Source organism: Arachis hypogaea, chromosome 13 (genome assembly GCF_003086295.3).
Source record: "Arachis hypogaea cultivar Tifrunner chromosome 13, arahy.Tifrunner.gnm2.J5K5, whole genome shotgun sequence".
Taxonomy (NCBI): Eukaryota; Viridiplantae; Streptophyta; class Magnoliopsida; order Fabales; family Fabaceae; genus Arachis; species Arachis hypogaea.
In genome coordinates, this window is record NC_092048.1 from 126,931,032 (window position 1) to 127,001,409 (window position 70,378).

At 35.2% G+C, this 70,378-nt stretch overlaps 8 protein-coding genes, 2 long non-coding RNA genes, 1 other non-coding gene and 1 pseudogene across 21 annotated transcripts in view; 6 read left to right on the forward strand and 6 right to left on the reverse strand.

Moving 5' to 3' along the window:
• LOC112733261 (protein ACTIVITY OF BC1 COMPLEX KINASE 8, chloroplastic) overlaps positions 1-559 on the forward strand; it is a 7,514-nt gene extending 6,955 nt beyond the window's left edge. The window contains exon 21 of the mRNA XM_025782157.3: positions 42-559. The gene's annotated coding sequence lies outside the window, so the exon portion shown is untranslated. The remainder of the gene's footprint in view (positions 1-41) is intronic.
• Positions 560-7,938: 7,379 nt separating this feature from the next.
• Positions 7,939-9,915, forward strand: LOC112733262 (pentatricopeptide repeat-containing protein At4g19191, mitochondrial). The gene has a single exon (XM_029291704.2). The coding sequence runs from the start codon at positions 7,939-7,941 to the stop codon at positions 9,913-9,915; it is 1,977 nt and encodes a 658-aa protein (XP_029147537.2).
• Positions 9,916-10,782: 867 nt separating this feature from the next.
• On the reverse strand, positions 10,783-12,916 carry LOC140178000 (cytochrome P450 71AU50-like). The gene is made up of 2 exons (XM_072212460.1): positions 11,947-12,916; positions 10,783-11,539 (listed from the first exon to the last, which is right to left on the reverse strand). The coding sequence occupies exons 1-2, from the start codon at positions 12,811-12,813 to the stop codon at positions 10,916-10,918; spliced, it is 1,491 nt and encodes a 496-aa protein (XP_072068561.1). The 5' UTR covers positions 12,814-12,916; the 3' UTR covers positions 10,783-10,915.
• A 1,922-nt stretch (positions 12,917-14,838) lies between these two features.
• LOC112733269 (uncharacterized) lies at positions 14,839-15,190 on the forward strand. The gene is made up of 2 exons (XR_003168203.3): positions 14,839-14,900; positions 15,025-15,190. It is a non-coding gene; the product is annotated as an uncharacterized lncRNA (long non-coding RNA).
• Positions 15,051-17,652, reverse strand: LOC112733265 (cytochrome P450 71AU50). Its single transcript, XM_025782162.3, has 2 exons — positions 15,837-17,652; positions 15,051-15,720 (listed from the first exon to the last, which is right to left on the reverse strand). Exons 1-2 carry the CDS (start codon positions 16,701-16,703, stop codon positions 15,097-15,099), a joined length of 1,491 nt encoding a protein of 496 aa, XP_025637947.1. The 5' UTR covers positions 16,704-17,652; the 3' UTR covers positions 15,051-15,096.
• Positions 17,653-18,006: 354 nt separating this feature from the next.
• LOC112733263 (cytochrome P450 71AU50-like) lies at positions 18,007-20,023 on the reverse strand. The gene is made up of 2 exons (XM_025782160.3): positions 19,075-20,023; positions 18,007-18,849 (listed from the first exon to the last, which is right to left on the reverse strand). Exons 1-2 carry the CDS (start codon positions 19,942-19,944, stop codon positions 18,226-18,228), a joined length of 1,494 nt encoding a protein of 497 aa, XP_025637945.1. The 5' UTR covers positions 19,945-20,023; the 3' UTR covers positions 18,007-18,225.
• A 693-nt stretch (positions 20,024-20,716) lies between these two features.
• Positions 20,717-22,616, forward strand: LOC112733267 (pentatricopeptide repeat-containing protein At4g39620, chloroplastic). Its single transcript, XM_025782165.3, has 2 exons — positions 20,717-21,240; positions 21,351-22,616. The coding sequence occupies exons 1-2, from the start codon at positions 20,947-20,949 to the stop codon at positions 22,467-22,469; spliced, it is 1,413 nt and encodes a 470-aa protein (XP_025637950.1). The 5' UTR covers positions 20,717-20,946; the 3' UTR covers positions 22,470-22,616.
• A 96-nt stretch (positions 22,617-22,712) lies between these two features.
• Positions 22,713-22,785, reverse strand: TRNAA-AGC (transfer RNA alanine (anticodon AGC)). The gene has a single exon. It is a non-coding gene; the product is annotated as a tRNA-Ala (tRNA).
• Positions 22,786-26,107: 3,322 nt separating this feature from the next.
• LOC112733266 (alanine--glyoxylate aminotransferase 2 homolog 1, mitochondrial) lies at positions 26,108-29,723 on the forward strand. 2 transcript variants are annotated; one of them, XM_072212461.1, is made up of 10 exons: positions 26,108-26,239; positions 26,404-26,854; positions 26,977-27,207; positions 27,289-27,459; positions 27,962-28,105; positions 28,206-28,385; positions 28,593-28,818; positions 29,004-29,117; positions 29,218-29,304; positions 29,409-29,723. In XM_072212461.1, exons 2-10 carry the CDS (start codon positions 26,615-26,617, stop codon positions 29,450-29,452), a joined length of 1,437 nt encoding a protein of 478 aa, XP_072068562.1. In that variant the 5' UTR covers positions 26,108-26,239; positions 26,404-26,614; the 3' UTR covers positions 29,453-29,723. The 2 variants fall into 2 exon arrangements, with proteins under 2 accessions (XP_072068562.1, XP_025637948.1); XM_025782163.3 differs by lacking the exon at positions 26,108-26,239 and having other exon boundaries at positions 26,308-26,854.
• Positions 29,724-29,953: 230 nt separating this feature from the next.
• LOC112733268 (transcription factor TGA1) lies at positions 29,954-34,941 on the reverse strand. 10 transcript variants are annotated; one of them, XM_072212467.1, is made up of 9 exons: positions 34,653-34,941; positions 33,082-33,311; positions 32,908-32,982; positions 32,249-32,308; positions 32,078-32,155; positions 31,882-31,948; positions 31,351-31,622; positions 30,987-31,214; positions 29,954-30,648 (listed from the first exon to the last, which is right to left on the reverse strand). In XM_072212467.1, exons 2-9 carry the CDS (start codon positions 33,238-33,240, stop codon positions 30,499-30,501), a joined length of 1,089 nt encoding a protein of 362 aa, XP_072068568.1. In that variant the 5' UTR covers positions 33,241-33,311; positions 34,653-34,941; the 3' UTR covers positions 29,954-30,498. The 10 variants fall into 10 exon arrangements, with proteins under 10 accessions (XP_072068568.1, XP_072068564.1, XP_025637954.1 ...); XM_072212463.1 differs by having other exon boundaries at positions 29,954-30,666; XM_025782169.3 differs by having other exon boundaries at positions 29,954-30,666; positions 34,006-34,822.
• Positions 30,602-31,301, forward strand: LOC140178001 (uncharacterized). The gene is made up of 2 exons (XR_011869948.1): positions 30,602-30,723; positions 30,873-31,301. It is a non-coding gene; the product is annotated as an uncharacterized lncRNA (long non-coding RNA).
• Positions 34,942-69,406: 34,465 nt separating the features above from the next.
• The window catches only part of LOC112735382 (tubulin-folding cofactor C-like), a 4,242-nt pseudogene continuing 3,270 nt past the window's right edge, over positions 69,407-70,378 (reverse strand).

Sequence of the window (70,378 nt, forward strand, 5' to 3'; positions counted from 1 at the left end):
ATACCTGGTAGTACACATATTAACAACGACACCGCATGCAGGTAACATTATTCACATTTTACTCCTAAAACCCACAACCGGGGCTTAGTAGTTGGGAATTAGAGCATTAAATGGATGGATTAGGAGGTCCGAGCAATAACCAACATCTTCAAACAATTATGCTGGACGCTTCTTCTGTCAATTGATTACTTCGCTCGAAGGATTGGGACTCTTTTTAGCTAATCGGCTAGCCACATTTTTGTCATTAATATGACACTCCCACTTCCATTGATATTACACTCCCACTTCCATCCCCTTCAATAATGTATTCTCAATGACAGTGTGTCACTGAGGTTCTTTCATATATATATTCGTACAGTAAAATTTATAGATATTAGTGTAGGCCTTCTTATTGTAAATTTGTAATAACCATAATGTATGATGCACACGATGCAGCGTGCAGCCTCCAACAGAGTTTGACTGTGAGTACTGAGAAGCTTTTCTTGTAACACTGAGTACATAAATTTTGTTTAACAAAGATACAAAAGTAAGTACATGTGATCCATATATTTAGGTTTCAGTTGCCGATTCAAATAGTTTATTCAATCCGAGTGATTGGTAGAGTTTATCATCAAGAAGTCAGCATCGTGTATCAAAATATTTCTTAGATTTTACACGATGGGCTTGTTTTCTCGTCTGAAAATTGCTTTCTTGTCTAGTTTTTACGATTCCAAACCAACACAAAGTGGACCGTACTGAATCCACACATAGTATCAAGAAAAGAGTGAATTAGTAAACGTGGACGAGAAAGAATTTAGGGTGAACAAAAATGATTTGTAAATATTAAAATAAGAGAAATGTTAAGAGGTTTATTAAAATTTATTATTTTTTATTATTAATTAGTAATTAATATTTAAAAATATGGATTAAAATATGTGGTTGGATTATTAAACTAAAAAAATTAGAATGACTAAAAATAATGATAAAAAATAATAAATTTTAATAGTTTTTTAGTATTTCTACTAGAATACTATATTAAGTGTATATTAAAATTAACTATTAATATTAGTTATTAGAATAGAATACATATTAAAATATAAAATATATATTAAAATATGGTGATTGATTTTTATGACTAATTTTAATATATATATAATATTTTCAATATTATTAAAATACATCTCAAAATTTATTTTTGATAGATAAAAATATACACTAAAAATTTGTGAATATTAAATCTTTATGACCATCATGATATTTTTGTCTATTAAAAATAATTTTTGAAATAAGTTTGATATTGTACTTAAATTTAAAAGGATTGGTTTTGTTTCCTTAGAATAAATAAAAAGAAATTTAAACATTAATATAGAAGTCGTTAAAGTTGAAAATTAATTTAACAAACACATACTTTGTTAGCAAGAACCAACATGTTTAAGCCAACGAATTATAACCCAAATGACATAATCTCTTTATACTCACTTAAAAGTTGGAATTCGAATGTCACTCCTAATTTAAAAAAAAAAATCTAAAATAATTTTTAAAAAGTACAACGTCAAAATTGACTAAAACAGAATGAGTTAATAGTCAATTTCGTCTCCGAAAGTGTCCTCGATCTCCATTTTCGTCCTTGAAAGTCAAAATTAATCAAAAACGTCCTCGAAAGATACATGTGTTGATCACGTTCGTCCTTCCGTCTTCTTGGTTGATGAGATGGCAAACGGCCGCTTACGTGGCCCGTTAACTACCAAGGTGGCAGTGAAGCAAGACGACGTCGTTTTGGTTGAGTGAGCCAGTATCGTTGAAACGTCGCCGTTTTGTCTTCTGAAGAGGGATTCAAACGTTGCGATGTCTTACCCCTGTCTCATATCAACCATCGCTCTGTCTTTCGCTCCAAAACGTGTCGTCTCCCACAAGGTATGCCCTAATCGTTTGACCGAAGCTCTGCACCACCCCGACAGGATCGTTAGTGCTGCTAGACGATTACAGTGGAAAGGTTTTGGTCGTTGAATGCAGAGTTGATGTTATACTGGAGTAGCATTGCTAGTAAAAGAAGGCATTGAGACGTTGAGAGGTAAGGATTGAACTCATAATATGATTTCTGACTTATTCTGTAATGTGGTGTATTGTTACTGTGGTGGTGTTAATGTTCGTCTGATTTAGGGTTTGGGGTGACGAAGGGTGTATTAGTGTTGTTTTAGCATTTTCGTGTATGAGATTGTGTTACTTTATATGGCTCTGTGACAGTAGTCAGTGATGTTTGAATTTAGTGATGGTTCTGTTGCATGTTTTTTTTCGGGTTAAAGGTTGATTGGTACCAACTGGGTGTACTAGGTGGTGATTGATACAGAGTAGTTGTTGCTGGTCATGTTTGTTTATGATGTTTTCGTGTTTGTCATTGTAGATGGAGGGTCCTCCCATGACGTTTGTTTTTCACCATGGTGGGTTGTTTAGGACGGGTGAAGATGGAGACATGGTTTATGAACATGATAATACAGAGGTATTGATGGGTGTTGAGGGAGACACACTTGATGTATTTTTTGTAAGGGGTTACTATAAGGAGTTGGGATACATTAAGGCTGGCAATTGTTGGTGGAAAGTTCTTGGAGTTCCGATTGCATCTGGGTTGAAGAAGTTGGTGACATATGCTGACTTGATTGCAATGTGCAAGGATTGTAGAAGGAACCAACATTTGATCAACCTATACTTTGAGGACTACATCTCACAGCCCTGTGTAGTGGACAACATAGGGGAAGGTGTAGCTCTTCTGGAAGCAGGAAGTAGTAAGAAGAAGAAGTTCAATTCCCAGGCCAAGATGCACCACTCCCAACCTGTGAAGACTCCCACAGTGAAGGATCCTCAGCCCAAGAAACCAACCTCTGAGCCCACTAAGGCAGCCTCACAGCCCAGTAAGCCCAAAGCTCAGCCCAGTAAGCCCAATTCTCAGCCCACGAAGCCAGCCTCACAGCCTGGTAAGCCCAATAAGCCTTATTCTCAGCCCACTAAACCAACACATCAGGCCTCAAAGACCACCTCTCAGCCCATATAGACTCCCTTGCAGTCAACAAAACTCCACCCTCAACAAACCAAAACCAACAATCAGGGGAAGACAGCCCCACATCATTCCAAAACATCCTCTCAAGCAGCCAAGAACCCAGAAAGTAATAACAAGAAAGGAAATACCAGTGCATGCAGAGTAACAAGATCCGGAAGAACTGTAAGAGAAGGTCCCATCCAGGATGAAGATTCTGACTCTCATGACTCGTATGAGAGTATTGAAGATGAGTTGTACAAGCCTCCGAAAGTTTTAAGAGACAATTTATACAGCAGTGATAGTGATAATGACAGTGGAAAAGGTTCACAAAGAAAGCTGAAGCGAAGGAGAAGCATAGGCCTCTTAAGTCTAGACTTGCGGATAAAGAAATTGACACTGATGACTCAAGTTATGAGGGTTTTGAAGATGAAGAAAGCTCTGATCTGGTAAGCTCTGAATCTGGATTGCTACTGTTTTAATATTTTATTTGGCCAAATTTTAATGTCTTCCATGTTATGATTTGGTAGATGCAGACGAAGATGATGATGATCTTGGAAGTTTCTCAGATCCTGACTCATGGCATTCAGAGGATTCTAGCAAGGAGTTAGACTCTAATGAGGAGACACCTACTGTTTATCCCGAATATAATAAAAAAAACCAAATTTGAAAACCTGAAGTTTGAGGTTAGTATGACATTCAAATCAAAAGCTGAATTTATACAAGCCACTAGGGATTATACTATCCAGTGGGACAGAAATATATTATTTACCAAGAATGATAGAGTTATGGTTAGAGCTGTTTGTAAGTCAGACGATTGTCCATGGGTGGTTTATTGTGCTTGTAACAGTAAAGACTTGTCTTGGCAAATTAAAATGCTAGTTGATAATCACACCTGCCCTAGAAAGAGGAAAAACAGGGCTGCAACCCAAACCTGGACACTTAGCAAGCTAGTACCCAAGCTTAGAAAGCACCCAACTATGAAGCATCGAGAGGTGTATGATTGGTTTGTCCGAAAGTGTAATGTGTACCTCAATAGCACATGCATCACCAGGGCACTAAAAGCTGCTAGGAAAATTGTAGATGGTGATGACATAGCCCATTATGGCTTGGTGTGGGATTATGCAAACGAGTTACTTACTAGCAATCCAGGATCCAGAGTGCAAGTTGGTGTGATCCCTATGCATGAGAGTCCTCCACTATTTGATAGGTTCTATGTGTGTCTTGATGCTTGCAAGCGAGGGTTTAAGGCGGGTTGTAGACCTCTAATTGGACTAGATGGAGCATTTCTGAAGACACTACACGGAGGACAAATTCTTACTGCTTGCGGACAAGATGCTAACAATCACATCTTTGTGATTGCCTATGCAATTGTCAGTGTGGAAAACAAGGATAATTGGCAATGGTTTCTTGAACTGCTTCACAGTGATCTAGGTGACTACAGAGAGCACAAATGGTGCTTCATCTCAGATATGCAGAAGGTAATGAATTCTGTAAGGACTAATTTGATTTACTAAATATTCTTTGAAGGACTAGTTTGATTTAATGATTTCTATGTTGAGGACTGAAATGATTTAATATCTTTTCGTGTTTGGTCTTTTAGTGCAGGATTTAATCCCTGCTGTTCAGGAAGTTTTTCCAAGAGTTCACCACCGCTTCTGCGTGTGGCATTTGTGGCGCAATTTCTCGAAACAGTGGGGTAGTTGTGAAACCTTGTGTGGGAATGTGCAAGGTCAAGGACAACAGCTGAATTTGATAGAAACATGAAGAGAGTTAAGTTGATCAACGAGAAAGCTTGGCAGTATCTTGATAAATGGCCAAAAGAGGCATAGACGAAGGCGCATTTCAGTGAGGTTCCGAAAGTGGATAACATATGCAACAATGTCTGTGAGTCATTCAATGCAAAGATCAAACACAAAAGAAGTAAGCCTATCCTGACCCTGGCTGAGGAAGTTAGGAGAATCATCATGAAGAGTATGGTTGATAACAAAAAGAAGTTGCAGAACTACCAAGGAATTCTCTCTCCTGTTTCAGCAAAGTAGGTTGGAAGCTATGACAATGTTGTCCCGCCATTGGGCTCCTCAGTGGTCTGGTGATGAAAAAGAGGAGTTGTACGAAGTGCATGGCTGGCCGACCAATATGGTGGTTGACCTGGGCAAGCACACATGCACCTGTAGGTTTTGGCAACTTACAGGTAACAACTTTCTTCTCTTACTTAATTAACAATGTCTTCATTCATGATAGTATGTTTAATGTATCAATTTGTTTGGCTTGAAAGGAATGTCGTGTATGCATGCAATATCGGCAATACAAGATAAGAATGACAAGAGACCTGAAGAATATGGCCATGAGTGGTTAAAGATGGAAACGTATAAGCGTACTTACTGTTTTAATGTCAATCCGGTTAAGGGGCAGGATCTATGGAAAAAAACGCCACATCCAGCACCAGTCCCACCCCCAGTGAAGCCTAAACCTGGGAGGCCAACAAAGAAGCGAAGAAGGGACAAAGAAGAACAACCGAGTGGGTCAAAGACAACAATGAAAAGAAAATACAACCCAATCCGATGCATGTACTGTGATGAGGTTGGACACAACAAAAGAGGGTGCGCAAAGAAAAAGGCTGTGGATGCTGAGGAACATGCCAAGCAGATGCAGCTACAATTGGCAGTTGTTATCCCTGCTCCAGAAGGTGCTGAACCTGAAGTAAATGCTGCCCCTACTGATACTGATATTGGTATAGAAGTTGAGGCACCTATGCCTTCACTTCCATCACCCACTCAGGCTGACTCAGAGAGTGACAGTAGTGAATCGGAATGTATCCCACCAACCCAAGAGCCCCTACAGGTAGTATCATCACTCCTAACTCCTAAAAAAATTTGAATGTAGCCTAATCATGTAACAAACTCATTTGGTACTGGATCATACAGGATCAATTGATAGGTAGGCCACCTAAGTTGCAAGTGATCAAAAGAAAAGCAAGGTTAACATCCTCCCCTAAGCATATTGCAACTGGATCTGTGGCTGTTTCTGCTAAGACCATTAAGGGGACAAGTTCTGGAACTGTTAAGCGGTTGGAAAAATTCATGACCTTTGTGCCTACTCCAGGCTTCAAGGCTCCAAGGAAGACTGATGACAAAGTTTGATTTGTTAGGAATGTGTAGTTGTTGACTCATTTTGTGTATGACACAACATTCTGTTTGTAACTTTTGTGTGTCGTAATTTAGTCTATGGACAATGTATTTGTCAGTTAAGAACCTTATGACTTTGTTCTGCTATTTCTCTATTAAGACAATGTGACAATTAGCCGTCAATGACAAGTTACTATTAAGATTACTTACTATCTTCATTTTGTTTATGCCTCAACATAATTCATGCAAACACAGAATTAATTGCCAAATTTTATAAAATTATCCACATTTGACAGGGAATTGCTTCCAACTTCAAATAACTACTCCCATTCAAATCAACAACTTCAATACATCATTACATGTTCATAGAGGATAACTGGGTTCATTTAGAAGTACATAAGAAACAACAAAGTATCACAACTACTACAAACAGTAAAATCATTAGCAGTTTCAAAGCTCTAACTTCAGCTTCTAAAGTGCCCAACTTCCATGCCACCTTCACCCTCCATTCATCATACTCACCTTCAACCTCCATATCAGCTCCTGCATCTTTCTTTGTACCACACACATCCACTGCTTCAAATTCATCATCATCAACCCACTTAAAATAATTGCAGTGACTGCCCTTCTGCAATTTCAGATGGGAGTAAACAAAAAAATCAGAGAACACCCAACAACATATAACAACATGAAAAAGCTTTAACTTCCTTTACCATCACTCATCCGGTACCTTGGACATGCATGGAACAATCTATTCGGATTCTCCGCTGTCCCAGATTTCTTAATCACAGTCTTTAGAGCACAGAAACATGATCCATCATGAGCATTCACCCTCCTCATTCGCTTCGAAACACTGGATCCATGACTGTCGTGCGATGCATGTGACAAACCGCCACCACAACCACCATATCCTCTCTCCATCCACGCAGCCAGCTAGGGATTATGCCTCCTACTTACCTCTACAGCCACCGAAAGTGATCACCTCAATGTATTTATCGTTCGAATTGGAATTAGGATTTATAAACTCGAAGGACTAATTTGATGTCTTAAACAAAACTTATCTTGTCAGCAACAACATGCAACAGCCTGGCATTAGCCAACTTGACAGTTAACGGGCCACGTAAGCGGCCGTTTGCCATCTCATCAGCCGAGAAGACGGAAGAATGAACGTGATCAACACAAGTATTTTTCGAGGACTTTTTGATTAATTTTGACTTTCGAGAACAAAAATGGAGATCGAAGACACTTTCGGCCTTCGAAATCGAAATTGACTATTAACTCAAAACAGAGCATCAACACTCGTTCAAATTTGAGAAATTCCCAAATCCTGACTAAGGCCACGGGTTAAACCGTTAAACAACAACAAAATTAATATGCCACAAAATGGCACTTTGCAGTTTGCAGGTGTCAGTATCAGTCAATGGAGGGAAGGGCATGTTTCGCTTGCACCTGTTGAGCCCATCCTCCAACCACAGCAACGACCTCCGACTAAAGTTGCCGGGAAGAACCATCCGCCGGCCAGCTCCTCACTCTCATCCCATGGCCGAGCTGATAAATTCGACCCATTCTTCTGTTTGTGATTTCCATGAGGTAAAATTTCGTACTTTTTTTTGCATTGTTTTATTAAATTTCTTCTGCCTTGTTTGCTGAATTAATTTCTGAGTTAATCCCTACCCTCTGCACCAGCAGTAATGAGCGCAGGTGGTTCTGCTTGCAACAAGACACAATTGCCTTCAGTTCAGTTCAGTTCTCTTGTTTTTACTCATTGCTCCAAAAGAACAAGTTCAACTTCAAAGATGAGAGATGATCCTCTATCTTGTTGCTGTTACTGTTGCACCATTCATGAATCGTTTCTCGAATTTCTCAACCCTTTCCTTCTGGAACTCCAATATAAGACAAGCTGTGAACCAAGGCCATGTACAAAAAGCCCTTCTTCTTTTCCGCCAAATGAAGCAAACTGGGGTTACACCCAATGGTTCCACCTTTCCCTTCGTTGCAAAAGCCTGTGCCAGAATCTCCCGTCTCAGGAACTCCAAAATGATCCATGCCCATGTTGCCAAATCCTGCTTTCAGTCCAATGTTTTTGTGCAAACCGCGATGGTTGATATGTACGTTAAATGTGGTCATCTGGAAGATGCACACCATGTGTTTGTTGGAATGCCCACTAGGGATATTGCTTCTTGGAATGCAATGCTTGCAGGTTTTTCTCAGAGGAGTTTTGTTGACAGGTTTTTCTGTCTACTGCATGAGATGAGGCATACTGGGATTCATCCTGACTCAGTCACTGTCTTGCTCCTGATTCAATCTGTTTTGGATTTGAAAAACCCAAATTTTGTGAATGCAGTGCATTGTTTTGCAATTCGAATTGGAGTTCATATTGATGTTTCTGTCGCAAACACTTTGATTGCTGTGTATGCTAAATGTGGTGACTTGTGTTCATCAGAGATAGTATTTGATGAAATTGACAGTAGTATTAGGTCTGTTGTCTCATGGAATTCTATGATTGCAGCATATGCAAATTTTGAAAAGTATGACAAGGCTGTTGATTGTTATAAAGGGATGCTTGATTGTGGGCTTTTGCCGGACATTAGTACAATCCTCAATTTGCTTTCATCATGTGTGCAACCCAAAGCACTATTTCAAGGTCTGCTGATTCATTCTCATGGAATTCAGTTAGGTTGTGATGCTGATGTGTGTGTGGTGAATACTCTTATTTCTATGTATTCCAAGTGTGGGGATGTCCATTCTGCAAGATTATTGTTTGATGGCATGTCTGTCAGAACTTGTGTTTCATGGACTGTAATGATTAGTGGGTATGCGGAGAAAGGATATATGGATGAGGCATTAAACTTGTTTAATACAATGGAAGCATCAGGCGAAAATCCAGATTTGGTTACTGTGCTTGCTTTGATTTCAGGTTGTGGTCAAACAGGATCTCTTGAACTTGGGAAATGGATTGATAATTACTCTATTAACAAAGGGTTGAAAGAAAATATTGTAGTTTGTAATGCACTAATTGACATGTATGCAAAGTGTGGAAGTTTTAGCAATGCTAAGGAGCTTTTCTATTCTATGGCTAACAAAACTATCGTCACCTGGACAATCATGATTACAGCTTGTGCTTTGAGTGGAGATGTTAAGGATGCTTTGGACCTGTTTCTTGTGATGGTGCAGATGGGAATGAAACCAAACCACATAACATTTCTTGCTGTTCTCCAAGCTTGTGCTCATGGAGGTTTACTTGAAAGAGGATTGGAGTGCTTCAGCATGATGACACAAAAGTATGGTATAAGGCCTGGTATAGACCACTATTCATGTATGGTTGATCTTCTTGGTCGTAAAGGACAACTGAGAGAAGCTTTAGAAATTATTGAATGTATGCCATTTGAACCTGATGCTGGTATATGGAGTGCATTGCTGTCTGCATGCAAACTGCATGCTAAGATGGAGATGGCCAAATATGTTTCAGAGAGGCTATTTCAGTTGGAGCCCCGTGTGGCAGTTCCATATGTGAAGTTGGCTAACATATATGCATCAGCTGGGATGTGGGATGGAGTTGCAGCTATAAGAAGAAAGATGAAATATCTTCAAGTGAGAAAATGTCCTGGACAAAGCATTATCCAAGTGAGTGGCAACACTCATATCTTTACAGTTGAATATAGACATCACCCTGAAGCCTTGTATATATATGATATACTAGATGGCTTGACTTCTCATTCTAGACAAGCCCAACTAACAAATTCAGAGGTAATTTCGAACATGGATATTATTGATTTATGATGTACATTTTGTTGAGTATATATTCTCGCTCATGGAAATAAAATTCTTAATTAAATGAATGTAGTGATTATTCATTTCTCACTTAATTTCGTTTTAATAAATACTTTTCCTGGTCTGATCACTGAATCACATTCAAATCAATCCAATCAAACATGAAATAATATTTCACTGTTATATTTTTGCACTATGAAGCCAATAAGTAGGAATGGCTAATAGATGATTGGCCCTAGGCATTGTGTGGCCAAACTCAGTCATGTTCAATTCACTTGGCAAGAAGTTGTTTTTAACTTCCAATCAAAGCAATGCACAAGCTGTGCCAACACTAACCAAACCACAGTTCGGGCTAACTGCAGTCCAGGACATCCTCTTCTGCCAAACCCAAACGGTATCAGTTGGAAGTCTGAAGTCTCTCCCTCTAACATCAGTCTATCTTCCCTCAGATCTTTCTGGCCAGAATTCCTCCGGCTCAGTCCAAATTCTAGGGTCTCATAATTTTCCATGCATTTATTATGACCCTGGAATTTTTTGGTATGAAGAAATTTTCAACATTGCAATCTTTCATAGATGGTGTGGTACCAGTAATGGTGACACTGGATGGATTCTCAAGGTTTCCTTGATGAACATGTCTAAATACTTCAACTTTTCCAATTTTGATTCCTCCACCACCCTATTTATACTCGCCATATATTCCAACTCCATTTAAACTTTCTTCATCACCCCTGGATTCTTTATTACTGAAAGTGCTCACTCAATTGCTGTAGCTGAACTGTTCATTGAACCAACCAGCACATCCTATGTAGGAATTAAAGAAAATTAAAATGCGGTAGAGAAACATGCATAGAAGAAATATCTATTCTTACAATAATAAGCAACAAGAAAAATTATCTTTTATTTCTCATTTGCGATTCTCTATCACTTTTATTCTCCCCATTTTGTTGGGTCTTACCAATGAATCTTATTCAAAGAGACCTAGTAAAGCAATTACATTTTTTTTTTTTGCCTAACCCCTTTCATTGTGAAGACGATAAGAAGGAATGGCAAATAGATGGTTGGCCCTAGGCATTGAGAGGCCAAACTCCTCACTCATGTCTAATTCACTTGGCAACAAGTTATTCGGTAACTTCCAATCAAAGCAATGCACAAGCTGGGCCACCACTAACCGGACAACAGTTAGGGCTAGCTGTATTCCAGGGCATCCTCTTCTGCCAGATCCAAATGGTATAAATCGGAAGTCTCTCCCTCTAAAATCAACGTCTATTCGCTCAAACCTTTCTGGCCAAAATTCTTCTGGCTTAATCCAAGCACTTAGATCTCTCATAATTGCCCATGCATTTATTATCACCCTGGATTTCTTGGGTATGAAGAAATCTCCAACCTTGCAATCTTCCATGGATTGGTGTGGTATTAGTAATGGTCCCACTGGATGGATCCTAATGGTTTCCTTGATGACCATGTCCAAATACTCCAATTTGTCCAAGTCTGATTCCTCCACTACCCTCTTTATTCCCACCACAGATTCCAACTCCATTTGAAGATTCTTCATCACCCTTGGATGCTTTATTAGCTCTGAAAGTGCCCACTCTATTGCTGCAGCTGAAGTATCTGTTGAAGCCAGCATCATATCCTGTGTGAAATATAAAGGATAATCATAACTTGGAAACATGCATAAATGAGAACTACGATATATCTATTAATAGTAATAAATAATAATCAGTGTGAGGAGCTTTTATGTCAATTAGGATTGCCCAAATTTGTATGACAAGTGAAGTACTAAGAGTATCCACTAAAGATAAGATCACTTTAAAAATTTCTTATATAAGAAAAATTTTTTCAAACATTTATGAAAAATTACTCAAATGATCATGTTGGTGACAAAATTATCCATTCTTTTTGTAGATTTGTCAAAGAAATCAAGCCATTTAGATATATAAATGAACTTTCTATCTTATATGAATTTTTGTTTTCGGTCAACAATTTTGGTACTTCACTATTTGTATGATTTGGAAATGCTGAATTATATATGTCATTTACCAGCAATATGGCTTTGATATCCAGGCGATCAACACGATAATCAGATTCTTCAGTGCCAAGAAAGCCCAACATGACATCCACAAAGTCCTTGACCTTGTCTTCTTTGCTCTCTGATTGAATGTGCTCGTCAATAACTTTCTCAAAAAAGTTATCAAATATTTTCCCCGTTGCCTTCATGCCCTTAGTTAATCCTTGAAGGTTAAGTGCACCAACATACGGAATATAGTCACCTATGTTTGGAACGGCGGCTAAACGCAATGACTCTTGCATCACAGATTTGAACCCTTTTTTATCCATGTCCTGATCCATGTATTTCTTCCCCAGAACCATTCTACAACTCATGTTAGCACTCAGTGTTGCAATCTTGGCACTAACATCAACGGCAACACCATCATTGGCTGCATCTCTCAGAAGCTTGATAAACAAGTTAATCTCCTCTTGCCTCATGCTTCTGAAAGAGTTGATCTTTGTTTGGCTTAGTAGTTCCAAGGTGCACATCTTACGCATGTTGCGCCAATAAGGACCGTATTCACCAAAGGCAATGTCCCTCTGCCCACAAAAGATGTACTTTGCAGCTTCACTAGGTGGTCTACTTGCAAAGACATGGTCATGGATCTTAAGGAACAATTCAGCAGCTTGGGGTGAAGAAACAACTATGGTGGGAACAAAACCTAGGCGCAAGTGCATGATAGATCCATATTTTTGTGCTAGCCGGTGAAGATCACGATGAGGATTTCCCCCCAAGAGGTGAAGGCTTCCCAAGATTGGCAACCCTCTTGGACCAGGAGGTAATCTCTTAGCCTTGTTGTTGGATCCCCATAGCCACAGACAAATAAGTGAAAAAAAAATTATTGCTATGAAAAACATCTAAGCAATTTTGAATTGTTGAATGTTGATATTTTAATTTGATACGGAGAGTGTCTCTCGACTTGCAATATATAGGTGAAGTGCAGATATCTGTAGACAAGATTTAAAGGTTAAACCATGTGCAAAATAATTTAAAGATATAAGTTTTTAGTTAAAATATGTTCTAAGAACACATATTAAGAATATAAAAATAAAAAGTTTTAAATTTTTATGTATTCGATATATTAAAAATGTAAAAGTTTTAGTTAAATATTTTCTTATGAAAATAAATGTGTGAGAAAACGATAAATAGGTCCCTAACTGTTTATCTCAAAGACAAAGAAGTCTTCGACTAATGAAAAATACAAAAACGTTTCTCAATTTTCTAAAATGCGAGACATCTAAGTCCCTCTAGGGACTTATTTGTCCTTAACTCCTTATATATTTTGGACGGAAGGACTTAGATGTCTCACATTTTAGAAGGTGAGGGACGTTTTTGTAGTTTTAATTAGTCAAGGATTTATATGTTTTCGAATTAAAAAGTCAAGTATCTATTTATCTTTTTTTCTAAATGTGTTTTTAAGGGATTATCCTTAAACACTCCTTTAGTAAATAAGGAGTGTTATACTCCTTGTTAATTAAATAACAATACTATTTGCACATCAAAATCAGTCATTGTATATTTGTATATAAATATATGTATAGTTTAAATTATTTTTAGTGTGTATTTTATATCTTAATGTACTATGACTGATTTTGGTATACATCTAATATGGTTCATTAAACAGATCTAAATTCTCTATTTATTATATTTTATTTCAATGGCTTAGATTTAGAAGTTAAAATTTAAGGCTTATGGTTTAGAATCTAAGATTCAGAGTTCATAATTTATGATTTAGAGTTTATAATTTAAAATTTAGAATTTAAAAAAATTTATGATTTAGGTTTTTAGAGAGCGCTGTACCCTTTACTTTCTTGAGAGCTCATTAACATTCTTTGTTTTTAAGACACATTTTTAAAAGACCCTTAATTTAATTAGTAATAAAGTCTGCAAGCAATAATGCTGTAAAAGCAGCTTTTGACTTTAACAAAATAAAACAAAATAAAAAAGAAGAGTTGGTAGAGAATTCGTAAAAGCCACAAAATCAATCTTGAAAAGGTTAAATTTCGATACAGTAAAGTGAGAGGAATTCGACACAAATATCCCTCCCAATAAAAAACCACAAATATTGCAGAACATAGTCTGATTTAGACTCATCAACACCATTTTAGCTGAATATGTAATCAATAAACTCATTTTCTTCTTTCTTTCTTTTTTAATCATCATCTTCATTTTTTTCTTACTATTTTTTCGTTCATTCTTTATTGAGAAAACAAAAGCTGTCTCTTATAATAGGCACATCAAGACCTCGCTGAATATGTAATTAATAAACTCGTTTTCTTCTTTTCTTTTTTTTTTTTGCCCCTTTGTTTTGCTTCTTCCTTTTCTTTTTTCATTTTATCTTTTTTTTTTTAATCATTGTCATCATTCTTTTTTCTTACTATTTTCTCTTCATTCTTTATTTAGCTGGATAACTTAAGTATGTTTTTTTTATCATAAAAAGAAGGAAAAAAAATAGAGAATGCAGATGAAGATAGAGACAATTGACAAAAGTCAATAGCTGTAACCATTAAGAGAGCAATGGCAGAAAAGCGAGGAATGGAACTAGGTATCTCTTATATTCACTTACCTAACTGCTACATTGGCATACATAAGTCATGTGCATCTAACTGATTAACTAACTGAGCTAACTGTCAGCTTGTAAATGCAACTCACATACAAGTGAAATGACATTCTAATGCAAGCAATCCATGACAACAATAAAGAAAAAAAATAGAGAAGAGAATAACATGAAGGAGAGAACTAGAAGATAGAAGAAAGAGAACATACATGATTTTCGTTTTGATTAAAACCGTGGTGATGGCTAAAAAACTGTACGGAAGTGATAATTGTTTTCTATGACTACAAAGATTATTTTATATTCTTCACTTTTTCTATGTATGTTTGGTCTATGTAGGATATGCTAGATGGCTTGACTTCTCATTCTAAACAAGTAACTAGTTCAGAGGTAAATTTCGAACATGAATATTTATTGATATGTGGTGTTTATTTTTCTGTGTTTGGTATTAGATTTTGCTAGTATGTAGTGGTAATTTATTTCCCAACGAATCTTTTCTCCCTTTTTTCGCCAGGTCTTTCCTATCAGCGAATCACATTCTAGTCGATCTAATGAAATATTATATAAATACCATTACATTGTTTTCCTAACCACTTTCATTGTTGAGCCGATAAGTAGGAATGGCAAATAGATTATTGGCCCTAGGCATTGTCAGGCCAAACACCTCATTCATGTCCAACTCACTTGGCAACATCCCATTTGGTAACTTCCAATCAAAGCAATGCACAAGTTGTGCCACCATTAATCGAACCACAGTTAGCCCTAACTGTAATCCAGGACATGCTCTTCTGCCAGACCCAAATGGTATCAGTTGGAAGTGTTTCCCTTTAACATCGATGTCTTGTCCCTCAAATCTCTCTGGCCAGAATTCCTCTGGCTCAGTCCAAGCACTTGGGTCTCTCATAATTGTCCATGCATTTATTATCACCCTGGAATTTTTGGGTATGAAGAAATCTGCAACCATGCAATCTTCCACAGATTGGTGTGGTATTAGTAATGGTCCCACTGGATGAATCCTCATGGTTTCCTTGATGACCATGTCTAAATACTCCAATTTGTCCAAGTCTGACTCCTCCACCACCCTATTCAAACCCACCACAGATTCCAACTCCATTTGAACTTTCTTCATCACCCTTGGATGCTTTATTAGCTCTGAAAGTGCCCACTCAATTGCTGTAGCTGAAGTGTCCATTGAACCAACCAGCATATCCTATGTAGGAACTACGAAAATTAAAATGCGATATAAAGGAACATGCGTAAGTGAAATCTATGACATCTACTTGTAAAAGTTAGGACTTTGAAAAATCTCTACTATTTGTAGTTTACCAACAATATTGCTTTGATATTAGGCTGTTCCATACGATATTCAGATTCTTCAGTGCCAACAAAGCTCAACATGACATCCACAAAGTCCTTAGCTTTGTCTTTTTTGTTTTCTGATAGCATGTGCTCATGTATAACTTTGTCAAGGAAGTCATCAAAGATTTTGCGCACTTTCTTCATGCGCTTAATTAACCCTTGAAGATCAAGTGCACCTATGTAAGGAATAAAGTCACCTATGTTTGGAGTTGCTGCCAAATACAATATCTCTTGCATCACAGCTTTGAACCCTTTCTCGTCCAAGTCGTCGTCCATGTACTTCTTTCCCAAAATCATTCTACAACTCATGTCTGCACTTAGTGCTGCAACCTTGGCACTAAGATCAACAGCAACTCCATCACTGGCGGTTTCTCTCATAAGCTTGATAAATAGGTCAACCTCCTCTTGCCTCATGCTTTTGAAGGAGTTGATTTTGGTGTGGCTCAGTAATTCCAATGTGCACATCTTACGCATGTTGCGCCAGTAAGGGCCATATTCAGCAAAAACCATATTTCTCTGCTCCCAAGAGATGTACTTTGCAGCTTCAATAGGTGGTCTGCTAGCAAAGACATGGTCATGTGTTTTGAGGAACAATTCAGCAGCTTGGGATGAAGAAACAACAATGGTTGGCACAAAACCTAGGCGCAGGTACATGATGGGTCCATGTTTTTGTGCTAGTTTGTGCAGAACGCGATGGGGGTTAGCTCCCAGCTTGTGAAGGCTCCCCAAGATTGGCAATCCTCTTGGACCAGGAGGTAATCTCTTACCCTTCTTGCTGCATCCCCATAGCCACAGACAAGTTAAAGAAACCAAGAATATTGCTATGGAAAACATCAGAACAATTTTCGGTGTGTTGAATGTTGATACTTAAGTTCCGTGTTTGTAAGGCGTTAGTGGTATTTTAAAAAGTGAATTGGTGGTTCAAAGAAAGCTGATTGTTACTTGTGATTCCAAGAGTGTTACTCAGTTTCTTCCCAAAGCCAAAAACTGCAGAAATAGTGAGGATAAGATGGTGAAAACGGTTCTTAGGTAATGGGAAGTCACAATCCAACATTCATTGAGACAAAGCAGCCATTGATCTTGGCGGACCACTCTCCGGTAGATATTTTACATTACAACCAAAAAAGAAAGAAAAGACAAGTAGCTGCTTAGATTCAATGTTGAGTGAATCAGTTGTCATTTTCTCTTATTATCTTGCAACTACCTACGACAATCTCTATGTATACTCTTTATTTCTTGTTCTTTTTCAAACTACGTAGGACACCACCATCGGTCCCTCCTCCAACCAGACTTGCTCTTCCAATTTAGATTTTATCTGATAGGAAAATATCTTTATGGATTGGAGAAATATCAAATGTCTTCTCTTACAAGTTACAATGATGAGCACTCGTCAAGGTAAATGATAATTAATTTCTCACTGGGATTATTTTTTCTCCAACCACAGAGGAAATGAAAAAGACAAGTAGCTGTGCGTTGAGTGAATCAATCACGTGTTCTCATTTTCATCTACAGTGCTATACCAAATTACCAATCTCTATATCTCTGTCTACTCTTTATTTCTTCGTTTTCATACTACGTTCAGCACCACTCTCGGTCGCTCCAACTAGACCCACTATTCCAATTTAGACTCTCTGATAGGAAGATATTTTCATGTATAGAAGAAATATCTATTCGTACAATGATGAGCACAATGTAATGGACTATAAGATCTTCGGAGTGTCATCACCACCAATATTAGCTATTATGGTGAGAGAATCAAGGTTTTATAAAGTTTCATTTATTTATTTTCTTTAGGTCTTGATATAATTTTTGTAAGAATATTTGGGTAAATATTTAGAAAGAGCATGAAAAAAATAAAACAAAATTCAAACTCTAAACCCTTTTTTTCATTTTTCAAAAAATATTTCAGTTATTCACCAAAAAAATTAACTTAAAAAAAATTAAACCCTTTTATTTTTTAATTATACTTGAAAAAAATTATATCAAAATATGATCTCTAAAATTTTTTTAATATATATTTAATATCTAATTACTTGTATTATGATTTTGTCTTAAGAAGATTATTTGTGGTTGATATTTTTTAGATTATTTTTGTCAACAATATAAACTTTCAGATACTTTGATAGTTTACCTATGATATATAGCACAATATATTTTATAAAATTTTTATTTAGATTTTAGCAGGTTATATACAATCAAATTTATTAATTCTTATTGAACTAAACCTTAATATGTCGAGCATGAGACAACAGAAACTAAACTAAACCTGCGAAGTGAGAGAAATGTTGGCAACAACAGAAGGAAAACAACACATTGTAATCCTCCCCATCCCACAATTGTGGCAACTGTCAACTGCTTAACCACTTTCATTCTGAAGCCTATAAGTAGGTATCGCAAATAAATGATTGGCCCTTGGCATAGTGAGACCAAACTCCTCAGTCATGTCCAATTCAGATGCCAACATCTTATTTGGTAACTTCCAATCAAAGCAATGCACAAGTTGTGCCACCACCAACCGAACCACTGTTAGACCTAACTGCAATCCAGGGCATCCTCTTCTCCCAGACCCAAATGGTATAAATTGGAAATCTCTACCTTTGATGTCAATCTCTCTTCCCTCAAATCTCTCCGGCCAGAACTTCTCTGGCTCACTCCAAGCACTTGGGTCCCTCATGATTGCCCATGCATTTATTATGACTCTTGATTTCTTGGGTATGAAGAAATCTCCAACCATGCAATCTTCCATAGATTGGTGTGGTATTAGTAATGGTGCCACTGGATGGATCCTCATGGTTTCCTTGATGACCATGTCCAAATATTCTAACTTGTCTAAGTCTGACTCCTCCACCATTCTCTTCATACCAACCACAGATTCTAACTCTATTTGAAGTTTTTTCATCACTCTTGGATGCTTTATTAGCTCTGAAAGTGCCCACTCTATTGCCGTTGCTGATGTGTCCACTGAACCTGCCAGCATATCCTGTCATAAAATATATACAACAAGGTGTTATCTACAGTGCCAATAGTTGCCTAAGATACATATATACGGATGGATCACACATTGACAGCTTTTTCCAAAATCATATATCAAGACCAAATTTGGTTTAAAAATTGGTCATACAACAAATCACACATACATGCATAACTTAAAGGCGAGTGTCCAAAAATAATTAGGTCAAGTATTATAAGATGTGATTCCATTTACCAGCAATATGGCTTTGATATTAGGGCGTTCAAGACGGTATTCAGATTCCTCAGTGCCTAGAAAGCCCAACATGACATCCACAAAGTCCTTAACTTTATCTTCTCTGTTCTCAGATGATTGCAAGTGGTCATCAATAACTTTCTCAAAAAACTCATCAAATTTTTTCCCCACAGCCTTCATGCGCCTAGTTAAGCCTTGAAGATCAAGTTTACCAATATAAGGAATATAATCACCTATGTTTGGAGTTGCCGATAATTGCATCCCTTCTTGTATAACACTCTTGAAACCCTTCTCATCCAAGTCTTTGTCATCGTATTTCTTCCCAAAAACCATTCTACAACTCATGTCAGCACTCGCTGTTGAAACCTTAGCACTGACATCCACAGCAACTCCATCTTTTGCTGCTTCTCTAAGAACGTTGATCAATGATTCAACCTCCTCTTGCCTCATGCGTCTGAATGAGTTAATCTTTGTTTGGCTTAGTAGTTCCAAGGTGCACATCTTTCGCATGTTGCGCCAATAAGGACCATATTCACCAAAACTCATGTTCCTCTGCTCCCATGCAATGTACTTTGCAGCTTCATGGGGTGGTCTACTTGCAAAAACAAGGTCATGGGTTTTAAGAAAGAGTTCAGCAGCTTGTGGAGAAGAGACAACAATGGTTGGCACCAAACCTAGGCGCAGGTACATGATTGGTCCATGTTTTTGTGCTAGTTTGTGAAGATCAAGATGAGGATTATCTCCCAACTTATGAAGGCTACCCAAAATTGGTAACCCTCTTGGACCAGGAGGTAATTTCTTGTTCTTGTTGGTGAATCCCCATAGCCAGAGACAAGCAAGAGAGACTAGAAATATTGCTATACAAATCATCTTTAATTAGGGAATGGTGTTCAAATTGCTATGAGGAGTAATGTATATAATTACTAGGCTTATATAATGTATAAGACATAGTGAAGGGAACTTTGGTGTTGTAAGCGAAACTATACAATCCTAGAAGTTGTGACGTTTGAATTATAGTGACTAGTGAGCTGAAATTTCAAAAGAACACGAGAATACAAAAAAGCATTCATAGCCTCAGAATAATATATGCCGGCTCTGATGTAGCTCGCAACTTTCGTCATTTTGTATGTAAAAATATAAACGTCATTACGACCATGATTTTGTAGAATTTGTTTCTTTTGTCGCGGTATGTGCATGATGTATTGGTGTGGACTGTGGACCAGGTGGTAATTTCTTGTTCTTAGACTTTTACTTTTCGTATCTTTCGCAATGTCATTGTCAATTGATTTAAAATAAAAATTTTTTGAGACAAATCACAAATGACCTCAGTTGAAGTAATTTTAAGATCTACGGGAAGCAAGCAGTTGAACTCATCGAAACTGATTAATGTGATTTTGTACCATATTATAATAGTGTTGAAGAGTCAAAAGACTTTATCCAAGAAAAGTGTAACATGTTCTATACTTGCCAGTAAATCATCCAGGTGTGGAGCATGCAGATTGGGATTAAGTTTCTCTAAAATAAAAAATTTGATAAAATAAGAATATAAGTTATCTTTAAATTAAGATAATAAAAATTATAACCCCAGCAGATTGTATCATAGGTTGTCCTTCAAAAAGTGGGCAATTGAGTAATTCCACTCGCAAATAAATACAAACCTCACCAGAGAGAGGCCGTATGACTAGTTGACTACCATGTTCATTACAATAAAAAGCACATTTACTCAAAACAATTGTAAAACAAAGGCCGAACAGATAAAGGGAAGGAACCCATGCCCAAAAAAAAAGCCCAGAAAGTAAACTGAATGAAACGTTAATACTTAATACGTTATCCGAGTCTCTGCATTCTGCAACTCCACTCAGCTAAGCTTCCATGTCTGTTCTTTCTTCTTCATTTGCCAAATACAGGACAACTACAAACCTTCCAAGCTTGACTATACCACCCGTTCGAATCTCATGCGGCCCGGTTCCGACCCGGAGGAAGAATAACACCGACCAATCGGAAGAGAGACGAGAGCTGGTTCGTTTACTGACCGGGAAAATAACCGCCGAGAGAGAGCCTCTCCTGAAGACACTGAACAAGCACGTGAAGCACCTGAGAACCGAGCATTGCTTCTTGCTCTTCGAAGAACTTGGTAAACAAGATAGCTGGCTACAATGCATTGAGGTGAGGTCCCTCTCTCTTTCCCTTTTACAATTGTAACAAACCCTAATTGTTCCGCTCTTTAATTTCTTGAATGCTTATATTAATTATTAAGTACTCAATTTGGCGTTCAGGTTTTCAGGTGGATGCAGAAACAACGGTGGTATATTGCTGACAATGGAGTTTACTCGAAGCTCATATCAGTCATGGGAAAGAAAGGCCAAACCAGGATGGCTATGTGGCTTTTCTCGGAGATGCGTAATTCCGGTTGCCGCCCGGATACTTCTGTGTATAATGCTCTTATCACGGCTCACCTTCATTCCCGGGACAAGGCAAAGGCATTGGCCAAAGCTCTTGGCTACTTTGACAAGATGAAGGGAATGGAGCGTTGTAAGCCCAACATTGTTACTTATAACATTCTCTTGAGGGCTTTTGCGCAGGCGCGCAATTCAGATCAAGTGAATTCTTTGTTCAGGGATCTTGATGAGACTCTCATTTCTCCTGATATATACACGTTTAATGGTGTCATGGATGCTTTTGGAAAGAATGGAATGATCCGCGAAATGGAATCTGTGCTTGCTCGAATGAAAAGCCATAAGTGTAAGCCTGACTTGATTACCTTTAATTTGCTCATCGATGCATACGGCAAGAAGCAGGAATTCGATAAGATGGAACAAGTATTCAAGAGTTTGTTGAAGTCCAAGCAGAAACCAACACTGCCTACGTTTAATTCCATGATCCTGAACTATGGCAAGGCACGACTAAAGGAGAAAGCAGAAAATGTTTTTAGAAAAATGACTGACATGGGTTATAAACCAAGCTTTGTCACTCACGAGAGTCTCATCTACATGTATGGATACTGTGATTGCATTTCCAAAACTAGAGATTTATTTGAAGGGCTAATTGAGTCGAAGGCTCAGATAAAACCATCAACCCTAAATGCTATGCTTGATGTTTACTGCATAAATGGTTTACCATTGGAAGCAGATTCTCTGTTGGAGAGGGCAATTAGCTTACAAGTGTTCCCTGATGCTTCAACATATAAGCTTCTTTATAGGGCTTACACTAAAGCCAACTTGAAGGAGCTTTTGGATAAATTGCTGAAGCATATGGATAGAGATGGTATTATCCCTAACAAGAAGTTCTTCCTAGATGCTTTGGGATCTTCACGAGACAAATCAAAATCTGCTATTACTGTTGTAACTCATTCAAATAGTTTCCAAGATTTTGCAGAACCTCAGCTGAAAAATTAAAAAATTAGTTGGTAATTCACATCAACATTTGACTTGCTTACTAGTTACTAGCAGCTCAGTTCACATATGAGGTGGTATGTTATGTGACTTTGTCATCATTATTTAAATATTCAAGTTTTGATTTAATGAATCTGTTATTCTTGTAAATCAATTAGTTACAGATATAAGATTCTGCACAGAATATATATGTTCTTGAACTGCAATATTATTTGTGCACTTTCAACTTAAGATGAAAATAAAAAATGGAGATGCGGGGTATCGATCCCCGTACCTCTCGCATGCTAAGCGAGCGCTCTACCATCTGAGCTACATCCCCATGCTTGAGATGTTTTTTAGTGTTAAATAGTTATTAGTGTATTTCATATCCACACGTAGATTCCCATTGCTTTCAGTTCGCCTCATTGTTGAGATTGGTTACATTTAACTTATATATTTTGTTCACATCTCTCTATAATTATGTATTAAATTGTGAATTATATTTATATAAAAAATTGAGTTTCATTATTATTTACTGTTAATGGTATAAAATGGAACTATTACAGGGGTACATTATGACTAATATTCGGCTATGTGGACAACTAAGGGAGCCACACTTGATTCCTCTTGTGCTTTAGAAAAATGCTATTTGTACAATAAAATTTAGTTTCAGTTTTTAATATTATTTAATTAAAATATATTTTTATTTTTTAGATACACATTTATAATTAAAATTAATTTAAATTTTAAAAATTAAAATTTTTTTAATTTTCTACCCACTTCATAGTTAGTTATTGTTTTCTTTTTCTATGTTCTGTAACACAATTTTTTTCTTTCTTTTATTCTGCTGCAATATTTTAATTTGTATCTATAGAAAAAAAGAATTTAAAGTCAGTGCATTTAGAAAAAATTAATTCCTTACTTATTGTACCTTTAATAAAATGCAGAATTTATTTTACGACTTTCTAGTTTTAATACTATAACAAACTCTATAACAAATTTGTTAACAAATTCTAACAAATTGAACGACATAACTTAGAATTCCCAAAAGATTCATAATGATCGGAATGCAATTTTAGAGTTTATTACAACTCTTGGAGTGGTCATAATCTCTTTTTCAATTGTAACACATTTAAAATTATTAAGTTAGAGGAGATTTTTCCATTAAATTATACAGAAAATGTTTTTGAAACACATCCAAAATCATAAATCTAAAATTTAAATTTAAACATTAAAAAACAATTGTAACACATCTGAAATTATGAAGTGATACACAAAATATTTCTAAAACATTCAAAATCATAAATAAAAAATTTAAACCCTTGCAATGGCGGTAACTACAGATATAACAATGTTGACAATTTGAGGATTGTGATTCTTTAAGTTGTTATTCTACCTAAACCATTCTCCAATGCAAATTAGGATGTGCTACATGACATGTAAAATCAATGTGATTGAATAACTAAAATGTGCTAACTATGAATCACTTTCTTTTAAACACATCCAAAATATCTGAGGTCCACTTCCAACGCAGAAGGATTAGCGACGTTGATGAGGACGACCGCGACGAGGAGTAGGACGAAATGAGGCTGGGGACTAAGCGACGAGGAGGAAGGCAATACCAAGGACGAGCGGGACAGACGACGGCGTTGCAGAGGAACGGCGAAGCGAACGAACGGTGCTGGGGATAATGCGGTGGCGCCGAGGAAGAAGGCGGCGACGAGGAGGAAGGCGGCGTGGACGAATAATCACACTGACGACATGCAGCTCTATGAGGATAACGGTTCGATTGAAAGTTTTATCATCTCTTTTAAGGAGTTTTTTGCAGTGTGTGTTAATTAAAATCTTTAAGATTTATTTTTAAATTTTAAAATTAAAATATTTAATTTTACTGAATTTATATTTTTCGAAGTGTATTTAAATGATAATTTATTAATAATTAAAAATAATAAAACTAAAACAGAAATTTCAAATTTTAAATTTAAAATTTGAAATTTTAATTTTATTTAATTTATATTTTAAATATGTGTTCAATTTTAAAAAAATATTAAATCTATTTAAATGTATTTATTTTATTTTTTAATTATTATAATAAAAAATAGAATATTATACCATTTTTTAAAAAATACCTAGGTGAGTTGTATTCTTTATACCTTAAGGATAAGATCCGCTTATCCAAAAGTTATTCATACAATCATACTCAATCCATCTTTATCGAATAAAAGAAATGATTAGTTAGTATCACGTACCTAACAAGCACTATCATTTATAAGTGTTGTTAGGCTGGGTTTGGTAAAGCTTTTGCTTTTTAAAAGTAGTTTATGAAAGCTGTCTTTTAAAAGATAGCTTTTTAAAAGCTACAGCACTTGCGTTTGGTAAAATCAAATTAAAAATGACTTTTAATAAGTACAAGCATCACAATTGTGTTTGGTAAAACAGCTTTTAAAAGTTAAAAAAAATATAATAAACATGTTTATAACAAAAAATAATTTCTTTTTTTAAATTTTTTAAAAATTTATATAATATTTTAAAATAAAATAATGTTAAAATAAAAAATTCATAATAAACATAAATATAATAAATAAATTCTTTTATTTTTTAACTTTAAAATTTTATATAAGTATCATAAAAATTTATTTTATCCTAAACATCATTACTAAAAATACTAAATTAACATATTTAGTATTTATTTTATTATATAAGCATCATAATAATTAACATATTTACTTGATTTATTCTCTGTACTAATATAAATAGATTTATCATTAGTCAATAATAAAATTTGTATGTAATTCAATGTTAATACTGGGTACGTTCATTACCCACCTATATATATTGGTTCACCTTTATAGATCACAAAAAATAGGACACTTATCTCAAATAAACTACTCTTATAATTATATATCTATATTTACATATGTATATACATGTTGTTATTATAATTTTGACTAATGTTCATGCAAAGAAAATTTTATGATTGGTTTTCATAAACCAGATCAACCTCTTCCCGTTTCAAAGAACAGAGAAAAACAAACATAATAGATCTACTGAAAAAATATAAAATTAACGCAAAAAAAAAAAACATAAATAAATAGAAATTCATACCTAATATGTGATAGAGATGTATTTGTATTGAAATTTGTGAAGATTAGGTTGAAAAATAAAAAATATATGAAGATTGTGTTAGAATTTGTGAAGGTTAGGATGAGAAGTTAGAAATATACGAGAATTTTAATGACAATATAATAGCGGGAAATACGTACGGGAAAATGAAAAAAATTTGGTAAGTATAAGCCAGCTTTGAAAAGCTCCCTCCTAGGTGCTTTCAAAAGCACCCCTAACTTTTAAAAGCCGTAAGCACAAGCACTTGGGCTTTTTAATTTACCAAACGCAAAATGACGTGCACCTCTTAAAAAAGCTTTACCAAACCCACCCTTAGAGTAGGGTGATAATTTACCTAATTAACAAATAATGCAATAATTCATATTGAAAAAAAAAAGAATATACAAAAAGAGAAGATTTTTTAAATTTTTCTTTTAATTAATATTATAAAATATGATCTCTTATTATATATTTTTATATAATAAAAAATTATATTTGATAACTAATTAAAAAATTAAGATAATCCATTTAAAAAGGCTTGGCCTCATCTAATTGAAGACAGCTTGATCCCACGTCAGTGATCATCACAACAACAATTGTTTTGCCATTGGCAGTTGTCACCTTCTTCCACTTTGTTAGTTTGTTTTGTTGGCTACATGTGAACTCGAGGAATTAATTAATTTTTCAAAAATGTGAGAATTGTCAAAATTTATTATTTTTTTGTTATTATTTATCTGTCAATTCGATATTTCGATTTTTTGAGTCAATTTTTTTATTTAATTTTTTACATGCATTTACACTGACGCACACACATGTTACATGTACCTAACCATCTATTAATTTTCCTTTAAAATAGGTTTGATTTCGAGAATCGCATCAATTAATGTCCACCTTCGCTAAGATCATTAATCAATGAGGGAGGGACTGAGGGTGGGTCTGGTGATTTCATGCCACGTCAGCATATTGCGAAGCTGAGATCCCCATTTTACTCAGTAGTAACACTACTTAAATAACACAGTAACACACGCTCGTCTTCTTCTTCTTCTTCTTCTCACTTCTCAGTTCCGATGGCAACGATGCGAGCGTTACTCAAGAAAACCGTCGCAATAGCCAAGCCTAGCAATTCGCGACCTTACTCTTCTTCCATTGGAACTTACGCCGCAGCCACCGCAAACGCTGTTGAGCCGCCACAACTTCCGCCCTTCGATTACCAGCCCCGGCCCTACCATGGACCTTCCGCCGATGAAGTCTTGGCCAAGCGCAAAAAATACCTCGGTCCTTCCTTGTTCTACTACTATCAGAAACCTGTGAGTTAGTTACTTTCTCCACACACCTCTTTTATGAACATCGATGCTATTGGGATGAAGCTTTGTTGGATGTAAATATGAGGTGTGATGGATAATTAACGGTTGGTGTTGGTTTTGTGCAGCTGAATATTGTGGAGGGGAAAATGCAGTATCTTTTTGACGATAGTGGAAGGCGTTATCTTGATGCTTTTGCGGGCATAGTTACTGTCTCTTGCGGACACTGCCATCCTCAAGTTTTAAATGCTATCACAGAGCAGAACAAGCTTCTGCAACACGCTACAACCATATATCTACACCATGCAATTGCTGATTTTGCTGAGGCCTTGGCCCAAAAGATGCCTGGAAACCTTAAGGTCAATCTTCTCTTTATTGCTTATTGCTTAGCTTCTTTGTTTTCGTGTTTCTTCTTTTAATGATTGTTATTTTTATTGCAGGTTGTTTATTTTGTAAATTCCGGCTCAGAAGCAAACGAATTGGCAATGATGATGGCTCGTTTATACACTGGTAATCTTGGTATGATTTCTTTGAGGAATGCATATCATGGGGGAAGTTCTAGTACAATTGCCCTGACTGCTCTCAACACCTGGAAGTACCCTATTCCAGAGGTTTGTCTGAATATTTATTTTATCACAATGTTTTCATTTGGTTTGTTGGCATTTTTAAAGTTCAATCTGAATTATTAGTTGCGTTATTTATCTCCAGATATGGAGATATGACCAATCAGGCCTTTTTTTAATGAAAAATAGTTTCTCACTTTTTCCTTTTCAACTTGCAACCTATACTCTTTCTAGTAGAATAATGCTTAGTTGATGTTGTTGGACTATCACCAAGAAAATGATCATAAATATTATAATTTTTCCCTCTGAACAGATTTATAAAAAATTAAGTTGCAAAGCTTTAAAATCAGTCACTAATATACTGTTACCATTGATTTCCTTTTTTTCTGCTTTCCAATGTATGAAGGAAAATCCGAATAAGTTAATAGAACTTCCAAGTTTCAATTACTACCCCAAACCAATCTAGTTGTAATTATAGCATCATGAAAGTTGTATATTTTATATTAAAGATGGTGAAATACTAATTATTCTTAATACTTTTAAATTTAAGGGTGAAATTCATCATGTTATGAATCCGGATCCATACCGTGGAATCTTTGGCCCTGATGCTAAGAGTTATGCCAAAGATGTTCAAGATCATATTGACTATGGAACTTCAGGAAGAGTTGCTGGATTTATTGCTGAAACAATTCAGGTACGTACATCATGTCTAATAATGGAAATGTTACTTAGAAGTTAGAACACCATGTCAGTGTACTTCTCTATTTAATTTTTTCCCTCATGACTTGGACTAGGGAGTTGGAGGAGCAGTTGAACTAGCACCTGGATACTTAAATCTTGTCTATGACATTGTGCGGAAGTCTGGTGGTGTCTGCATTGCTGATGAAGTGCAAACTGGGTTTGGTCGTACAGGAAGCCACTATTGGGGATTTGAGACACAAGGTGTCATTCCTGACATAGTTACCATGGCAAAGGTCCATATCTCTAATTCCTGAAACTTGGCAAGTTTGTCATGCATTCTGAAGTTTAACTTGGTTTTTCTTATACAAGATTCACTATTTTGTGTTTTGGAACAATATGTTTTGTTCCGGTTTTTTCTTCTTGTAGGACTGATTTTGGTGAATTGTAACTTCCAATTCTTCTGCAGTTATTTCACTAAATCTCACGTTAATATGTATCAGGGTATTGGCAATGGTTTGCCGCTAGGAGCTGTAGTTACAACTCCAGAAATAGCAAGTGTGATGAATCAAAAGATTCAGTTTAACACTTTTGGTGGGAACCCTGTCTGTTCTGCTGGGGGACTTGCAGTTCTCAGGGTTCTTGATCAGGAGAAGCGTCAGGCGCATTGTGCTGATGTTGGTTCTCACATGCTTGAGCGTTTGAGATTGCTTATGCAAAAACATGAAAGTATGTCTTCTTGAATCTTGCATTCTCAAAACATTGTTTTGTTACTGCATTGTAGTTCAACTGCATGTTAACTATATATCTAGCATCCATATATATGCTTGATTAGATAGAAACATAATCTTTGGGTTGACATTATTAAACTTCTCATGTTGCTGCAATTTGTTTTTATTATATATGGTGTTTAGTCATTGGAGATGTGAGGGGAAGAGGTTTAATGGTTGGGGTAGAGTTGGTTACTGATCGAAAAGAGAAGACACCTGCAAAGTCTGAAACTGCTGTATTATTCGAAAAACTTAGAGGTAAGATGAGAATCGCCAAATCACTTAATGCATACAAAGCTCGCATTTGTTTTCTAATGTCTTAAAAGACTTCTAACCATTTACTTGCAATGAATTGAAGAGCTTGGTGTTCTAGTTGGGAAAGGAGGACTGCATGGAAATGTCTTTAGAATTAAGCCACCAATGTGTTTTACCAAAGATGATGCAGGTATATGTTTTAGGTGTTATCTTTAATTAAAATGCAAGATCTAGATTCTTTCTCCAAACCTTCTAGCAAAGTGTGTTTGGCTGATTTCTATCCCAAATGTGCAGATTTTGTTGTGGATGCCATGGACTATGCTATATCCAAGTTGTAAGGTTCAACCAGAAATCAAGAATGTAATGCAGACCATGACTACGGAGCCATATTGCTGCAACGAAGCTACACTTGACAAGTTTTTATTTATTTCACACCCTTATCATTAGAATGCACTGTTCAGTGTTCACTGAACAAGTTAGTACAAAAATAGTGTTCACCTATTGCTAAGGAAGTTTTATTTTCTTAAACCTGTACATTATAAACTGAATGTGGAACTGTGCATGTATATTTTGGATTCAATATCATCTAAATGCTACATTCAATCTAAATAGTAATGTCAATTCCTACAGGAAAGAACGAATAAATTTGCGAACAGAAGTTCGTTTTCGATTTGCATGTTCAGTGAATGAACATGTTTTCAAAGTAAGAGCCAAAACTTTTTCTAATACTGTAATTGAAACACACGAGGAATCATGTGAATTAACTGTGGTTTTTCAGTTGTATCACTAATGAATGACCTATGAATAAATATAGAGGATTATTATACGTTAGTTATTACTTATTAGAAATCATTATTTTTATGATTAATCGAGAGAATATCATACCCTCTGTTATCTTACCTCAGCTATATTTACACGTTCAATCCCTGAATGCCCAAAAATCTAAAATGATACCTAACCTAATCTGTATCATGTTCAAAACAAGCTTCTTGTTTAGAAGGACACAACTTTACACATTCTTTCTTACATGACCAACTCCCATATAGAATAGTTACAAACTTCTTTTCGTAAAATGGGCATCTGCATTTACAAACCAAGTAACAGAAGACTAACAGAAAAATAGGAGCAACCTAGGCACAAATCCATGAGTCATGGCTCTGGTGTGTGTTATATGTATTCTCCATTTCTCAAGCCAGTAAGCTGGCTCAATCCCATCTAACATTGAATGAGTTATAAGGCGCAAATCAACTGGGTTTGACAACACATTCAATAGTAGGTGAGAGTGAATCAGCTCGGTGTATGAAAAACAATGAGTAAGAAAAACAATTGTGTTGCTGATTTTAGTGAAATCTTGGTTACAGGTTGCCTCAGTATTTTTTGAAGGCTAAGGTATTAAGCACTCAGCAGGTTTGGAAGGACGATTAGCCCAGAAAGAGCTCAAAGCTTGCAGGCGTTGAAAATATTCCCCCAAGGCAAGAAGCCACCTCGCAGCCTGCCGTTTTGTAAGTATTCGAGACATTTGCAGCAATGTTTCCTGTCGCAGATGATCAGCCTGTCAAGTTTCAAACATAATAAAGCTTCCTTCAATTTTCTATTGCTCAATCTTCAAGTTAGTGAATGAAGATGTTTCATTTCTTTCTTTTGTTTCTTTTCTTTTCCTTTAAGTAACATGAGTTGGAACAACACTATATTGTTTCCTAGTTTCATCACTTCTAAAACAAATTTGTTGAAATCAAATTGGGTTATTCTTTATTGCAGAATTATGTTCAATCATCACTGTCACCGACACAGCGGTCAAATAATAAACCGGTGGAAGTTAAATTGAATATAACTAACGGGTTTTCATTCAAGAAAGTGAAGTAAATTTCTTACTTGGTTCACAAAGCTCACTAGAGCTGCCAATCTCTCCATTGCAGTAGACATGTTTGGAGTGTTAGTTTGTTCTTCAAGTTGTCCTGCTGCTACAGATTCTGAAACCATTTGTTGAAGTTTGTCCATGCCTTGTGAAAGGGCATCTTCTGCTTGCTGACAAGATTTTCCAAGGTTGCTTATGTCTGACCTTTGTTGCTCTGTCATGGTTTCAATCCTAGGTACCAGAATCTGCAATCAAAACAGTTTTTTTTTTTATTATTAATAATGCATCATCATATCACCATTTACATGCTAAGCTGGTGCTCTCATTCACAATGAGGAAGCTTTCTCAACATCTTTTATTTAACTAGATAGTAAGCATCACCTTTAGAATTTCTGAGGGGCGAAAGCCTCCAATCCAGAAGAAAAATCGTTCGGCTGATGATTTCCACATGCCGGACATAACGTAGAAAGCATCAGCTTTTGCAGCAGCAGATTTCATGCCAAAGAGTTTAAAATAGTGGTTCATTGTGCCATCTACAAGTTCTCCGAGTTCTACGTCACCCATATGAGAACTTAAAGCATTTCTAAGTGCCAAGGTATGTCTATTCCGCTCTTCTAGCCAACGTCCATACTCCATCTCGAAGTTTGCTATTCCTGCAAATTAGATGTTTTTAGAAAGAGCTTAAAAGTAGTAGCAGTAAAGCTTATTGAGAACTTTCTGAACAGAGTTGCAGTTAATTCCCTAATATTAATCTGAGGCATATTCAGTTTAGAGGTATATTCAGCATGAAAATGACATAGAAACAGTTCAAATACTGATTTCACCAACATATTGTGCAACCTCAGTAACAGAAAAAACTCAAGATCAGTGACAAATCAATATCTAGCACTAGCGGCATGATAACAAACAAACCTGAATTTAAAGAGGCAGCAAAACCCAAACTATTAGAACCCAATCCAGTACCACCAATATGTAATCCCTGCAGTTTTGTTGCCCCAAGAAATTGAAAAGAGATCCGAGAAAAAACAAGTATATATTGAACAAATATGAAGTGATCCACAGCAGGAACTGGAGTGAATCAAACTCAGCTTCATGCCTTTCACTTCACCTGTTGTTTTGCATGATCAACCTCTTGCTCTAACTGCATTAGCTTCACGCGACATGATTCTAGTTGCTGTACATAGGCCTGCATAGAAATATCACAAATCACATGAACAATTAGTATATCTAAGCATTTGCTGCACATCTAACATGTTTTTCAATGTATAACCTTTCAAACCTTTTTGCGCAAACGACTCTTACGAGCAGCCTCTCGATTTTGTGCAAGGCGTCTCTGTATCTGCATGTTTCAGCTTGTTAATTCCTTTTTTCTTTCTAACCCTAAAATGAGTATGAATACATGACAGGCATAAAAAATTGGGAACCATAGGACCTCTGAATTTGTTGGTGGGTGTGGGTCAAAATTGCTTTTGAAGGATCAAGCGCTTAGCATTAAGCTAAGAGTTATACAGCTGTTAATTATGCCATAATTCTTATTGTTTAAACCCATTTAACCATAACTAAGCACCATGTTATCTGTTTCAAAATTTCTCCATACAGCTAAAGATGGAGGCAGAATAGAATACTAAAAGGGTGCGACTTCCTATGGCAGAGCGTTACTAAAGATTCAGTTATGATGATTTCAAAACAACACCCTCTAGAATGAGGTTGCCAAAATGATAATTATAGCTAAGAATATCACTTAGTACACAAATTTACTAGCAAAGGCAACATCTTCTGATGACCAAACATAAAAGTATCTACAGAAGTAGAAACATAAAGTTCAAACTTCAAACTGAATATCACACATTTACGAAATATATAGCTAATGGTTTCTGCATAGAGTAGAAAAGTAGAAACCAGTTCATATTAGTCAGGTATAACCAAACATGGTCTTACCTTATCAGCAAGTCTGTTAGCTTCTTGGTCATATTGTTTAGATGTTCCTGGTATTCCATGAGAAGCATATTCTGACTATGTATTTAGCAGCCCAAAATGACATGATTAGCAAGTGAAATTGGTGTGTATTATTGTTTGTGGGAGAGAAAAAAAGAATTAATTGCAAACTTGCACCTGATTGTCAAACTTAATCTCCGCATCATCAATTAAGAGCGTTGATGCACTTAAACTAACATTACTTCTGAAATTCTCTTCCCACATACTAATCTGGTGGATTGGATCATATACTCCCATCCTTCTTGGGGGAACAAAGTGTGAAGTTGGAGAATTCATGCTCTATGGATTGAGAATGACCAGTGCAGTTGACTTAATCAGCTCCAAACACATATGAGCGTACAGATCCACTGTTTTTTTTTTTCAAGATAGAAAATGCATTAAAGAAGCATTTCTTGATAACATCATAAGTAAGCAAAAGTCCAAAACACTGTATAAGTAACCGGAATTTCACTGAAATGTGATCAATTTTGTGTTTGGCAAGGGGGGAAAAGAAGAGAACATTACAGTTTTATGTTACACTGTTAAAGTTGCATACTCTCCAGAATTTAATCTTCTTAATCAAGTATTAACAAATGAAAAACAAAAGATTAATCAAGGTCCAAGAATCAAAGGGAGAAAAATGGATCATGAAGGAAATTGATAAATGAAAAGAATTTCATATTTCTTTGTTAAACTTAAATAAGCTTTTGATTCCAGGAAAACTCAGATTATTACAGCAACTAAGTACAAATTAAAAGTAGAGATTTGTATATTAACCAAGGCTTTTGAGTTTGTCCCTCTACCTCAGCAGCAGACAAAGGTACAAACGTGTTACGCAACAGAATCTAGGAACTAGGATACTGTACTAGTTTGTTTTCAACCAGATAAGGTAACAACCAAAATCGTACTAGTTTGGGTATGCACGTTTCGGGAAACCAAAACCAAAATCACTTTTTCAACAAAAAAACAAAATCATCAAAACCATGTAAGAATACCCTGGAAACTGATGATGATCATCATCATCACACAAGCAATAAAAAAACACCTTGGTGTGTTTATTACCTCTTACTATGTTATTTTCTTCCTCGTTTTCCTCGGCAGTTAAATCTTTCAAATTAGAAAGAAAAAAAAAGGAAAAGCCGAAAAGGGAAGAATAAAAACTATACTCTGAAAAACAAAAACAGAAAAACGAACCTTAGAAAGCTACTTTGAGAAATGGAATTGGAAGCTTTTTTATTTTCCCGCTTAAATATTGATATATATGCAACCAAAAAATATCACGGAACCAAATTCCCAACGCAATCCATTACCCTTACCCAATCCAATCTCTTCCAAATGCAAAAAACCTTAACACCCCCCCCCCCCCCAACAAAAAAAACTCTAATAAACTTAACATCCCATCATGAAATCATAAACTAGAACTATAATAAAAAAAAATAAAGGCCACATATATTTTTTAAAATATTGGACTTTAAGTTATTAACTTATTATCATGAATATTCATATAGTTTATAATAAAAGAGGTAGACTTTGGTGTATATAGCGTAAAGAGAGAGAGAGAGAGAGAGAAGTATAATTTATGATTGCAATTGTTGTGGTATGTTATGTATGGGTTGCGCTACAGAGAGTCAAAGGATTCACACGAATGAGCTCAGCATCATTAATAATGCTCCATGCTTGATGTTTCCACTTTCCACTATCGTTAATACCTGTGCGCGCCACGTAGATTCGGATTGGGGGATGACGTCATTTTCCGGTTGCCAACGTTGGCCGGCCGGAGAATATTTGTTTGTTGCATGCACACGACAACACAACAGCGTCTTCCACTCACCACTCTTGCGAGTTGCGAGTGCTGAGTTGTGATTATATTTAATATTCTGAATTTTGATGACGATAGAAATGGCCCCAAATATTGCTTCCATTTTGGATTTTCTGACGTGGTTGTCATTTGTGACAACACATATATATCTTTGCTCGTAGTTTTGGAGAATGAAGATTGAGGAATCATCCTTTCCTCCATCAACATATATATTATTTTGAACAACCATGTTAGATGTCATCAAACTCAATTATTAATAAATAATAGAAAAATACTAGAGGATGGTAAGAATTGATTATTTTTATGATCAGTTTATCGTTAATATTTAAAAGTATAAAATAAAATATATTAAATTACTAAATTAAAAGAATCAGACTAAAAAAATTGAATTAATAATTAAGTGTTGATAAAAATTAATAAATTTTAATGTATAAAATATATATTAAAATATAAAATATATTTTAAAAATAAATTAAATTATATATATATTTAAATACAAATATATAATGATTAATTTTAGAATACAAAAAATATTTTTATATTTTTATTAATATATTATTACATAATTAGATATATGTATAAAATTATTTTATACTAATAGTCGTATCAAAATTAGATTCATATTATATTTTAAAAATATTATGTGTAATAAAAAAATTAACTACTAAATCAATCATTATATATCTTTGTATAAATATATATTATTTTATTTATTTTTAATATATATTTTATATAAGCACCTGAATTTTTATATATATCTAGTATGATATTATATTTTATATATAGACATTTATTGCATATATTTTAATTAATCTGATATTAATTCATTCCCTATATTTTTATATGGCCATTTATTGCATAAACTATCTAAAATATATCATCAAAACTGATGGAATTAACATAAATTCTTCACAAAAATGTGTATCTCAAATCAGATAAAAAAGAAGGCAATACAACTAATAAGTTATATCCTAATGTTCATCTTTACACTAAGAATAACATACTAAAATTTCATAAAAAATGGAGCAAATTTACCGATTTAATCGGATCAAAATAACATGCCATTTTTTCCCAATTTTTCTTCTTCTCTTCGTCGAAGTAAAGAGCTTCGTTTTCTTTCTTTCAAAAAGAATGAAAGATTCAAATCTCTCTCTCCCTCTCACTGTGGCCTAAAAGCCACTTGCTTTATTTATTTTATTTTATTTTTTTTGTTTTAAAGTTGTGTGGGTCCTATTTAAAGTTGGGGATCCACTCACAAATCTCTCCCTCATCAACTCAAGTAGGGATAGGCTGCTCCACTAAATTCGTCTTTTTTTTATAGAAATCAAATTTCACTGCAAGTAAGCTCTTTGTCATCATATTTGAACCATTATCATCAGTATGGATCTTCTCAAATGCATATGACTTCATCTCAAACGCTTGACATATCCAATGATACCTTACTTCTATGTGCTTCGATCTAGAATAAAACTTCGGATTCTTACTGAGATAGATAGCACTTTGGCTATCACAAAATAACATAAACTTCTCTTGATTGATGCATAACTCTTGTAGAATTTTCTTTATCCATAAGAGTTCCTTAGAAACTTCAACAACAGCAATGTATTCTATCTATGCAGTGGACAAAGCAACACATTTTTAAAGTCGAGATTACCACGACACAGCTCCCCCTACAAAAGTCATCATATAACCAAAATTATATTTTCTTGAATCAAGATTTCCAGCTATATCCACATATGTATAACCATCCAACACAGGTTGGCTACTCCCAAAGTATAAACAAACTCTGAAAGTACTATTAAGGTATCTGAGAATCCACTTCACTGCTTGCTAGTGTTCCTTGCCAAGATTAGAGAAAAATCGACTAACAACTCCAACGACATGAGCAATATCTGGCCTGGTGGAAACCATAGCATATATCAAACTGCCAACTGCAGATGCATATGGAATCTTCTTCATTTCTTCTTTCTCTTTCTCACTTGTAGGACATTCCCGCGAACTTAACTTGAAATGACTAGCAAGTGGAATACTAACATGTTTGGAATTACTCATGCTAAACCTCTCTAAAACCTTCTTAATATACTTTTTCTACGATAACCATAGTTTTTCATTCTTCCTGTCACGAGTGATACTCATGCCAAGAATTTTCTTTGCAGGACCCAAATTCTTCATAGCAAAGGATTTGTTCAAGTCTTTCTTAAGACTTTCAATCTTCTTAATTTCATGACCAACAATCAACATGTCATCAACATAAAGAAAGAGAAATATAAAATCACAATCAGAAAATTTCTTAATATACACACAATGATCAGAAGAAGTCTTACTATACCCATGACCTTCTATGAATGAATCAAATTTCGTGTACCACTGGCTTAACGCTTGCTTCAACTCATATAAGCTCTTCAACTTACATATAAGGTGTTCCCTTCCTTTAACCTCGAAACCCTCTAGTTGCTCCATATAAATTTCTTTATCTACGTCATCGTGAAGGAATGTAGTCTTCACATCAAGCTGCTCAACCTCTAAATCCAAGCTAGCCGCCAATCCAAGCACAACTCGAATAAAGGACATCTTCACAACCGGAGAGAAAATCTCCTCAAAATCAATACCTTTCTTTTGCTCAAAGCCTTTCACAACCAATCGAGTTTAGTACCTTGGCTGTGACACATTTTCATCCGCTTTCAATTTGAATACCCATTTATTCTTGAATACTCTCTTACCCTTCGGTAGCATCACCAATTCAAACGTATGATTCTCATGCAATGATTTCATTTTTTCTTGCATGACCTTCAATCAATCTTCCTTATGCTCATCAGACATAGCTTCCTAGTAGCTCTCTATCTCCTCAGTCTCAGTGTTCATCACATACTCATGAGGAGAGTATTTCTAAGAGGGATAATGCTCTCTAGTAGATCTTCTCAATTCAAGCTCAACTGATGGTTCAGGTGAAATTTCAACATCTGGTGAAACTTCTGCTTCTGGCACCTTAGGTTGAGGTGTAGGTTCATCATTATCAACTTGTACATCTCCCTCATCAACAAGAGGTCTAGTAGAAGGACCAAGTTCATCATCAGCAGAACGTCTAACAATTATTGTTAGCTTATCTGTCTTCTCAAGATCTTCAATAGTTTGGTCTTCAAGAAAAATCACATCTCGAATTTTAATTCTTTTTTTGCTCACTGGATTTTATAGTCTGTAACCAAAGTTTTCGTGACCATAACTCTTGAAAATACACTGTTTTGACTTTCCATCAAGTTTGGACCTTTCATCTCTTGGAATGTAAATAAAAGCTCTGCATCTGAACACTCGCAAGTAACTATAGGAGATATCTTTTTCTCTCCAAACTTTCTCTGGAACATCACCATTTAGTGGAACTGAAGGAGAAAGGTTGATCAAATCTACCGCAGTCCTCATTACTTCAGCCCAAAAGGATTTAGGCAACTTTGCATGAGAGAGCATACACCTGACTCTATCATTGATAGTACGATTCATTCTCTCTACAACTCCATTATGTTGAGTAGTCTTAGGAACCGTCTTCTCAAACTTGATTCCATGTCCTTTACAATATTCTTCAAACGGACCCCTGCATTCACCACCATTATCTGCTCAAACACATTTCAGTTTTCTTCCTGTTTTTCTTTCAACACTTGCATGAAAGTATTTGAAGATACCGAGCAGCTGGTCTTTTAATTTAAAAACAAAAGCCCATACTTTTCGAGAATAATGATTAATAAAAGTAACAAAGTATGATGTACCACCTAGTATATCTTAGCATCCATAGTGCAAATATCAGTGTAAACTAAATCTAGAACATGTGATCTCCTATGAGGTTCAGAACCATGAAATGATACTTTAGCTAACAAAACAATGAGTACAAGTATTTAAAGTTGTACCTTTTACGAAAAGTGAGTGCTTCTTGGTTAAGACGCTTAGTCCTTTCTCATTAAAGTGACCAAGACGCATATCCCACAAATTAGAAGAGGAATCATCAGCTACATTCATCTCTTCTTTGCACAACTTTGCTTGCAACCGGTAGAGAGTAGTGAGACTATTGTCTTCTTTAGCAACAATAAGAGCCCCTTTGGTAATTTTGTATTTTTCACTACCAAAGGAAGTGCAATACCCCTCTTGATCCAATGCCTTCACTGAAATAAGATTGAACCGCATATTCGGCGCATGCTTAACATTCTTCAACTGCAACTTGCATCACATGTTGGTTTCAAGCCACATATCACCCATACCAATGATATCACACACTCCTTTATCTCCCAATTTGATCTTGCCAAAATTTCCAATAGTATAAGAAGTGAAAAATTTACGCCTCGGAGTGACATGACATGAAGCACCAAAATTCATAATTCAAGTGGAATCATCACAGACAAGATTCACATAATTTTCATCATATGTGATAAGAACATCTTCATAAACAATAGCAGCAGTTTCTTTATCACTATCTTTACTTTTGTCTTCGTTTCTTTCCCTTAATTGTTCTCTTTTTAAGAACCTACAATACCTCTTGATATGCCCCGACTTGCCACAATGGTGGCAAATGAACTTCTTTCTTGGCTTGTACTTTCCTCTTGACTTGCTTCGAATCTCTCACCTGTCAGAACTTTGACTTCTCCCCCGTGACTTTAAAACAAGGGCTTCTGACTAGGAGGAGGCGTTAATCAAATCTCGCTCTCTTCTTCTGGCTTCTTCATTTAGCATGTTCTCTTTAACCATTGCTAATGTCAACTTTTTATTTGGAGCTAAATTAGTCAGTGTCACAACCAGAACTTTCTAACTATCAGGCAAAAAACTCAACAACAACAAGACTTGCAACTCATCATTCAAAGTGATCTCATTATTTGTTAGTTGGTTCACCTTCTCTTAAAAAATGATGAAGTGCTCTGGTATTGATTTACCTTCAATATACTTCATATTGACAAGCTCCCTAATCAAGGATGCTTTATTTTGCACATTCTTCCTCTCATATAACTCTTTCAATTTCTTCCACATCTTCTCTGTATTCGTTCAGTGTCAACATGTGGATACATGTTAAGATCGAGCCATTGCCTAATCAAAGCAACTGCCTTCCAATTCAACTTCTTCCATTCAGCATTGGATTTGGTACCTTTGGATTTATTTCCCTACACAGGATCATACAAGTCCTTGCTATACAACATATTTTCCATGAGGGTCTTCGTCCAAATCGAGTAATTTTGGGAAGTCAATTTGACCATGCATATTTGGCCCATGAGTATTTTCTTGAATTTAATCAGTACAGAGATAAACAATATGGGTTCTGATACTACTTTGTTGGAAAAACTGAGGTTTAATAAGAAACCAGTCTAACAGCGGACCAAAAAATAATTTTTTCACAACCTTTGTGATTAAATAGGCAATAGCAAAGATACTCCAAACAACAAATATAATGACAGAAATTAAATAATCAAACACTAGAATTTTATCGTGGAAAAACTCCTAAAAGAGGGACAAAAAATCTACGTGACCTAGTTCAGTAAAATCTTCCACTATCAAAATAATAGGTACACAATTAGTCTTCCTAGTAGTACTAAGACATCTCAACAATCAACAAAATATATCATCAAAACTGATAGAATCAACATAAACCCTCCACAAAAGTGGGTATCTCAAATTAGACAAAAAAAAAAAAGACAATACAACTATTAAGTTATATTCTAATGTCTATCTCTACATCAGAAATAACATACTAAAATTTCATAAGAAATGAAGCAAATTTACTGGTTTAATTAAATCAAAATGGCATACCCTTTTTTTCAAATTTTTCTTCTTCTCTTTGTCGAAGCAGAGAGCTTCGTTTTCTTTCTTTCAAAAAAATGAGATATTTAAATTTTTTTTTCCATCTCATCTTGGTCTAAAAGCCACTTGTTTTATTTATTTATTTATTTATTTTAAAATTGTGTGAGTCCTACTTAAAGTTGGAGACTCACTAATATGTTTCACATACGTATAGTTTTTTTTTTTAAAAAGTCTAAGAAATTAACATTAATTAAACTAACAAATTTTAAAAATTAGTCAACAATTAGAAAAAAATAAATATAAAAATCTCAAATCTAATTAAAAAATTAAAATTCAAGTAAAAAGAACATTTAAAATAAAGTAAAACTAATTGAATATATAAAATTTAATATTTAAAATTTAGGATATAAAAATTTAGAATTTAAAATATAGTGAATTTAGAATTTAAAATTTAAAATTGTTAGTGGTAGTGGGTGAGGTGAGTGAAATTATAGAATTTGAAAAAAAAGAAGAAAGAGTGAGAATGTGTATGAGTAAAATAATAATTTTTAAAATATACTGAAAGAGAAATTTATTTTAATTGTGCTCCAACAATTATTTATTGACTGAAATTAGCTGTATTTTGTTGGCTTCTTAATTTTTTTTTTATCCATTATCTCTTTCTTCTCTTTATGGGATCTCATAAAGGATTTAAATATTAACATTGATCCTAACTTGAAAATGTCTTCAAAATTTATTGCTAGTTTGCCACAGTCCTAAATTAAACATGTGAAATCTTAAATTACAGAAAACCAAGAACAAACATGCATTGAAGGACCAATTTAACGTTCAATGATATTTTATTTGAACGTTTTAAAAGTTTTCATTCTAGATTTTACACTGCTACAAATTGTAACCTTATCTTACACGTTATCAATATAAAGATTTATAATATTATTCAGTTATTATATATAGAAGTTTAAATAATAATTAAATTAAAAAAAGTGAATATATACTTTCAATTATATTACAAAACATAATTATATAACAATATATCTATACTGCATCTTACTCTTATAGTGGATAATCCTTGTTAGGCGAAGGAATTCGAATAATGTAAAATTCCAAATGCATAATCATTTTAGTAAGGCTCAGAAATTCGATGCATTATTCTCCACTTTAATTTTAACCATTTAACCTCCACTATAAACACACACTATATGCAACAAACTAAAGAAAAGATTAATCATTCTACTACTAGATATCATTAACAAGTAATTATTAACTTTACTAAGATTCTTTTTTAAAAGAAAAATTGTTATATGCTACTAGAAAATTGGCACGTGTATATATATATAGGTGCCGTCTGTGATAACTGATGTATATTGATGGCTAAGGTGGCTATAACGTATGAACCAATATGAAAAGGATATCTATGACGTTTGAATATAGAGAGTGGACATTGACTCTTCTAATGACACAGTAATTCCACTAATTAAATGCAGTAAATCATTTGGCGCATAAAGTTAGAGTAATTAACATGAAAGAAAACTTGATAACGCAATTTCGTGGAAAAATTGGTAAATATTGGTTCTTGGTATAGTGATTGGAGAACTAGGGTTCCTGTTGAAATTGAGGATTTAGTATCGGAGGGCTAAGTCCCAGCGCGCGGCTAGTGAGCGTGTCAGCGAGAGGAGAAACAACTAATTAGTGAAAGAAACAACTAATAGTCTGATATTTTTAATTTTTTTTCCTTTGTAGTTGTTTACGTATTTTAACTTACTAGATTTAAAGAAAATAAAAAAACATGTTTTGAGGTCATGTATAGGAATAATTCCATGAACTCCCTCCCTTTCATCTCACTCAATGGTTCCTAATCCTAATCAAGATAACCAAGAACACTTCTTCTCAGAGAGGCGCTCCCTCTATCAATAATGGTGGCAGTTGCTGGATGACAGAATAGAGTAGAATACTGGTGAGGCATTGAACGGCTGCTGCCATGGAAACGGGTTGCTCTTCGCCTGTACCAATACTTCCTTCCCCGTTCTTCTCTGTTGATCGGAGGAGAGAATGCTAGATTGCTTGCTCTGGGTCTCACCGTTGGATGATTCTGCCTTTCTTTAGTTTTCTGTTAGATGATTCTGCCTCTCTCCTAGTGCTCGGAGTTTTGCCGATAGTAGTATGCCTCTGCTTTCAATTGGCACCAAAACTCTTCTCATTAATCTCTATGCTATTTATGATACTTCACGAACCCAGACGTAATACTGGCCAAGGAACCAAAAATAATTGTTTTCACGTTTTTTTTTTTTAATTTCTCAGAGACCCATCTTACGTTGACATGGTTTTTATCCATGCAATTTAAATCCCACGTGAAATAATCAATTTTTTGGACTCAAAATGACTATACTGTCAATGCGGTAAAACTTAGCAAGTTACCGTACTTAGTTACGTTTAATCTTCTTCAATGTTGACATTAAAAACTTCTAATGCTTAAATGGGTATGCCACATGTCATTCACCAATTTGTCAGTCAAAGCATGGCCACCTTTAGCCATGACAATCCTAGCCACTACAGAACTCACCATATATATATCAAATTACTTAAATGAATTAAGTATCTTTTGTTAAATTTGGATCCTATATTATTTTTATGCAAAAATTCGTTAAATAAAGTTCCAGTAGATTACAAATTAAATTTAAACATAATTTGTGGAATTCTGAAGAGGTTTATATGCTGTTAGAAACCATGGATCCTTTCATAGATTATGCAATTTTGAGATTTGGTAATTCGTCTTAACCTACCGAGGTTTATGTTGGAAGCAAAATCATTGGAAACAACTGCGATTTATGTTGAAATGACTTTATGTTTGTGTGACCTAGCAACGGATTATTCAATTTCGATCCATCCTCTTCCAACTAGAGAGTTTCCAAAGAAAACGACATGAGTATCATACGAAAGTGGGGCCACAAACAAAGTAAATCATCTTTACCAACTAGAATGCATTGACCATGTTGCTGAAAACATCAATGACAAGATTAGTACAATAATTTCTACCTGATTTAAGAGATTTCCTGTTAGATTATAAATGGTTGTGTTATTGTTTATTTGAAATAGATTTAGAATGGTAGTGATATTGTTGCTAGTAATGATGTTAGATTAGAAATGCTAGTGATTGTTAAAAATGCTAATGTTATTGTTTATTAGTTAGTATTGGTGAATACAATTTGAAGTAGAATAGTAGTGGTAATGGTGACTAGAGTTAGATAAGAATAGAAGAGGATATGTGGTGGACACTGGATTAGGATAAAGTTTAGGGTAGTGATTTTTTTGATAAGTTGTTTAGATATAAAAGATAAAATTTGGATGGCATTAACTTGTTTTAATTTATAAAAATTGAAATTTATTAGTTAATTATTATTTTTAAAATTTTTATTATTGTATTTTTGTTTTTTATGCCATTATTATAGTATGTTTTTTGGTTTGGATTTCTAATTATTCCAAGTATATGTTTATTGAATATTTCTTAAAGTAGTCATTTTTCTTTTGTGGTACAACCGATTCATTGTATTGCCAGTGTTAGGAGACAACAAAATATGCCTCTACACGAATGGTTATTCGATACTTAGAGATTGCTAATTTACACCACCTTGCTAGGTTGAATAACTATTGGTTTAAGCTAGATAAGTCTCTTATCAGCGCATTTATTGAGAGGAAGTGCTTGGAAATGCACACCTTTCATATATCATTCGAAGAGTACACCATCATAATACAGGACATGGGTTACCAGTTGGATTTGCCTATTGATGATGAGGCGGTCATTGGGTGTCTCGCAAATTGTTCACAGTTCATTCTAGATGGGAAGCCAGTGTGGAAATAGTTCGAGAAGCTATTGGATGAGCTTTTCACCAGTGAGATGCATCAAGTAGATGACAATGACCTTCACGTGAGTTCCATGACATATTCAAGGTGCTCCCAGTAAATGTGAGTCAGGAAATAGTCCGTAGATACGTTTGGGCCTATATTATAATGTTACCCTCCACTCAACTATTTGGTTACAAAATTGGAGAACAAGTTCACCTTCGATGGTTGCTGTTTATGACCAAGCTAGACGAGCTGAAAAAATATAGTTAGAGATCAGCCGCTCTTTTATAATTTTACAAATGCATATGTCGGGTGGCTAATAGAAATGTGGTTTGACCTTACTAGCCCACTGCAACTACTATAGTTATTGATATTCTAGAAATTTTTCACTCTGAGGTCATATGGCTTCAACAGATATTCATGGTCATTAGCATCTAGGTATGATTGGGTATTTTATGTTAGTGATATTTATATAATTGCTTTAGTGTTCTTATATTATAGTGTAAAACTAATCATAAAATTGCAAGTGGATGAGATACCTGCCTACTTCAAATGAGAAAGAGCCTAGGATCATTCAAATGAGGTTACTGTTGGATAGATTGCAGCCTTAAGAGGTGATTTGTTTCCCTTTTAAATCACATTACATATTATATTTATGGTTCGTAATCATTTTGTCGTTTAATAATGATTTTCTTTTCCAAATTTGTGTGGGATCATACTCGCACTAGAAGTGGAGGGTGTGGTTCACCCATAGATACTTGTTGAGGAGCATATGAGACTCTGGAGGGCAGTGATATATTTGATAATAATGTTTTTTTTTTTTTTAGATTTAATGTCTGGCTATTGTACAATCGCCTCCACATTTAGGAAGAAAAGTGCGACGAGTATTGCTGTATTACGAAACTTATAGACCCTGCTATGCAGCTAGATTACTCCTTATGTCATCATTGTTGTCCCCACCTATCATGATAGGTTCTTCATATGAATCATTACATCTTTAATCTGATCTGCTTCTCTGTCTTCTACAACAGCAGGAATCATATGAGGAGAATCTGGCATTGTGGCTGCAAACTTGCCAACCAAACGATCATCTCCTATAACACAAATACTTCATCGTCACGGTTTAAATTAGTTGTAAAAAATTATGGAGATGCACCAATACTAGCACCGATGGAACTACAGGCATCAAACTCGAAGCTTGCCTAAACTAACATATTATGGATTCGAAGCTGATCTCCCAGAACTGGCGATCAAATTCTCAAGTTTTGTATACAACTCATGGGTTCTCACTTTTACAAGTTTTCTTGTACAAAGAAACAAAACTTGCATATTTTCATTGCATCATATCACAAACTAATCATACTTCACAGAGAGAGTCTGATACTACAAAAATCAGAATCTTGTAGAATAATTTTTCTATCCGCTTGTTCATACACTTTAAGTTTCTATAATATACTAGTTTAAAGATCAACGAAACTACTTGAATCACGGACAACACTCACAGGATCCTTGTCGATAAACTTTATATATACTCTCTCTTTCGCTTTTCTTAATCTTCCCTTTATGGTGTACAAAAATTAAAAAAAATTTATCATTAGACATTATATTTGACCACTCTACATTACACTTACATTCAAATAGTATTTATACACAATATCCATTCATAATTCACTATACGTTATAATAGATTACCTGTACAATAAAAAAAAATAGATTATCTTTTTTCATAAACCGCTACGACTTAGAGTCCATTATGTTTCTCTTATACATCTTCATAAATAGCTGGAGGATCTACGATTTATATTGTGGTTCTAACAATACGTAAACCGTTTCAAGATCCCACAAATTATGTTTAAGTTAGTACTAAAATCTCGATCATATCATACATAAATAATACAGGCCATGTGACCCTTCTTCAAAAATGGTAAAAAGTAAAAATTACATTTTTTAAAATAAAATAATAATAATAATAAAGATATCATGTGCAATAAACACTTTTCTACAAAATTAACTATAATTTTTATTATTCATCAAAAGGATTTCTGATAATATATATTTTCTCATATAAAGTGGTAATGAATAAATTCAAAATACATATAAAAAAAATTCGATGGTAGTAAACGTTACAGCAAATAAAAGCATTGTATGTCAAGCAATTTAGATGGATTAAATGCATAAAAATATCTCTCGGATTGAATCATATTGGAAAAGAATAAACAACTGGCCACGAAAAAAGAGGATGCAATTTCAATTCTAATAATTTATATTTTTTTAATAAATAAATAAATGCACCGAAGTGTACTTGTGAGCGACATCTTCAATTCATAGATTCCAATAGTTCCACCTTTTTTTATACATTGACCAGCTCTTATTGATTGCATCGTAACCGTAGAAGTGTAATTAAATAAGCAACAAGAAAAATTGTACCTAAAATGAAAAAAAATAAAGCACAATTGTCATGGATATAATTGTTGACATGGAAGGAATTTAAGAAATAATTTCGGATGCCATGATAAGTTTAAATTATTTGTATTGACAATATGGTATTGGATTGAATGACGTACGTGCATAGCTATAAAGCTACAATAATGTTGGTGGTGGCTGCATTTGAAAATGGTTGGCCAACCTATTCTTGTGATTTTTTTAATTTTTCATATTAATATTCTGAGCGTTAGTGTGTGTATTATCGCTTTGAATAATAATTAATAATACAATGAAATGTAACGTCACGCAAACACACACTGGCCTTCTCCTATTTGTGCTTTTTAGTTTTTACTCTCAATTCTCGATTCCAATCCAAACTCCAAAGTGCTTTGAACAGTTGCCAGAGAGGGATTACATGCTCATATAATAAGTTCAGTGCTTGAGATTTTCCTTTTTCTTCTTTTCATTTGTTCCATGTAGTAATAGATATTTCACTCGATTTTCTTATATTTTAAAAACGACGAATATTGCCGATTGCACGTACTTAAAAAACAAAATGGAATGATGGCAGAATTAAACTTCAGCTAACAATCGTAATGTTCAAATAATTGTTATTGAATAATCTTGTGATAATAGAAGATATAATATTATGCTTCGAATTGAATAAGGTTTTGCGACGAGATTGTGATCATTTCTTTTCTTTTTTTTTTTTAAAAAAAATGAAAAAACAGAGGAAGAAGTTAATTCACTATATAATTCACATGAATTATTTTTTTCTAAAATCATAAAATTAGAAAAATAAAAAAAGAATCTAATCATTTTTAAATTAAGATAACAGAACTTACATATAATTAAATTACAAATAACTTCTTGTTTTATTATTTTATAATTTTTTTAATTTTAGAAGAACTTTTTTATTTACATAACTACATTTTTTTGTTTTATATTCCACTCCTGGAATTTAAATTTTGGTGGCTTGATGAGAGGTCTACAAATTCTCCATGTCTGGCATAACTTCGTTGTAATATTTTTGTCAATAGCAACCAGGTGTTTTTGGAAGGAAAAATTATTTTTACTTACTGACTCTGTTGAGGCCCAAATTTAAAGAGGAAAATTCATTAAAACTTTAAGCTTAAAGTCCAAACAATTAAAAAATGATGTCCATTTATCCAAAAGTTATGGGCAAATGTTTTGGCCCAATATGGTAGCAAGATCAGTAAAGCGCCCAAAATTCGTCTTATACAGAATTAATCTCGTTCAAAAGCCAGTGAGTCTTAGCTCACACGGCATTCCGCCCCCTTCTCATCCAAAAAGTCTCGGGCTCAACTCTTACCGATTGCCAAAAAAAAAAAAATTCGTCAAAAAAAAAAAACTATTTCACACCCAAAAAATATGTATTTTTTTAAAAGAAAGTTTAATTTGAAAATTGGGCACCTGAAGCTTAGTTCAAGTGGCAATCATATGGCCTCTTAATTCTTAATATGAGGGTATAGTGCGTGTGGATTGTAATATTGTAATGCCTAAAATTAGATTACTAATGAGAATAAAATTTATAACCTATTACTTTATTTATTACCTCTAATAATATGTCATTTTTTAAGAAACGACGAACGCTTTATTTTACTTAGAATGCATTAGCATTTATTATATTTTCGTCATAAATATATTTTTTATAAATTTAAATTTATTGAAAATCATTTTTTCAAACATGATTTTTTTTGTTACTTTTATTTTTTGAAGAGTGTCTAGAACTATTTAGCAAGACTTCTTTAAACTTTTGATTTTGGCTGAAATAAGTCCCTTTTTCTTTGTATGTTTTTAAAGCATTACCTAATAAAGGCAGCTTCTTCATAAATTCCCATAATGTTGCTTGAACTTTTTGCTCGCAGCATTTCTTAATTCTTATCCTTTTGTGCTACCTTTTGTGGTGATTGGATAAAGAAGTTTTATCACTCAAATATAAAATAGGAAAAAGCCTATTGCTGGAATTTATCACCACCACCATTATTGAGCCCCATCCAACCACCAACAAAACCTTGAGCCCCATAAATCATAATAAACCCAACCCAGTTGATATAATTTTTTACCTAGATTTTTGGACGGAAGTATTAAATTTTGGTTTGATTCTCTTATTTTCAAATTTCAATTTTCGATTCTTTACCCAAAAGAGAAAAATCAATTTTCGATTTCATTTATTAACAAAGAATCAAAGCCCAATTACAATTTTTTTACGTTTGCAAGAATTTTTTATATATATTTCAAATATTCATAATACGAACAGTTGAAGTATTATTTAAAAATTATTAATTTATATTTTTAGAATATTTAATTTAGTTTGATGTATTTTAATTATATTTATTTATTATTAAATTTGATTTATGTTTATGAGTTTTCTTTATTTTAACTTAATAAGAGGTTATAAATACTTCATAAATTATTGTAGTTGTTATATTGAGCGATTGAAGGTGTAAAAACCTCCCCTTTTGGATTTCGTGATTAAATCATGGTGTGGACAAGTGAGGTTAAGTGAAGCCGTCTCTTGTTGCATTCGAAAATTGGGTAGAAGGTTGAGTGAGTTCCTTCAATTCAATTCTAAAAGTATGGTGTGGACAAGTTAGGTTAAAGAGTCTCTTTCTTATTGTATAAAAAAATTGGATAAAAAGTTCAGTGATTCTCTTTATATTTAATTTCAATCTATCTATTTTATTTTTTATTTTAATTTCAATGTATCTTTTTTATTCGGTTTTATTTGTCTTTTTGTTTACTCTTTTTCTTTTCTTATCATTTGTTGATACAAAAAAAGGATAAACAAAAACACAACATTAAAATTGAATAAAAAAATATATTGAAATTTAAAAAAAAAGAATTGAAATAGAAAAAGATGAATTGAAATTAAAAATAAAAGATAAAAAATAAAAGAATATGTGAAAATTGAGTACAATGAGATTCACTCTACTCTTTATCCAATTTCTTGATACAACAAGAAATGGACGTTTGTTGCATGCACAAAGTGGGATTTGAACCTTGACATTTGCTTAAATGGACGAATGAGCTGACCACTCAACCAACCCAAGTTGGTTAAAAAAATAGATAAAACTTGTCTTATTTTAGCATTCATTAATTGTTGCTAGAATTAATAATAATTAAAAATATTAAATAAGGTAAATTCTAGTTATTTTTTACTATTTTTTTTGTTATCAAATATTTTTGTAAGGCTAAAATAAAAAAAATTCTAAGCCCATAAAAATAAAGACAAATTTAGTAACTAAATAAATAAAACTAAAATATATTAAACTAAATTTAACAGTCTAAAATATAAACTAATAACTTTTAAATAATACTTGAACTATTTATATCACGAACATTTGAAACATGTATCATTATTCTCTTTTTCAAAAAAAAAAAATTTCGCCATCAAATCTTGTAATTGAAAAAATAGTGTATGAAAAAATAAATACAAGATAATTTCTATTTTTTCCTTTTGAACTGTATGCTTTATTTATTTATTTTTTTAAATAATAAAATTAATAAGAACGATAAAACAATAATGAAACACAAATGCGGAAGATAAGAACGACACGAACATAAAGAAGGATGCGAGAAATACTAAAACTCTTTTTTTTAGGACACAAGAAGAACAAATATAGATTAATAAAAATTAATCTAATATCTGAAATCTAATATCATCTGATACCAAAAAAAGGGGATAAACAAGAACATATCATTGAAATTGATTAAAAAATATATACTGAAATTTTTAATATAAGAATTGAAATAAAAAAAAGATGAATTGAAATTGAAAATAAAAAATAAAATGATATGTTAAAATTAAATACAAAAAGAATAACTCTACTTTCTGTCTAATTTCTTGATGCAATAAGTAAGGGACATTTCAACCTTACTTGTCTACACCATAGTTTGAGAATTGAATCAAAGAGACTCACTCAATCTTCTACCCAATTTTCCAATGCAACTCAACCTCACTTATCCACATAATAGTTTCATCATGTAAACAAAAAAGGGGTGTTCATACCCTGACCCACAACCTAGAAAGGCCCAAAAGGGTAAAGCCCAATCAACACTCTATAAGTATTGTTCAGGCTTACATGACCTCATGGAGGTCGGGCACGGCGACATGGGCTCAGCCTTACTTATCCAAATAAGTAACTAACTTCTATTATCTCTCATATTCATCTAGAAAAGAGATTTAAACAATCTCCCTACCAAAAGGGAGTAACTAACCCACCATCAAAGGTGAGACTACTCAAAAGGTGGTTATTGACTTCACCTCTACATTTATAAATACCCTAACACCCTTGGGTATTCTTCGAATTCTAATCTACTAAAAATCTGCCTAAAATCCTTGTTAATTTAAGCATCAAAATCTCTTGTAGGTACCACCCCTACCTCCTTACGAGGAACTCGGATGGCTTCATCCGTGCAGGAGAAGACGTTAGATCTTTCACATAAAGGTGTCTGGACCTCACGTTCAGGCCCAAATCACCTTGGTTCTAGGTAAGCATCGGAACATTGGCGTCGTTGTCAGAGACCTAGTAATCAACATCGTACGATGACGGACAACATTCAAGAAGATGGACACACGGCTTCCAATTCTAAAGCCCGAGAAGAAGATCAGTATAATTATGAACGAGCGCTAACTATACCTCCCTAAGTTGATAAAGGAAAATGTGTTGCTAGAGACGCACATCAGTCAAAGTTGGAAGGTATAAACACCGAGTAATTAATGAATAATTAGTTAATAAATTAATTATTATTAAAAAAATTAGAAAATTAAATTTTATAGTTTAATGAAGTAGAAATAATTAAAATATGAATTTTGACACTAATTTTAAAGATTTTGACTTAATCGGGCCAACAGACCGAATCAATTGGACCAAACCCAAATCGGGCCCAAGGCCCATTATATAAAAGCCTAAAACTTGGCTTCTTTCCTCAGATTGAATGGAATTACGTTGAAGAAGAGAGAATTGACGTTAAAAACCTAACCTTTACCGCCAAAAATTAAATCGTCCATAACTTTCAATCCGGAGCTCCAATTGACAAGCCATCAGCGGCCACGTGTTCGTCTCAGAATTCTCTTCAATTTTATTTGAACAAAGTGGTAAGAAATTTTCATTTCTTTCCCAGTTCTTTCCCTCCTCAATTTTGAGATTTTGAGTTTGAGTATTGAGAAATTGAATGATTTTGATGTTTATGTGAACTGTAGCAGCGGAAAATCATTATGTTTTGTCTAGTTGATCTGTGGGTAAGATAAGAAACTGTTGAACCCTTGTGAATCATTGAGTTAATGAACCCTATGATGATTATAGTGATATTGTGTGAATTAGATTGTGTTCTTGTTGATTTGGAGTTCAATTGGGCAGTTTGAAACAAAATCCAGGTGATTAAGCTTGAAGAATTGATGTTTGGAAGCTTGGAGCTTGTGAAAGGAGAGGTTTTTGAGGTATTCCAAGCTTAGGGAGGAATCGGCCAAGGTATGATTTTGATTTCTCATAGTTAATGTTTAATGTCACGTGAAAACTTAGGCTAGAAGGCCTTAAGATAGGAATGAACTCAATAAATTATTGATGGATTGTGTATATGATATGTGATGTGTGATTCAATTTCGTAAACAGTTTGCTATTGGAGTTGGTTAGTTTTTGGAAAAGATTTAATATTGAAATTGGTTTTATTTTGAAATAATTTATACTGGAAATGATTTGAATAACTGAGAGATGTTTGGTTTGGTGGTTGGGACCCTTGAGGGATGGCAAAAGTCCAAGTTTTAGAGGAGGTGTTGGAAAAATTTTTATGAGAATAGGAGGATTCGTTTGAAGTGGTTATTTAGAAAGATTTGAATTTTTAAAGATTTTATATTTTGATTTTGAGTTATTGAGAAAATGATTACATTTTGTGTTTGCTTTATTTACAAAAGAATGAATTGTGTTTCGAGTATGAATTGTTGATGAACGAAATGGGAGGTGTGATAAGAAGGAATAAAGGATGATGAGAATTGATTTTTAAGTCTAATTGTTGAATGAATATGAATGAATTATAATTATAATGAGATATGTTTGACTGGGTAAGATGCAGTGATGTTGTCCACTCGCTCCGGATATATGTTGAGAAAGCCGGGTAAGAGGCAGTGGCGTTGGTCACTTGCTTCGGATAAGAGTTCGAGTCTCCGGGTAAGATGTAATGGTTGAGTTCTGTCACCCTTTGCTCTGGGTTGAGAATTGTAACACCACCTGGGTAAGAGGCAAGAGTTGTGGCGTTGTCTAACTTGCTCCGTGTTTGGTGTTTTGTCTAGGGTTAGCTATCGGACATGTCGGGTTTGGCTTTATAACCGACAGATGAGACTCGTCGGCCATAGAACAGGTATACATCATGTGCATTTGTATGTTTTGCTTGAGTATGTATTGTTTTGGTTTGCTTAATTGCTTAACTCTGCTTATCTGCTACTTGTTAAACTTGCTATAATTGCACCTCTATCTGTGTTTTCCTTATTTGAATTGTATGTGTATGCTTCTGGGAGACCCTTTTTTGATGGAGGAGTGAAGGAGGGTTGTTCCACCGGTGATTTGGAAGTTTAGAGTTGATAGAAGGTGCAAAGTTAGAATAGGGTTGGAATCCTTTAGTTAGATTACCAATATTATTGGTTTAGAATAAATTTTTAAGAATAATCTGAGTGTCGAAGTTCTAGAAATATTTTGTGCTTTTTCGGGACCTTTTATATTAACTATGTGAACACCTTTACCTTGTTGAGAACCCTCGGTTCTTATTCCATACATATTTCTGTTGTTTTTCATATGTAGATCGAGAAGCACCTCGTTGAGCATCTGGAGACACTCCTTACAAGCAAAGAACTGTTATATTTTGTTTTAGATTATGTATATATGCATATAGAATCTCCGCATGTATATTTTGTATTTTGTCCCTCCTAGAGGTTGACTTAGAGAAACAGGTGTTTATTCTATAGTTTGAGTTATATTTTGGGTTGTATAATATATATATATATATATATATATATATATATATATATATATATATATATATATAATTACATACTCTGGCTAGCCTTAGCTTCGCAGGTCGAGTTTGGAGCTTAATATCTGTATTTTGGAACTTCGATCTATATATTATATTTTTAGCCTTTTTTTGATCTTACTTATCCATCTTACGATTATCCATGCCAGTGTGGTACGGTTTTCTGTTTTTGATTTTGTTTAGCTTATTCTCTAAGGCTCCTAGATATGAATTTTTTCAATTATATTTATGTACATATTTTATTTTTAGAGGTCACAATACCTCGCCACCTCTGATTTATGACTTAAGCGTAAGGCTCTGTGTGGTAGCGTGTTACATTTTGGTATCAGAGCAGTTCATTCCTGTAGAGTCTGAGGGACGAAACTGACTATGCTTCTGAGCATACTGTGGCTGTGTGTATATGCTATTTAAGATATCTGTTGACATATATACAACATAAATGTTCATGAGCAATACTTTTGGAGATTCGAAGCACTAGACTTGAGATATTAAGACTAGTCACCTTAATATCGATTGTTCAGTGTGAACAAGAGCCAAAGGGCATCTCGTGGACACGAGCGAGGTGTTATAGAAATAACGAGGAGTTGTTCTCGCTTACGTTTCGTAAAGCGATCAAAATTTTCGAGGGCAAAAATTTCTGTTAGGGGGTAGGATGTAAAACCCGAGTAATTAATGAATAATTAGCTAATATATTATTCAAAAAGAATTAGAAAATTAAATTTTATAGTTTAATGAAGTAGAAATAATTAAAATATGAATTTTGACACTAATTTTAAAGATTTTGACCTAAAACGAGGCCAACAAGCCAAACCGATTGGATCGGGCCCAAACCGGACCCAAGGCCCATTACATAAAAGCCTAAAACTTGGCTTATTTCCTTGGATTGAATGGAATTACATTGAATAGGAGAGAATTGACGTTAAAAACTTAACCTTCACCTCCAAAAATTAAATCGTCCATAACTTTCAATCTGGAGCTCCAATTGACGAGCCGTCAGTGGCCACGTATTCGTCTCAGAATTCTCTTTATATTTATTTGAACAAAGTGGTAAGAAATTTTCATTTATTGTCTAGTTCATCCCCTCCTCAATTTTGAGATTTTTTAGTTTGGGTATTGAGAAATTGAATGATTTTGATGGTTTATGTGAATAAGGTAAGAAACTGTTGAACCCTTGTGAATCATTGAGTTAGTCAACCCTATGATGATCATAGTTATATTGTGTGAATTAGATTGTGTTCTTGTTTATTTGGAGTTCAATTGGGCGGTTTGGAACAAAATCTGGGTGATTAAGCTTGAGGAATTGATGTTTAGAAGCTTGGATCGGAGCTTGTGAAAAGAGAGATTTTTGAGGCATTCTGAATTTAAGGAGGAATCGGCCAAGGTATGGTTTTGGTTTCTCGTAGTTAATATTTAATGTCACGTGAAAATTTAGGCTAGAAGGCCTTAAGATAGGAATGAACCGAATAAATTATTTATGGATTGTGTATATGGCATGTGATGTGTGATTTAATTTTGTAAACGGTTTGCTATTGGAGTTGGTTGATTTTGGAAATGATTTAATATTGGAATTGGTTTGATTTTGAAATAATTTGATACTAGAAATGATTTGAATGACCGAGAGGTGTCTGGTTTGGTGGTTGGGACCCTTGAGGGGTGGCATAGATCAAGTTTTAGAGGAGATGTTTCCGAAATTTTTATAAAAATAGGAGGCTTCGTTTGAAGTGGTTATTCAAAAAAAATTTGGATTTTAAGGATTTTATAATTTGATTTTGAGTTATTAAGAAAAAGGATTATGTTTTGAGTTTGCTTTATTTAGAAAAGAATGAATTTCGTTTTGAGTATGAATTGTTGATGAATAAAATGAGAGGTGTGACAATAAGGAATGAAGGATAATGAGAATTGATTTTTAAGTCTAATTTTTGAATGAATATAAATGAATTATAATGATAATGAGATATGTGTTACCGGGTAAGAGGCGGTGGCGTTGTCCACTTGCTCCGGGTATATGTTGAGAAAGCCGGGTAAGAGGCAGTAGCGTTGGTTACTTGCTCTAGATAAAAGTTTAAGACCCCGGATAAGATGCAATGGTTGAGTTCTATCACCACTTATTCCGGGTTGAGAACTGTAACACCACCTGGGCAAGAGGCAAGGGGGAAGTTGTCCCCTGCTCCAGCTACGCCGGTAAGATGCAAGGGTTGTGGCATTGTCTCACTTGCTTCGTGTTTAGTATTCTGTCCAGGGTTAGCTACCGGACATGTCAAGTTTGGCTTTATAACCGACAGATGAGACTCATCGGCCATAGGACAGACATACATCATGTGCATTTGTATGTTTTGCTTAAGTGTGTATTGTTTTAGAGTTGACAGAAGATGCAGAGTTAGAATAGGGTTGGAATCATTTAGTTAGATTACCGATATTATTGGTTTAGAATAAATTTTAAGATTAATCTGAGTGTCGAAGTTTTAGGAATACCTTTGGCTTTTCCGGGACCTTTTATATTAACTATGTGGGCACCTTTACCATGCTGAGAACCCCCAGTTCTAATTCTATACATATTTCTATAGTTTGAGTTATATTTTGGATTGTAATATATATATATATATATATATATATATATATATCTATATATGTAATTACATACTTTGGCTGGCCTTAGCTTCGTAGGTTGAGTTTGGAGCTTGATATCTGTATTTTGGAACTCCGATCTGTATATTATGTTTTTAGGCTTCTTTTGATCTTACTTATCCGTTTTACGATTATTCATGCAAATGTGGTTCGATTTTCTGTTTTCACTTTTGTTTAGCTTATTTTCCAAGGCTCTTAGATATGAATTTTTTCAATTATATTTATCTACATATTTTATTTTTAGAGGTCGTAATACCTCGCCACCTCTGCTTTACGACTTAAGCGTAAGGCTCTGTGTAATAGAGTGTTACAGAAGGACACCGGATAAGCTCAGAAATTCATCGATATGAAGAATCAGAGCCAAGAGATCCTACAAAAATTATGGGGTTTGTCCACAGACATCAAGGTCGGTTGAAACAATTTGAGCAGGAGCTAGAGCGATAACGTGAATTCAAACAAGCCCTGAGAAGGGAGGTATGACAACAAAGGGAATTAGAAGAAAAACTCTCAAAAATAGAATCTGACCTCAAAGGTAGGAGACCCCACATTTATTGGGAAGAAATACCTTTAGCAAGTAAAGATCCATTTATAGAGGAAATCATGCGGGTTAGAGTTCTCAGAAACTTTAAAAGCTCGGACATAGACTTCTACGACGGAACGACTGACCTGAAACATCATTAAGTAATTTCAAAAGTCAAATATACTTGGATAACACGTTAGATGCAACTCGTTGTAAAGCTTTTCCAATAACATTGACCAATGCTACAATGAAGTGGTTCGATAGTCTACCACCAAGGTCGATAACCTGCTTTGACGACCTTGAAAGAGGTTTTCTCACCTGAATTTCCATCCAAAAAGATAAGGTTAAACATGTGCCAAGCCTCTTGGGAGAAAAACAAGAAATCGGAGAATCTCTACGAGCCTATATGGAAAGATTCAACAAGTCGTGCTTGAAGATTCAAAACCTACCTATCGAAGTTATCATGTGACTAATTAACGGCCTTAGAGAAGGTCCCTTCTCCCAGTATAAAAGAGGCACCCTATCTCTTTATACGGTGTACAAGAGCAAACTGAGAAATACATCAACATAGAAGAAACTATTCGATTAAGAGAGCCTGTCCCAAGACAACACAATCAATATCAGGCTCGAGACAAAGAAAAAGAATCAAAGAAAAAAAAAGAAGAATACAGATCGGACAAACCTCAAATGTATCACAACTATACCCCATTGTGAGTTTTCCTTGTTGACGTCTACAGAGAGATCTGCCACACAGAAAATATTTCACCTCCCAAACCAATTAAAAATAAAAAAAGGTAGAAGTTAGTCAAAATACTATGAATACCACAAAATCTACTGCCATTCCACCGATGATTGCTATTATTTAAAGAATGTGATCACAAAGCTGGATAGAGAAGGTCGGTTGGACATGTATCTAGCAGAAAGATTGGATGACCAAGGTAAAAGAAAAATAGATGAAGAAGACAGGAATCAGCGAGAACGGCCACAAGGAACCCCTGAGAGACATATCCACATGATTGATGGGGGATTTATAGGAGGAGGAGGAACAAAATCCTCTCATAAGAGACATTTGAAAGAAGTCTACCAGAGTACCAGGTCAGCGAGGAAGCTGAAACGCCAGATCTGCTTGCCATCATCTTCACAAAAGAGGATGTCCAAGGGGTAACATCTATATACAATGACTCTATCATGATCAAGATGATACTTGTCAAGGAAAACCTCCATAGAATCCTGGTAGATCAAGGAAATTCGGCCGACATCCTGTTTAAACCAGCTTTTGACAGGCTGGATTTTGAAGAAAAAGAGTTAGACGGCATACCTAGACACTCTCTTTGGTTTAGAAGACACGCTTATCTGACCTTTAAGCTTCATCTTTCTATACACCACATTTAGTAAGAGCACAAAATCAAGGACCTTGAGCATAGAATACATAATGATTGATGTGGCATTAGCTTACAACGCCTTGATAGGTCGGACAACACTAAACTGACTTGTTGTAGTAGTCTCCACCTCACCTTTGCATAAAATTTCCTACTCCTGAAGGAATAGCCACCATGAGAGTAGACCGAAATCTATCAATAAAGTGTTACAATGAAAGCCTAAACCTACGAGGGTATATAAAAGGGAAAGAGGTCAATACCATAGAACTCATAGGTGTCCGAGTTCGGGAGGAACTGAGACCCCAACCAGAAATAAAGATCGAGGAGGTGCAGATTGGAGATGAAGTCGAGAAGACAACAAACGTATGGCTAATTTAGAGAAGTAACTAAAGAATGACTCATTAAGCTTTTACGGAATAATTCCGACCTCTTCGCCTAAAAAACCTCTGGCATGCCCAGAATCTATCCTGACCTCATGAGCCACAAGCTTGCTATTTATCCAGGCTCACGACCTGTCCAGCAGAAATGACAAAAGCTTAGTCTCGAAAGAGCAAAAGTCGTAGAAGAGCAAGTTCGGGCGCTGTTAAAAGCCAGGTTCATAAGGGAGGTAAATTACCCGTTATGGTTCACTAATGTGGTACTTGTGAAGAAACAGAATAAAAAATGGAGGATGTGTGTCGACTATATCGATCTCAACAAAGCCTGTCCCAAGGATCCTTACCTTCTCTCCAGCATTCATGCTCTGGTGGATTCAGCTTCAGGTTATAAATGACTGTCTTTTATAGACGCATACTTATAATATAATTAAATCCTGATGGACAAGCCAGATAAGTAGAAGACATCTTTCATCACTCCTAGAAAAAACTACTGCTATGTGGTAATGCCCTTTAGGTTAAAAAATACTGGAGCCACATATCAACGATTAATGAACAAGGTATTTTCATCTCACCTCAAAAAATTGATGGAGGTATACGTGTATGCTTGTAAAGACTAAGGAAAAAACCAGTTTGCTGCCTTGACCTTACAGAAGTGTTTAACACGATAAGGTAGCACGGGATGTGATTAAATTTCACAAAGTGCACATTTGCAGTGGAAGCTGAGAAGTTCCTGGAGGTATTGAAGCCAACCCGGACAAATACAGGGCAATCCTGGAGATGAAAAGCCCAAGTTATCTGAAGGAAGTTCAGCAACTAAACGGTAGACTGGCAGCCTTGTCTAGATTCTTAGTGGGGTGGACCTTGAAATCTGTATCCTTGTTTTCAATCCTCAAGAAGGAATATCAATTCCAATGGACTCAAGAATGTGAACAAGCTTTTCAAAACCTCAAAAACTTCTTAAGCCAACCACCTATCCTTAACCGACCTGAAGAAGGACAAGAACTCGTATGTACCTAGCCGTAGCAGACAAGACCACAACCTCTATCCTTGCTTGAGAAGATAAGGAGGGAGCAAGGCATTTCAGGGGGGCAGAATTGAATTATCAAAAATAAAAAAATTCGCCTATACCCTTGTTTTAGCTTCCAAAAGACTTCAACCTTACTTCCAAGTCCATACCATTAGAGTCCAAACTAACCAACCTATGAAACATATCCTTCAAAAGATGTTACAATGAGCTGTGAAATTGTCTGAGTTCGATCTAAAGTATGAAGCTCGTACATCCATCAGATCACGATATCTGACTGACTCTTATTTAGTTGAATACACAGGAGAACTACAAGGAAGCTCTATAGACTGGCATCTGTAAAACCCGCAAATTTATAAATAATTAACCAATAAATTAATTATTATTTAAAGAAATTAGAAAATTAAATTTCATAATTTAGAAAGGAGGAATTAATTAAAATATGAATTTTGACACTAATTTTAAAGAATTTGGCCCAAAATTGAGCCAACGGACTAAACCGATTGAACTGGGCCCAAGTTGGACCCAAGCCCAACCCATATAACCATCCTTTGGCCAAGCTCTAGCACTCCAAACCCTTTCATTTGGAGCTTCATGCTGAAAAAGGTGAGGAAACACCAAGGAAGAACCTTAACCCTCACTTCTCACTTCTACTCATCATATCTTTCAATCTGGAGCTCCGATTGATGAGCCATTTACGGCCACACGTTCGTCTCGGAGTCCTCTTCAATTCTATCTAAACAAAGTGGTATGTCTTTCTCTAATTCGTGCCTAGTTCTCCATTAAATTCTATTTTCACGTTTTGGTTATGGGTGTTGAGTGATTTTGATGATTTTGGTGGTTTAGGTACAATCTAACATGTGATGATTGTTGTATTTTACCCCAATCATCAATGGGTAAGGTAAAAAAATTCTAAACCTTTGTGGTTTGCCCAATTTTGTGTGGCCTTGTGCTAAATTGTTAAATTGTATGAACTAGTTAAATTTATGTTGAATTAAAGTTGAATTTGTCAATTTGGAGCTCTTGGAACAAACTTTGGTTGCTGGAATCATTGGGTGTGGATTGGAGTCTTTGAAGCTTGAATTGTGGTGTATTTGAGCTTGGGGAGGAATCGGCTAAGGTATGATTTTGGTTTCTCGTAAATAATATGTAATGTCTCGTAAAAACATAGGTTAGATGACCATAAGATAGGCTGAAGCAGGTATGTATGTTAAAAAATTAGTAATCCTAATAAAAGATTGATGATTGATGATTTTGAAGAGGATAATGAATGTGAATTTTTGAATGAGTGAAGGAAGCAAATTTGGATTGTGTGTTGGTGTAAACTTAGTGGCTTTAATTAATACAATATGTATTTGAGTTGATGAATGATGATTATATTGAATGATGTCTTTGTTAGAGTTTGATTGGTAGTTTAGTTGACAGTGTATGATTGAATTAAATGAGGCATGATAGATTTAATGGTATTATGATATGAATGTAGTTGATGTGGTGAGAAGATTGATGAACGATGATTGTGTTGGTATGATTGAACATGTTGGAAGGAAATGTATTCAAAATTAAGGTATGATTAATTGTGGTAGGATGTGGGGATTGTGGTGCTGAAAATGTTATGTTGTGGTGCTGTTTGCATGTATAGAAAGTTGGTGTTGAGTTTGATTTGGTGAAAATAGAGGTTTAAGAGCTTTTGTGAAAAATATGATTTTTAGTCAAACTTTGGCGAGCCATAACTCAACTTCTGGGCCCCCAAATTATTTCAAACATATTTCATACGAAAATTGGGTCCGTGAAGTTTATGCCGTTCGAAGAATAGATGAAAAATGTTTTGAAACGAAGAAGTTATGCGCGTCGAAAGTTCGGTGTGCAAAATGGAAATTCTGACTCTTAGCAGCTTTTTGACATTTCTGCATTACATGCGTACGCGGACCCCATCATACGCGTCCATTCATTTCTATTTGGTGCGCGTGTGTACGCGGGCAGGTGCTGCATACGCATCATGGGCCGAAAAGGGATCCTCGCATACGCGGGCACACGGCTGCGTACGCGAGGAAGCAAAAATGCATGCCCACGCATACACGTGAACACTATTTTTCAACAAATTGGATTTTTGTATTTTAAACATAATTTTAAACCTCTAAACCTCTATTTTTACTCTTTTAGCCCCTAAAACTTAGTTGGATACTTAGTGATAAGATGAAATTAGGAAAGGATAGTAACTTGGGAGCGAAGCAAGTTGTGGGGCAATGAATTATGATTGTGAAGTGGTGATTTTGAGCTTCAGAAGTGTTAACTGAACTAAGGTAATTATGATGATGATAATAATGAATTTTAATTGAGATAGAAAAAGGTTGATGAGGATAATGACATTAAGGTATGATGATGATTGAATTTGAATGAATTGGATGAGATAGAGGTGCCCAGGTAAGAGGCGGTGGGAATGACAACTTGCTCCGGGTATATGTTAAAGAAGTGTAGAGATGTTGAGAATGTATGGAAAATAAATTAATGAATTAATGATTATGAATGAATTGGAATAATAATGAAAGGAAATTGAATTTGATTGTGATATGCCTCCGGGTAAGACGCAGTGGTGTTATCCACTTGCTCTGGGTAAGAGGCGAGATTGCCGGATAAGATGCAGTGGTGTTATCCACTTGCTCCGATTAAGAGTCCGAAACTCCGGGTAAGATGCAAGGGTTGGGTTTTGACGTCGTTTGCTCCTGCTTGAGAACTATAACACCACCTAGGTAAGAGGCAATGGTGAGGTTGTCCCCTGCTCCGGGTACGCGGGTAAGGTGCAAGGGTTGAGGCATTGTCCTACTTGCTCCGTGTTTGGTGTTCTGTCCAGAGTTAGCTACCGAACATGTCGGGTTTGGCTTTATAACTGACAGATGAGACTCATCAGCCATAGGACAGGCATGCATCATGTGCATATATTTGATTTGCTTGTTTGTGCATTAATTGGGAGTGCCTATGTGAATTAGTATGCCTATTTGTTATACTTGCTACTTGCATTACTTGTACTCTAAATGTTTATGCATTTACTTGTATTGTTTGTCTGTGCACTGGTGAATTTGGAGGGTCGGGGGAGGTAGAAGGTGAATTGTAGAGTTAAGAGTTTTATGAGATAGCAAGTGGATTTTAATTTGAGGGATTAAGTTGGGATTGAGTTAGAACCTTAAGAACCTTAGATAACTACCCCCTGTTTATGGTTTCCGTCTTAGTCTTTAAGTTTTATAATCTGAGTATCGGAGTTCTAGGATTGCCTTTGGTATTCTTGTGACCTTATATATTATTTATGTGGGCACCGTTACCATGCTAAGAACCTCCGGTTCTCATACCATATATATGTTGTTGTTTTCAGATGCAGGTCGAGAGACACCTCAGTAAGCGTCTGGAGTTCTGTTTGCAAGTGAAGTGTTATATTTGGGACTATGTATCTTGGGCTCATGCTTTATATTATGTAGTTAGATTCTCTTCTGTATGTATAACTTTATTTTATTCCTCTTAGAGGTCGATGTGGAGAAACAAGTTGTTGTTTTATCTATTTTGGGTTATGTATACCAATGTATTTATACTTCGGCCAGCCTTAGCTTCGCAGGTTGAGTTGGAGATTCGGTATTTTCTAACTCTTGACATTCTACTCTTTATATTTTTGTTTTATCCTTTTCTATTTTCTCGGTTTACGTTTGCACGAGCGATGCGCTTTTATTTTTGCGACTTATTGTTTAAGCTTTCTTTCAAGGCTCCTCGAATATATATATATATATGATTTTATTTTTAGAGGTTGTAATACCTCGCCACCTCAGTTTTATGACTATAGCATACGACTCTGCGTGGTAGGGTGTTACAGCATCTATATGTAGATGGATCATCAAATAAAGCTGGTAGTGGAGCAGGAATCATTCTTGAGAATGAAGAAGGGACTCGAGTAGAGCTTTTACTAAAATTTGAGCTTCCAGTCTCTAACAACCAAGCTGAATATAAAGTCATGCTCTCTGGCTTAAGGCTAGCCAAAGAAGTCAGAGCATCAAAAGTCACAGTGTTTAGTGACTCTCAAGTGATAACCTCTCAAATAAATAGGGATTACCAAGTCAAAGATCCTAACATGGAGAGGTATTTGAAGAAAATACCCGAATAGCTAGCCCAATTCCAAAAGGCAGAGGTCAGACATATAACTCGAGAACTCAATTTCTGAGCTGATGCCCTCTCCAAACTGGCTAGCACCAAGTTAGGGGAAACAACAAAAGTTTGACCCAGGAAACTCTCTACACACCATCAGTGGCCAAAGAAGTCGACAAGTCAGATGCTCTAACAATTTCTAATCTAAACATGGGTTGAATGACTCCCATTATCGAATATCTCAAATTCGATATTCTCCTTAAAGAAGAAAGGGATGCAAGAAGACTTATAAGAGAAGCACAGAACTATACTCTTGTTCATAATATCCTCTATAGAAGAGTAGTATCTACACCCTTACTGAAGTGCGTTTTGACCTCTAAGATTAAAGAAGTCCTAGAAGAAATTCATAGTGGCATCTATAGAAATCATCTAGGAGCAAGGTCACTTCTAAGAAGGTGTTATGAGCTAGTTTTTATTGACTAACCTTACAAAGGGAAGTAGCCGACTTCGTCAAGAAGTGCCCACTCTGTCAAATGCATGTCAATTTTGATGTGGCACCACTGGAAGAGTTCATTAGTGTTACTTCACCATGGCCTTTCGCAAAATGGGGTTTGGACTTGTTCGGACTGTTTCCTCAAGCACCCAGGCAGGTGAAATACCTCATACTTTACTAAGTGGATTGAGGCAGAACCTTTGGCATCTATCACAGCTCAAAGAAATAAAAAATTCCTCTACAAAAATTCCTCAGTTCACAAACTCGACCTTCAGAAGTTTGGTGGCAAGCCTTAAAATTAAACATCAATTCACATCAGTAGAGCACCCTCAAGCAAATAGACAAGCAGAAGCTGCAAACAAAGTCATATTGACCAAGCTCAAGTGAAGACTACAAGACGTAAAAAGAGCATGTGCTGAGGAGCTCTCCCAAATTCTGTGGGCATATCGGATAACTTCCCATTCTACAACTAGAGAATTTTTGTTCCTACTTGCTTAAGGCATAAAAGCCATGATCCCTGCAGAAGTCAATGAAGAAAGCAATGAAGAATGCACAAGGATAAGATTCTACAATGAAGTAGGAAATATCCAAGCTCAAAAGGAAGAACTCGACCTCCTTCTAGAAATTCGGGCGCAATCTCGGATAAGGGAGGAAGCATTGAAACAAAGGATGTACACGAGGTACAACAAGAAAGTCATTAGAAGAAACTTTGCCATGAAAGACCTCATTCTGACCTGGAATGACATCAAGGTACAAAGGTCGGGTGAAGGAAAGTTGGCTGCAAATTGGATAGGACCTTACAAGATTATTGAAGTCTTAGGAAAAAGTTACTACAAAATCTTCGACCTACAAGGGAATGAGCTTCCTCGGTCATGACACACATGCAACATGAAGAGATACTACAACTAGAAGGCGAACCTTGCTCCCTGGTGTTCTCTTTTTTCCAACTTCATGATTTTTTCCCAAGAAGGATTTTCCTGAAGAGGGTTTTAACGAGACATCATAGCAAGGGTTAGGAGTTAAGATAGGAAAACTCTTAGTAGCAAATAACACCTGTAAATCATTTTTATTAATGATAATTAATCATTTTTTTCATTTTTGATGATTGATTGTTCTACCATACATACCAATTTAAGCTCGATAAAGCGCAAAAATTATTGTCGACCTAGATGGTCGGCAAGATAAAGCGATGAGGTCCAAATTGGTATAAGAAGTTATATAAGCAGATCATGGTCTGACATCAACAAACTAGTCATACAAAAATAAGTTAGTAAAAGAGGCAAACCTAAAATGAATTATAAAAATAACTTGATAAAACACACATAACCGACAAAAGTAACATCTTCAATTACTAAAATGTTTTTTATAAAGAAAGCAAATAAAACTGCTACTATGCAAGTCAAAATTATAAACACTTATAACACCACAAAAATAAGTGTGAAAAAGTTTTTAAAAGTATAAACTAGGGCAAAATATTATCCAAACTATGACTATTAAAAAAAGTAAATGTTCAAAGACCTACAAACCAGATCATCAAAACAAGGATAAAACTCCAAAAATAATGCTAAGTAGGAGGAGGGTCCTGCTCCTCGATAATCATATTAGCTGCCTTATCAACTCGGATTGGAGAGTCAGAAAGATTCACAGTAGTTCGAATAGAAGAGTTCAAGAGGACCTCATCAACTTAAACACCAAATGTCTTCGGGTCCTCGGTGGGAATGGTCTCAGCCACAGGAGAAAAAATCTTTTCATCAATTACGACTTTGTTGGGATCAATGGGAGAGAGGTCGACCTTGGGTGCAAGAACCCAAAACTGAGCTTTCAGATTTTCAGCTATCTCATCCATCCCTAAGGCCACTGATTGCTCCAAACAAATATGCTCTTCCCTCGACTCAGCCAATTCCTCCTTCAAATCCAGCTTCTCCCAAAAAACAAGAGTATAACTCTCCTCAGCCTTCTTTTGCAATCCCTCTACCATAGCACAAGCTGCTTCGGACTGCTTAACTCTCTTGCGAAGTTTGGAAAGATCGGAATTAAGAACGCCTTTCTCAACTTCCAACTCCGACTTGGCCTCCCAAAAAGAAGCAACCTCATCACAAAGATCGTTCAACTCTTTCTGCATAGTGCCAAGTGGAGTTGTCTCTAATTGTTTAACGAGTGCTGAACACACCCTTGCCGTGAATACCCCCTCGGGCCAATACCTCAAAGTGCCTTTGGAGAGAAACATCATCCATACTTATAGAATTGTAAGGAAGGATGTAATCTTCACAAAAGGCCACTGCGTTGAAATCCTGGTCGTAAGCACTACCAAACTCAGAAGATGGAGCTTTGCGTTTTCGAGAACCTGTGTCAGCATAGGGGGCACATGGGGAATTATCCGAGGTTTCAAAGGTGGAGGAGAAGGAAAGACAATTTTGGCCAACTGAGAAGAGGACGACTCCAACTTAAAAAGAGAAGAGAGGTCACCCGACTTACCAGCCTCTTTTAATTGGATGGCCCGAGCAGATGCATTCTTCTTCGCTTGCCGAACTCTTTGTAAGGCATCTGAACCATTGGTCATCTTCTACAAAAGACATAACACGAACAAAACCTAAGGTTACATAAGTCAGAGAAATATAAAAGAAGCATCTACAAAATGAAAAAACCAACAACCTAGTTCGCTACGGACATAGCTCGGCTTGCCTATAAAAAATTTCTTAGTGTCGAGGTGAAGAGCTCGGCCCCAACATTCCTGAAACAAGGCCACTATATATACACTCCTCTACCTCGTCCATATAGGTTTATCTCTGTCATTAAAGAAAAAAGGTCGGGCACCCTTAACATATTAAACCTTAAAGAAATAGTTCTTAAAGTAGTGAAAAGACTCATCAAAAATAGAAAAAACTTTCTGGCCTTGAATAGCTCGGAAGAAAAGCCAATGTTGTTTTTTAGAGCTGAAAGGTTTGGTAAGCTGGAAAAGATAAAAGAAAATCTTGGAAGAAAGAGAAAGATTAAGCTCCTGACTTATTAGTTGATAAACCTTCATAAAGTCCCATGAGGTCAAGTGGATCTGAGAAGGAGCTACTTTACAGATACAAATAATTTCAGTCTCAAAATTAGTAAATGAAAGTGTTATCCCAAGCCTAGTAAATAAATAGTCATACATGAAAAGAAAATAGTTTTCCAAGTTACTAAGTTGGGGGAAGCAAATTATATCCTCCAGGTCAGGAGCTACCAGCTCATACTTCTTCTTGTCCTATTGGGTTCTACAAATCCTATACTGTAAATGAAATTTTTCTATATATTCATTGTCAACTACGGGGATAGCAGACAGGATAGTAATATCTATCCAATCTAAACCAAAAGGAACTTTAGATGACATGTTGAGAACTATCGAACGATACATAATATACCTTCAAAAAAGAAAAATGAAGCTATATCACTACAAAACTCACGAACTACAAGTTGGGTATAACATTACAGCAAACAAATAAATAGCTCAAAGAGGTTGGATCGTTCTTGCGAAGTCAGAAAAGGATCCAAATATACTAGTCCCTATCACAGTAACAGTAGGGATAAAAAATGTCACCTATTCTACTAGGATTTAAAACAACACCATTATCCAGAATGAAAATGGTACCATTTGGGGGGCATAAAGTAAATCCCAAAATTCAAAACCAACAACAAAATTCATAACAAATGGGTGACCTTTAGGGATGATGAACAACAAAAGCTACTACTACAGAATAACTAGAAAATCATTGCAAACAAATACATTTCCAAGAAAGCAAGAAAAAGAACCCTCTATAAGCAGTGGCAAGAAGTCATATTTTTGAAAGAGGCCATTCTCACAAAAAGCATCAAAACAATATTATCAAGAACATAAAAGCTCTGCCAGCAATGACAATAACAAGGAAAGAAAAATCAACCTTGAGGAAGAAGAGAAGGCAAGAGAGAACGTGTGCAAACAACAATACAAATAGACGATCCCAAAACATCTAAAAGCAACACGAATGAAGATTGAAGATAGTGAAATCTTGAAACATCAAAGGAAATGGAGCCACAAAGAAAAAGAGGAAGAAAAATCTCGAGAAAAATGAAGTAAAAATATCAAAAGTGGAAATGAAAAAGAAGAAAGCGAAAAGGGATTATGTTTATATAGCCACTAGGGTCAAAACGGTAAAATTATCCCTCATTTAATGATATGCACGGTTACCAAGGTAACTAAAAAGACGCACAAACAGTTACAAAAAGACGCAACATTCAAATTCAAAAAATACGTTGAGTACCCAATTTAACCCCAAGAAGGACGGAGTACCCGATGTGAGGGAACAAAAGCTACAAGAGATCAAGACCAACTTAGAAATGCTTGAACCCGACCTAAAGAAGTTCGGACTTAAGCAGAGGCATTGTTCATATCCTGGTCCACAACCTAGAAAGGTCCAAAAGGGGTAAAGTCCAATCAACACTCTACAAGTATTGTTTAGGCCTACACGACCTCATGGAGGTTGCGCACGACGACATGGGCTCACCCCTACTTATGCAAATAAGTGACTAACTTCTACTATCTCTCCTTTTCATTTAGAAAGGAGATCTCAACAACCTCCCTACCAAAAGAGAGTAACTAACCTACCATCAAAGGTGGGACTACTCAAAAGGTGGTTATTGACTCCACCTCTACACTTATAAGTACCCTGACACTCTTAGGTATTCTTCGAATTCCAATCAACTAAAAACCTGCCTAAAACTCTTGCTAACTTAAGCATCAAAGATCCTTGCAGGTACCACCCCCATCTCCTCACAAGAAACTTGGACGGCTTCATCCTTGTAGGAAAAGACGATAGACCTTTTACTTAAAGATGTCTGGACCTCACGTTCAGGCCCAAATCACCCTGGTTCTAAGTAAGCCTCGGAACAGGGGGTTTACACCTCGAATCACAATATTCACGACTACAATAATTTATGAGGTATTGATAACCTCTTATCAGGTTAAAATAAATAAAAATTCTAAGCCCGTAAACATAAAGTCCAATTTAGTAACTAAATAAACAAAATTAAAATACATCAAATTAAATTGAACAATATAAAAATATAAACTAATAACTTCTAAATAATGCTTAGAGTAAATAGCTATTTTTAACTATGAAAGATTCAGACACTGATAAAACTGACTATGGAATAATTAAATGAGTTTTATACCCATGAAAGATGAGTTATGTTCAACAAAAATATCCAATTGTTAAATTTTTGTTGACTCTGTTTAAAAAACAAGTTAACTTTTAAAATTATTCCTACCACCAATCATCTTCAACCTTCAACCTCTTGCTATGAAAAAAAAAAAACAAAAACTTGAATACTTGGAGCATCGTACTCAAATTTCCTCATTCTTTCCATGTTCCAAATTGGATATATCAATGATTCCAACCCTAACATTCTCCACCAAAATCGACCAATTTAGAGACTACACCACCCTCAACTACTTGAAGTCATCCACATTTTCCTAATTCCCTGCATCAAGACCAGCACCACGAAGATCTTCTTTGATCCCTTCGTAGAACAAGCAGTATGGCGCAAACCTCACCCTATTACTATCCTTGATTATGGGCATGCTCCTAACTCTCAGGTAAAAATCGCTCCTTGTTGCAACGTGAATCTGAATTTGATGTGACACCATGGCAAAAACGCATTCCTCAACATCCTCGATAAGGACTGAACTGATCATAGGCCCAACGTAAACTCTACCATGTATCAACTTGTGAACGAAGTGCGTCCTCACGCAACCAATTATCCTAATCTCGCAGGAATCGAGATCAGACATTGTGAATTTTTCAACCTCTGAACCCCTAATTCACCCACCAAAAACGTACTGGATTTGTTCCTGAAACCCAGGGAATGACGTTTAGGAGGTAGGGGCTGCTTGGGTTCTTGTAGACAGTGGTGGTATTGCTGTTGTAGGCACTTGGCAATGTCTTTTTTGGTAGTAACCTTGTTCTTGAAGGAGAATTTCTTTTTAGGGAGAA

Bases quoted from the DNA above. Each gene is read 5' to 3' on its own strand.
- LOC112733262 (XM_029291704.2), top strand. From the start codon at position 7,939: ATGATCCTCTATCTTGTTGCTGTTACTGTTGCACCATTCATGAATCGT.
- LOC140178000 (XM_072212460.1), bottom strand. From the start codon at position 12,813: ATGTTTTTCATAGCAATAATTTTTTTTTCACTTATTTGTCTGTGGCTA. The intron at 11,540-11,946 runs GTAAATGACATA...TATTTCACACAG, and splicing joins ATATCAAAGCCATATTGCTG to GATATGATGCTGGCTTCAAC.
- LOC112733265 (XM_025782162.3), bottom strand. From the start codon at position 16,703: ATGTTTTCCATAGCAATATTCTTGGTTTCTTTAACTTGTCTGTGGCTA. The intron at 15,721-15,836 runs GTAAACTACAAA...GTTCCTACATAG, and splicing joins ATATCAAAGCAATATTGTTG to GATATGCTGGTTGGTTCAAT.
- LOC112733263 (XM_025782160.3), bottom strand. From the start codon at position 19,944: ATGATTTGTATAGCAATATTTCTAGTCTCTCTTGCTTGTCTCTGGCTA. The intron at 18,850-19,074 runs GTAAATGGAATC...ATTTTATGACAG, and splicing joins ATATCAAAGCCATATTGCTG to GATATGCTGGCAGGTTCAGT.
- LOC112733267 (XM_025782165.3), top strand. From the start codon at position 20,947: ATGTCTGTTCTTTCTTCTTCATTTGCCAAATACAGGACAACTACAAAC. The intron at 21,241-21,350 runs GTGAGGTCCCTC...TTTGGCGTTCAG, and splicing joins GCTGGCTACAATGCATTGAG to GTTTTCAGGTGGATGCAGAA.
- LOC112733266 (XM_072212461.1), top strand. From the start codon at position 26,615: ATGGCAACGATGCGAGCGTTACTCAAGAAAACCGTCGCAATAGCCAAG. The intron at 28,106-28,205 runs GTACGTACATCA...GACTTGGACTAG, and splicing joins TTATTGCTGAAACAATTCAG to GGAGTTGGAGGAGCAGTTGA. The intron at 28,819-29,003 runs GTATGTCTTCTT...TATGGTGTTTAG, and splicing joins GCTTATGCAAAAACATGAAA to TCATTGGAGATGTGAGGGGA.
- LOC112733268 (XM_072212463.1), bottom strand. From the start codon at position 33,240: ATGAATTCTCCAACTTCACACTTTGTTCCCCCAAGAAGGATGGGAGTA. The intron at 32,309-32,907 runs GTAAGACCATGT...TGAAACATGCAG, and splicing joins CTAACAGACTTGCTGATAAG to ATACAGAGACGCCTTGCACA. The intron at 31,623-31,881 runs GTTTGTTTGTTA...TCTAATTTGCAG, and splicing joins TGCTGCCTCTTTAAATTCAG to GAATAGCAAACTTCGAGATG.